Source organism: Dipteris shenzhenensis, chromosome 2 (genome assembly GCF_047967505.1).
Source record: "Dipteris shenzhenensis isolate YYH24624 ecotype China chromosome 2, Dip_SZ_1.0, whole genome shotgun sequence".
Classification (NCBI taxonomy): domain Eukaryota; kingdom Viridiplantae; phylum Streptophyta; class Polypodiopsida; order Gleicheniales; family Dipteridaceae; genus Dipteris; species Dipteris shenzhenensis.
Genome location: NC_141597.1, coordinates 26,739,847 through 26,811,935, shown reverse-complemented (window position 1 = coordinate 26,811,935; position 72,089 = coordinate 26,739,847). Strand labels below are relative to the sequence as shown.

At 43.0% G+C, this 72,089-nt stretch overlaps 2 protein-coding genes across 3 annotated transcripts; one reads left to right on the top strand and one right to left on the bottom strand.

The window, feature by feature from the left end:
* The first annotated feature begins 17,495 nt into the window (after positions 1-17,495).
* LOC147904557 (pentatricopeptide repeat-containing protein At2g33680-like) lies at positions 17,496-22,599 on the top strand. 2 transcript variants are annotated; one of them, XM_087387291.1, is made up of 3 exons: positions 17,496-17,761; positions 17,842-21,788; positions 22,241-22,599. In XM_087387291.1, the coding sequence occupies exons 1-2, from the start codon at positions 17,672-17,674 to the stop codon at positions 20,653-20,655; spliced, it is 2,904 nt and encodes a 967-aa protein (XP_087243417.1). In that variant the 5' UTR covers positions 17,496-17,671; the 3' UTR covers positions 20,656-21,788; positions 22,241-22,599. The 2 variants fall into 2 exon arrangements, with proteins under 2 accessions (XP_087243417.1, XP_087243410.1); XM_087387284.1 differs by having other exon boundaries at positions 17,496-21,788.
* A 44,334-nt stretch (positions 22,600-66,933) lies between these two features.
* On the bottom strand, positions 66,934-68,257 carry LOC147904556 (uncharacterized). The gene has a single exon (XM_087391695.1). The coding sequence runs from the start codon at positions 68,255-68,257 to the stop codon at positions 66,956-66,958; it is 1,302 nt and encodes a 433-aa protein (XP_087247821.1). The 3' UTR covers positions 66,934-66,955.
* Between the last annotated feature and the right edge of the window lie 3,832 nt (positions 68,258-72,089).

Sequence of the window (72,089 nt, the reverse complement as noted above, 5' to 3'; positions counted from 1 at the left end):
GGAGGAGCTTTTTGACATCTTGTAACTGGAATTGAAAATGTTGCATGCAACCCGAATGGGTAGTATTTTTCATATTCCACTAAGCCTGATGGTTTCTTTTGCCCTTTTTTTCCTATGACCTTTCCACTTGGCTCCAATTCACTACCACTGCTTCTTTCCACAACTGCTAGCATACCCTCTAGAGGTGTTCCTTCTTATGGTACATCAACTATAGTTAGCTTTCCTTTCTTTGCCCCTTCTCCGCTACCACCTGGTCCTTGAACCATAGTCGATTTTCCTTTCTTTGTTCCTTCCCCACTATCTTCCCCACTCTTACGCTTCTTTAATGTTGCTGAAACTTTGCGATATGATTCAATGATTGTTGTCACTGTGTCAATTTCATTTCCATCAATTGATTCAACACTTATCCAACCTCTTGAGTGCATGTTGTCATCTACATCAAACTTCATACGAGATGCTTCATAATCGCTGGGATCCAAGAGAAACTTCTTATTTTGATTTATAATGATCAACAATCCAATATCTCCCTCTTTTCCAACCACATCTTCAGTGATTTGATGTACCGATCCAACACAAGTGTATGCACTTTTATTAGGTAACAAAACAAATAAGTGAACTCGTGTCAACTGTGCTCCCTCAATACTATATATGTCAAAGTACCAAGGTATGCTTTTTTCTGCAAATCCACTTACAACTTTCTCAACCTTCTTTACATTTGTGTCTTTCCTGTAAAAAAACCCAAGCAATATACAAACTATCATCTTTATAATTTTTAATGTTAGACAAAACACATTATCGATAAACATATCTGAAATAGAATCTAGAATTGACACTAGACATAGTAGTAGATTTGGAAAGCACTAGATTCTAGGGAGATTTGGCTGCACTAGGGAGATTTGGCCGTGCGGCCAAATCTTATGGGCTTCTTTTAAAGCACTGGAAGGGGAGGTTTGGATGTGTGGCCAAATCATATGGGCTTCTTTCAAAGCACCAAAGTTTGGGGAGATTTGGCCTTGTGTCCAGATCTTGTGGGCTTCTTTCAAAGCACTAGGGTCTGGAGAGATTTGGCTGTGCAACCAAATCTTGCTAGCTTCTTTCAAATCAGTCAAATCTTTCTAGCTTCTTTTAAATCACTTGGGTTTAGGGAGATTTGGCCGTGCGGCCAAATCTTGCTAGCTTCTTTCTAATCACGAGGGTCTATGGAGATTTGGTCGTGCGGCCAAATCTTTTCAAAGCACCAGGGTTTGGGGAGATTTGTGTGCGGTCAAATCTTGCTAGCTTCTTTCCAATCACAAGGGTCTATGGAGATTTGGCCGTGCAGCCAATTCTTTTCAAAGCACCAGGTTTAGGGAGATTTGGCCGTCGGCCAATTCTTTTCAAAGCACCAGGTTTAGGGAGATTTGGCCGTGCAGCCAAATCTTTTCAAAGCACCAGGTTTAGGGAGATTTGGCCGTGCGGCCAAATCTTGCTAGCTTCTTTCTAATCACGAGGGTCTATGGAGATTTGGCCGTGCAGCCAAATCTTTTCAAAGCACCAGGGTTTGGTGAGATTTGTGTGTGGTCAAATCTTGCTAGCTTCTTTCTAATCATAAGGGTCTATGGAGATTTGGCCATGTGGCCAATTCTTTTCAAAGCATAGGTTTAGGAAGATTTGGCCATGTAGCCAAATCTTTTCAAAGCACCAGGTTTGGGGAGATTTGGCCGTGCAGCCAAATCTTTTCAAAGCACCAAGTTTTCAAAGCACTAAGGTTTGGGGAGATTTGGCTACGATGCAAAATCTTTCTAGCTTTTTATAAGTCACGAGGGTTTAGGGAGATTTGACTGTGCGACTAGCTTCTTTCTCATCACAAGGGTCTTGGGAGATTTGGCCGTGCGGCCAAATCTTTTCAAAGTAGCAGGATTTGGGGAGATTTGGTTGTGATGCCAAATCTTTCTAGCTTCTTTTAAATCACCTAGGTCTAAAGAGATTTGGCCATGCGGCCAAATCTTGCTAGCTTCTTTCTAATCACGAGGGTCTAGGGAGATTTGGCCATGCGGCCAAATCTTGCTATCTTCTTTCTAATCACGAGTGTCGAGGAAGATTTGGTTGTATGGCCAAATCTTTTCAAAGCAGCAAGGTTTAGGAAGATTTAGTTGTGATGCCAAATCTTTATAGCTTCTTTGAAATCACCAAGGTCTGGGGAGATTTGGCCGTACGGCCAAATCTTGTATGTTTTGAAAGAAGCCAAGAGATTTGGCTGCATGGCCAAATCTCCCCATTTAAAATTTAAAATTCAAATCTTAAGATATAAATTTCAAATTTGAAGAATTCAAAATCTTAGATTCAAAATTTAAAATTTAAAATTCAAAATTCAAAATTCAAAATCTTAGATACAGAATTCAAATTTCAAATTTGAAGATCTGAAAGTCAAATCATATACTAAAGACCCTACTTTCAAATCACACTTCGAGATTCCTACTTTTGCAAGAGTCTTTCTTTCAAATTGTGGTGTTCTGAAATGGAGAAAATGGAGAACATGCATGAATTAGGTACACTTTCCATTTCTTTCGTTTTCTTACTTGGATGATTGAGTAGCCATTGTTGTTTGTGAGCTTGTGCTGTTTGGATTTCGTCAAGATGAGATCTCGTTTGGAAAGAGTGGCCTACTGAGGGCTATGAAGAAGAAATAGATTTGTCCTTTGTGCCTACCCAAGGAATGTCGTCGAGCAAAGGAAACCTGTCACTGAAGGCAAGAGCAGGCCGAAACTGTGCGGAGGAAGAAGAAACAGTCCGAAGCAGTGCTCTGCAAGAAGAAATAGGCCAAAAACAGGGTCGTGGGGGGAAGGAGCAAGAAGAAGCAGGCCGAAAACAATGTTGTGGGAGGAAGGAACAGCAATGCGGAGGGAAGGGGCAACGTGGAGCAGTGTCACGGAGGGGAAGAGCAGTGTGGAAGTCGTGGAGGAGAAAGGAAGTCGTGGAGGAGAAAGGAAGTTGTGGAGGAGAAACAGCATCGCGGAGGGAAGGGGCAACATGGAGTAGTATCGCAGAGGGGAGGAGCAGCGCCGAGGGTCGAGGAAGAAAGTTGTGGAGGAGAAAGGAAGGAATTCATTGAGGAAGTCGTCGAGCAGTGTCACGGAGGAGAGGAGCAGTCGTCGAGGGTCGAGGAAGGAAGTTGCGGAGGGTCGAGGAGCAGCGTTGAGGGCCGGGGAGAAAGGAAGTAGGGAACTCGTCGAGGAAGTCACCGAGCGGTGTCGCGGAGGGGAGGAGCAGTCGTCGAGGGGAGGAAGATGCAGAGGGTCGAAGAGCAGCGTCGAGGGTTGAGGGGAAAGGAAGTCGTGGAGGAGAAAGGAAGGGAGAAGATAGCCCCAAAAAAGTATGCCCAAAAAAAGGAAGAGGAGAAAAGTTTGGGGGGAAGGAGCAATCCCCCCAAAAAAGCATGTTTTGGGGGGAAGGAGCAATCCACCCAAAAGCATGAAGAGCAAAAAAACAAAAAAAAAGAAAAAAAGACCTCTTTCTAATCCAACTATTGTGTGTGGAATCTATGGAGAGTTGAATCGGTAATGGAAGTTTAAAACCTACATAGTTAAGTACACATTGTTAGGAACAAACTGGGATGGGGAGCCTCCCGGGACCTCTCATTTTGACATAGTTTTGAACTTTTTTGCTTGCAATTAGCTAAGCAAGGGTGGAGGAGTGTTTTCCAAGAACTACCCCATCTAAGACGTTGTCCTAAAGCTCTCAAACCACCCTACGTACACATTGGAGATCTAGGAAGGGAGAGAACAAGGTGAGCCTAGCACTTGATCCCCCATGAAGACAAATTCAATTCCTTCTCATAGGTTTACTTTTTATGCTTGGTTTAAAAGGTTTGTTTAGCTTTGCCTTTTAAAGTTTTGGTTTTTTAATATTTTTAGATTTTCTAGTTTGCTTTTAAAGTAATAGTATGATTTTAAAGTGTAATAGCGTGAATCATGAAAAGCATGTACGATTTTTTTGAAAGTAGGATCTCTAGATTTGAATTTCAAAATTTGAAACTTGAAACTTGAAATTTGAATTTTTTATTTTAAATTTTGAATTTTGATTTTTGAACTTTAAATTTTAAATTTTAAAATCTGGATTTTCAATTTTTAAATTTAACGTTTGAAGATTTATCCATGTGGCCAAATCTTCCTAGTGATTTGAAAAAAGATTTGGCCATGTGGCCAAATCTTCCTAGTGATTTCAAAGAAGCTAGCAACATTTGGCAGCACGGCAAAATCTTCCCAAACCCTAATGCTTTGAAATATTTGGCCACATGGCCAAATCTCCCAGAACCTGGTGATTTGAAAGAAGCATGCAAGAGGAGGTTGCACGGCCAAAACTCTCCATACCCTAGTGCTTTGAAAGAAGCCTACAAGATTTGGCCACACGACCAAATCTCCGCAAGTTTCAAAGAACGCCACAAACAAATCTTCTCAGTGCTTTGAAACCAAGGTCTCGAAGGATTTGGCCGTGCGTCCAAATCTTGCTAGCTTCTTTGAAAGCACCAAGGTCTGAGCAGATTTGGCCGTGTGGCCAAATCCTATTGCTTCTTTCAAAGCACTACTGTCTTAGGAGATTTGGCCATGTGGCCAAATCTTGTTGGCTCCTTTCAAAGCACCAGGGTCTGGGGAGATTTGACCATGTGGCCAAATCTTGTCGGCTTCTTTCAAAGCACCAAGGTCTAAGTAGATTTGGATGTGTGGATAAATCTTGATGGCTTCTTGAAAGCACCAGCATCTCCGGAGATTTGTTTGTGTGGACAAATCTTGCTATCTCCCTTTCAAAGCACCATGGTTTGTGAAGATTTGGCCATGTAGCCAAATTTTGCTGCCTAAAATTCAAAGCACCAAGGATTAGGAAGATTTGGTCTTGCAATGAAATCTTGTAAAGCATTTTCATCCTAAGTCACACCATCAGATATCAATATTGAACTTGCTTGTCAGTGGAAAGATTGTTGCCATTGGGACAATATTCTCTACATCACATGATGACATGTGCCAAGGTGTGCCCTTGGGAGAAAACAATGTATCGGTGGCGATCGATATTTGTATGGATGAAAGTGCACTTCTTCCATTTCCTACAATGGATGCATTCTTAGTCTATGAGGCTTTGGGTAGTGTTGTTCGTTGGAAAGCACGATCAATGAGTTGTGTGGACAATGTCAATGGAACTATTGTACCAATGAATGATATAACATCAGATACCATTGACGTTGAACCTCTATGTGAATATGATGAGTTTTCCATTCGAGAATCATGGAAGGACAAGAAAGTCTTAATATGGGATGAGCAGAAAACCAAGAGCATTGCAGAGGGTGTTGTTTTGTATGTCTACCCATTTGAACCTATAAATTTTGAGATGCTTGGTGAAGGTAATCTAGGTGTGGGAATTGAAAAGTATCATAGTGATGTATCAGGCATCGATACCATCCACTTAATAAAATGGCCCATTGCACAAATAACCTTTTTAGATGGAACTTCATTAAGAATCGACGACACCATGAATTCTTCAAGTGGTTTTGGGAAAAAGCACATGGAAGATGAGGACCCAATGGAAAAATCCACAAAAAAGAGGCGTTACTGCATGATAAAGAGAAAAGCTAAAAAACATGGCATGCCATTAGCATCATCTAGACTCACAAGGGATGCAGTCACGCATAGAGTATTGGGGCCAAAGTTTGGAGGCTCGCACCAATTATGTATATGACACTCTTGGGGTTGCTTGTCAAAAAGATGACAATGGGCAGTTCAAATATGTCTTTTCATTGAATGGTATTCAAGTTTGTTGTAGAGCATGGTATGAAATGCATGGTATTCCAAAAACAACATTTTATCGATACAGGGAGCAATTTGAAATTGGTATACGAAGGTGCATACATGGTAATAAAGGAATCGTGCGGAGAGGTCGGGACCACATAGAACTGGGTAGAGCCATAATCCAAGATTTTGTGGATAACAATTCTGAGCATATGCCACACAAAAGTAGAACACTTCAGGATGGATCAAGGGAAACACAATTGGTGATACCGGATGTATACAAGCAGGTTGATATTCTCTATGAAGTTAACATGCAATTAAAGCATAGTTTGGGTTGTAAGGAGATGTCAACTTCCACATTCAACCGCATATGGAACTCTGAATTCAAGCATGTAACTTTGTCAAAAACAAGTGAATTCTCTAAGTGTGGTTTATGTAGTGCAATCAAGGCTCAGCTTGTAGTGACAAAATGCCAAAATGAACGTAATAAGTTGATGGAAGATAGAAGAAAACACATGTTACAACAAAAAAGTTGTAGAAATGTGTACTACACTTGGCGCAGATTTTCTGAAATGTATCCTCAGACATACTTGTGCATTATCCATGATAAGATGGACCAAAAGAAGACAGCCATCCCTAGATTACGCAATCGTTCAAAGGACACAGACAAGTCCTTTCAGCTCCTAGTGGCTTTGACTGGCATGATAACACATGGACATGGTCAAGGACATTATGGTCACTTTTCTTTATCCTTGTGGCCATCGGATCCTAACTTCACAATTGGTTCATTGGCTTTGTGTTTGAGAAATCTTGAAAGATTTGATAACCATGCACTTGGAGATTTGGTACATGATGGGATGCCAAGGTCTGACAATGCTCTGCTAAACGCACTAATCTCAAGAGAAGCATTGGATTCTCACTATGTTTCTAATGGTAAGCAACAACTTCATCTTGGAGCAGTGGGTGGAACATTCAAAGACCTTGGACTTGGAAGTTCCCATCAAGAAAATCCTTATAAGAAACTGCCCGAACACCTATTGTTGTAGTTGGATAATTGTGGTTTTGAAAACAAGAATAGGTACTTGTTTGCATACCTATCATTACTTGTTGCTCGAGGGATTTTCAAGTCAATTCAATTGGGATTCTTGATGGTTGGGCATACACATGAGGATATTGATGCAATGTTTAGCAGGTTTTCAGAGAAGTTAAGAACTAGCCAAACATTGACATTTGCACATCTCATGGATACTTTTAGACAATGTGAGGAGTCTTCTCCAACACCATTTTTGGTAACGGAAGTCCCTGATTTCAAGAGCTATGTTGATGGATGCCTATGCGATGGGAAAGATTCTTTAGTGGGACACTCAAAGCCTCTCCAATTTCGGTTCTTTATGCGAAATGAAGTTCCTATCATGCAATATAAAGTGCATCCATGATCATTAGATTGGCAACCAAGTGAAGGTGGCATTGAGTTATGGAAGAGACATCCGAATGGTCATCCAATGCTACCAAGTGGAGAGCCGCCTTATGTAACCATGTTCAAGTATGTGAAGGATCACTTAGATGTGATAGTTGGTATCAAGGAGTATGCACGCTTTTGGGAAAAATGGGCACACCTGCAAGGTCCAGATGCATCTTTCACAAAGTTTTACAAGCCAGTAGTGAAGTATTGGAAGAACATGATTGATGAGCTTGATAAACCAAACAATAGTGTAGAGGGCATGTACGAGAGATTTTGGCCAAAGACGCAACATATTGATTGTGTGCAAGTATTTGATAATGAAAACGATGAGTTTCAAGGAATTGAAGAGTTGAATGATCATTACTGTGGACCTCAAAGGAAAAAGCCAAAACAATCATTTGATCCAATGGTTGATGTACAAAAAGGACACTTTCTTTTGGTCCGACCAGCAGAAAAAATTTACCCAATTTGGCTAGGCATTGCTCAAACTGATGTACAAAAGGATAATAAATCTAAAAATTTCAAGAAGGTTTTCATACAATATTGGACACCTATATGCAAAAGACACAATGCAGAAATTGAGGAGGTGTATGCAGATTGTTGGAACAAGATTTGGATGTGCAATAAAGGTGATCCTCCACGTTGGGAATCTGTTGATGCTATTGTATGGTCATGGGTTCCAAAATGTAACCTCTCAAAGAAGGTTTCCTCGAAGAGCAGAACCTCCCCATCAAGGTGAAGATACCAACCATTGCACGCAAGTGAGCTTTATCCAATTTGGCTCATAGAACAGATTCCGACTCTGATGCTGACTCCACAATGGAGTGAAGGTACTTGAAAAGCATGACTTTTTTTTCCTTGCACAACAATAATTTATTTGAATACTGACAAATATTTGGAAGGTATGACATTGATCTTTTTTCTTTATCTTTTTTTTTGCAGACCATTGCTTTGTGGTTGCAAGTTTTGCACACTCGACAAAATATCAAGGACTAGTGTTGCATTCTTACTTTTTCTTCAACTAAACTAAAATGGTGTTTTTGAACACCACCTTTTTTTGAGAAGAGGCAAACAATGCTTTGTTAAACTCAAACATATGATGTTTTTTTCTCGGCTAATGCAGAACAGGCACACCCCAAATTGTGAATTTCATATACACGGCCAAATCCAGGGAGAAAGTCAATGGAGTGCACTCAATGCATTGTAATTGTAACCCCTCAAAAAATACCATGCATTGGTCAAAACCTCAACATTTGACATTTTATTTATGTTGATGCAAACCATGCACATTTGCAAGATTTGGATGGACTCCCAAATCTATGGGAAAAATCAATGAAAAACATTGAATGTTACATAATTACAACCCCTCAAAAGTTCCCAAATTATTAGGATTTTCCCAAATTCTCTAATATGGTGTTTCCATGCTTCCATGGAATAGACTCCCAAATGACCTTATGGTTCACTAGGTTAGAGCAAGGGCGACAACTAGGGGGAAAGGAACACGAGATGAGCCAAGAGGAAGAGTGACACTGAGGGAGGAACAAAGCAAGGGAAAATGCAAGCACAACACAAGCAGACTAAAGAGAAAGCCCATGGGCACTAGAACCCAAAACACACATCTAGGCCACAAAGAAATCCAACTAGATGAACAACTAAATGCAACAACATAAGTATCTATTAATTGCATGGGTCAACGGAGTCACAATGGTTATTAAAGGTGCCATTTGCAAAGTTCTCACCCAACACATGTTGCATTGCAACGCAGTGCATGTTAGGTTAATAACCTAGTGCACATTGAGTTAATAACCTAGCGCACATTGGGTTAGCCAATTGACTGGCAGAGGGATCTATTAACCTAACCAAGGTTGTCCAACTAAGGGACCACTCACCTTGACCCACCTACATGCATTTGAGGTCTGGGAGATTCCTAGGAGATGAACTAAAGGACAGTGCTTCCAACAACATTATATCTAATCAAGTATCCACTTTGTCCTGAGCCAACTCTAAGATCATACTTTGTGCATGGTCCCTCACAAGCTGACATCTCAGCTCAAAGGACTCAATGAGAATTGATGGAGAAATAGGTGAAGACCTAAATCCCAATGCCTTGATGGCTCCTAACTCTAATTCAATCAGACCCCATTCCCCCACACCACTCAGGGAATCAATCTCCAATATTATGGGGAGGTTTGGTCAGTCTGACCTTGATATGGTAAACCCATTTGCAAGGCAAGATAGAGTTCTTAAGGAGCCACAGGGCCCTCCAACATCATATGTACCAAGAAGCATGCACAGTATTCCTATTCCCACCGCATCGGTGAATCCTACATGATCGCATGTCTACTATGAGGAGAGCCATCCTCCAGTGGAACCTTTACGCCAAAGATACCTAGCTTTCAGACATCAAGTCCTACGGCACAAAGGAATGAGCAAACAAACTTTGGGTGAACAAACTACCACAAACAATGGCTCCTCCCCCCCCTCTGTACCCAACTTGGGTAGGTGGCCCAAAAGACACTTCCTACCCTACGGTTGTACCCTATAGACCGATGCCCAACTTGAGTGTGCCTATCCCTAGGCCATGAATAGTAAGGCTAGTAAGGCTAAGCCCACCACCACAAATGCCAATCCTAGAGTCAAGTGGACTAGGAACCATCAATCCCATGTTTGTACAGCCAATGATTTTTTATAATCCACCTCTAGTGCTTCCTAACTATGGCACCGTGACCCCCTCCAATAAAGCCTCTTGCATCGCAAATGGTGCTCATTGATGAAACCATGAGGATTCTAGTGCAAGCACTAGGAAGGGGGGCAGTGCCACCAACCTTCACTTGAAGGGATACCAACTCCTCAAGGAGTAAACCAATCACAGTCTCTAAACTTATTACTAAATTCCTAGGTGAAGGAGATCTAGTGTTCCATGTGGAGAAGCTCAAGCAAATTTGTGAGACCTTTGGGGACATAGGTGACTTGGATAAGGTCAATGCATTTAGACTAAGCCTTGATGGTAAGGCATGCCAATGGTATAGGGCACTAAACCTTGAAGAGAAAATCAATTGGGATATGCTTAGAAAGACATTCATAGTGGGGTTTTTGCCCCAAGCAGTCCCAAATGGATCCCTATCAAGAAACTATATGAAGCTAAACACAAGGAGATGAGTCCCTTCACGACTATATTGCCCTTATCAAAGCAGCTAAATTCACGGTGTGAGCCCCATGAAAGGATGAGTGACATGCAACTACTGTCACACTTCCTTATAGGGTTGTGGGACTCCAAACTGCACGACCATCTCTTTACAATGAACCCCACATTCTTTGAGCTATGTAGCAAGATGGCGATATGCTTGAGAAATAACATGAAAGAGAAGGCCCAAGCAAGAAAGACACAAGTGGCTTCATCCAATGTGTACCACACTAGTGAAATTGTTAGTGTGGATAAAGCCAAGGAGACAACTTTGCCCACTAAGGGTGTAAATAAGGAGGAGTTGGCCATTGACTTTTTGAATCGATTGAGCCAGAAATTGTTACTTATTTCCTAGATTATACAATATGTGGTGTGGCATCTTGATGGGAAACCATTTGACTAATGAGAGACCTGCCTTAGGGCTAGGCCATAACTCTACTATGCCCATTGTGCTCGATCAGGAAACCATGAGACATCTTAGTGTCACTACCTGAAGGTTATCTTCTAGCCAACAGACCATCAAAGGATACGAACTGTATAAGTCCATTTAAAGTAGGAAGAGAATCATACAAAGTTAAAGTAGGAAGAGGATCATACAAAGTTATTATTCAAAGCGGATCAGGACAAAGCTTTCGTATCCACTTCATCATCTTTAGGGCACACCCCATCAATTCAAAATCCAACCAACCCACTGCTCTTTCGTATCCACTTCATCATCTTTAGGGCACACCCCATCAATTCAAAATCCAACCAACCCACTGCTTAAGGGTAGGGACAATATGAGGAAGGTGCCAAGCTACAAGAAAAACCCAACCCCTAAGGGTCAAGGTGAATACCCCAACCCCACTATTAAAAAACAATGCCTCGCTGAGGCATGATAACTATCTCTCTTTTCCAAGAGTATTGTTAATGTTCTTCTTGCTCTTGCCTTTGTGGATTCCTCTTAACCCCCCCCCCCTTACCTCTCTTACTTCATGCTTCCCACTCCCTTCCCTCTTTTTCTCCCACTCCCTCTCCCTGCTCCCCCTCTTCTCTCGCCTTCTTCTCTTGAGGATTCACATTGCTACAACTTTGGAAGCCATTGGCATGGCACTCTTAGACCATGTGTGCTTGCATTGCTCCCACAAGGAGTAGAAGACTCATTTGGAATTCCTTCAACATCCCCACGACACTTGAGTCACTGCCAGACTACACAATGGGAGAATGCAAGCAAGGAACAACCATAAGACCACCCAAGGAGAGATACACAAGAACACATAGAGTAGAACAAGGTTAGACAAACAAGGAATGTCCAAGTCTAGTAGAGGCAGGGAAAAGCCAAGCAAGCATAAGGATGAATGTCAAACTAGAGAAGACCTAAAAAGCAACGAGGTCAACCAAGGAGGTATCATTGAAGGAATATGCAAGAATAGGGTGGGAAGCATAGAATTGTGCGGAGACAAGCAAAAGCTAGGACAATGAAATAAGGTCAGAGGGGCAGCCCAAAACACGAGGGAAGGGAAAAACACGAGGGGAGATAGGGAGTCAAGGCACAAAGGGGGGAAACGGCAATGGCTTCCTACTACTCTGATGAAGGAGGAGTAGGAATTAGATCTAAGGAGGAGTAGGAATTAGATCTAAGAGCCGATTCTCAGGAGAAAATCAAGAAATTGATGATTGACTGATAGGTTGGGAGCTGGTTTTGTTCATTTTTGACTGGGATCTAGCGATCAAGGCCAATTCTCAACCATCAATGGTGGCAATAGCAAGCTGGTTGGCTAGGCAGTGATAGACACGATGCTTGATGTGTGTAGTCAATCGCATAAGTTGCTTTGGCATGTGCTATTAGTGTGGTGTGTGGCAGTGGGGCTTTTAGGGAGTGCAACTAAAGAGGGAATAAAGTTGCTAGTTAACACTCATGAATAATGTAATTTAGGTGGTAAACCAAGGCAGTATAAATTGGGGGGGGGAAAGGATGCAAAAAAAAGAACAAACCTAGAGAGTACTCATCGCACACTCCTTGGGAGGGTTCACCAATGGATCTAGCAATAGAGGCCTCAAGAGGGGAGACAGAGGAAAGGAAATAAGGCTTCCCTTGTCTTTTGAAAAGGAGCGAGCTAGCTAGAATGCTCCAAAAAGTTTAGCAGCCCATAAGCTATATTCCAAAGAAATAGAAACATATACATGTTTATCCCTTAGGGTTACGGTTAGGGTTAGGTTGTTTGTCCTATGTCCTATCTCCACGGTGGCATTTGAAGAAATGGGTGGGATAGAAGAGGTTCATGATGACACAAAGGAAGAGCACAAGTGAAGCCAAAAGCATGTCTATTGAAATGAAGGGAGAACCTCCCTTATATAGAGTGGAGAGGAAGGTGTCCTAGCTCATAGGCACCTCCCATACATCAGTGGCAATCAGCCCCTACATCATAGGAACTCCCACATCAAAGGCACCTCCCCATGTGGGGGCCTTTGCATTACATCATCACTTATGTCATGGTCTAGACACCTCATAGCCCTAGGTGTGCTTTTACTACACACACAGACACACACGTGACTCCCCTATATGCACACTCCCAAATCAAAGGCACTTCCCCATGTGGGGGCCTTTGCATTACATCATCACTTATGTCATGGTCTAGACACCTCATAGCACTAGGTGTGCTTCTACTACACACACACACACATGTGACTCCCCTAGATGCACACATGCACCTTAGAGCAAGCCCTTGATCACATTTATCCCAATAGCATTTATACCAGATCTGTACCATTCTCAACACCCTCTCTCAAATTGCACTAGATAAATAGAGGATGCTTGTACGATATTTTTTTGGATATTTTTGTGCAAATGATAGCAACCAAGATTGTTAAAGTGCCTTTCAAAATAAAACTCAAAAAGGGAAGAGGGGAATATGCATTAAAAAAATAAATCCTCTTAGTTCAATGACTATTTGATTAGTTAATGATTACATGCTGCAGATGGTTGAGCTGAACAATTCACAATTTACTCTGGATTGTGAGGCTAATGTGCAGAAAATGTTGGATGTGAAGCTCATTCGGGCAGTTGAGAGAAATACTCCAACACGTTGTGATAAACAAGATTGTCACCAAAACAAGATAAGTGGTAGCACTACATAAGATATGCAAAAGTAGCATAAGATATATGGAAGCAGTATAAGATCTATAAAATATGATATGTCATAGCACAATATAAGATATGTGAAAATAGTATAAGATCTCTCAAATAATGGGGCACAATAGAAAACTACATAACAGTGTCGACAGAGGGATCCTAAGGCTACATAAGATAAGGGATTGGAGAAGCAAATATGGCACTCACAGATAAGAAAATCTACTCTGATTGAAAGAAGAATCATAGTAGAATGTTGTTGCATATTCTATGAGGAAGGACTAATAGGTTGAATGACTTGAACATGCAGAATTCTCAAATAATGTGAGTTGAAGATAATTTGCAATTGGAGTATTTGAACATTTATTGGCATTAGATGTAACTGAGCTTGCCATAATCAAGGAGTTGACTATAAAAAGATCTACAGCTCTATTTACAAAAGAGAATGCATGAGATGTCCTAGAATCATGTGAGCTTCCAAATGTGATATGATGTAAAAGCATCACAAAATTGCATCAAGTATGGACTATGCAAAACATTCATGAATGCATGATCCTTCCACAATTTTCATTATGACAACATCATTTGCACTAGATTGAACTGGCGCGTGGCACTGTGTGTGCCTATGCTATAAAAAAAAGTGTGCTTGTGTAGCATAGTGTGCTTAGATATAGCATAGGATGAGGTGGCACTATGTGTACCAGGTAGATGCCAAGGTGGTACTTAAGGTGACTATTACTGCTGCTGATGTGGCATTGTGATGATATGGCAACTATTGCCAAACTATGACATGGCCTATCAGATGAGTGACATGCCACTATTGCCAGACTACCTGACATGGCCTATCAAATGAGACGTGGCATTTGTATAGAATTGATGACATGGTAGATGATTGGATTACCTTGCCATGCGGCATAATCAGCCACATGGCCTCTATATGAAGTGTGATCTATCACATGGCTTATGAACCACATGGTCAGTGTGGAGGAAACTTGCTATGAAGAGATTTGTGGCTATGGAGGAGAGCCGAGGTTGAAGAAATTGCAGAAGAGCTCGAGGAGGATGAAGAGTAGAAACCTCGATGGTGTTGACTGTGTTTGCTTTTGTTGCTGCGTTGATGTTGCATTGTTAAAGTCGCAGCTATTGTAGGGTATTGTGCTATAGTCCTGCTTGAGTTTGCTTGTTTGTGCTTGCTTGCCGCACTTGTCAGTTGCATCAGTCATGCCTAATGCTTTGGCTTGTTTCTAGCTTGTGTGCTGCTATTTCTTTGTTGTGCTTGTTGTATGTGGTGTCATTGTAGGTTGTTGCTATCATGTACTCCTATGCTGCTTTGTTTCTATTTGTGTTGTGCTTATTGCATGCATTCTTGTGTTGCTAATGTAGGCCATAGCTACTTCTGTGCTTGCCTAAGGACATGAATAGTATCCTTGGGAGGAGTGAAGGGTGGTGTTCTTGCAAAAATTGGTAGGTGTGATGAAGAATGAGAAGAGGACAAGTAAAGGTCACAGATACCAATGCTTTGCAAGTAGAAATAGGTATGATTGGAGGCAAAGATGCGCATAGCATTGTGGGGAGGAAAGACATTGCTAATGCCCTCTTTCACCTCTTCATGTTAGCACTGGAGAGTAGAGATCTTTTTGGCAAACAAGATTGGAGCATTGATGAATGCAACAAGGCCAAGGGCATGGTATTGGAGGCCCCCCTATGGAAAACTAGTTGTACCACGTAATCGGCTTGACAGAGATCCTCGTCGTGTAAAACTTTGAGCATAAAATGATCAATTAAGGATCCCCAACTCCCCCCCCCCTTGCCATGCAAGCATCTTCCCATGCCATAGCCGTGTACATATTAGTAGATACCATGTACTTACCATCTTTGTTATGCACCTATTCACAATGTTTCCATTCATCACAAAACACCACAATGATTCCATCCATCACAAAACACAAACAAGCAACCATAAGAATGTAGCAAGAAGAGAATGATGTTTGAGGGGGTGTTTTCCTATCTTTAGAGGTCCTTCCTTGAGCCCATGATTAATAAGCAAAGGTGCTCCTTCATCTTACTCCCCAAGGCTCCTCTTTGAGGTCGGGTGTATATTAGAGTTGTCCTGCACAAGGAAGGTGTGAAGGTGCACAGTGAAAGCTAGAGATTTTCTATAGGGTAGCTTAGTGAGGGGTGCGAGAAAGGGAGCCAGAGTGGCAATCTTCTAGAGCATGTAGTGTGTGTGTGTGGGGGGGGGGGGAACTCCGCATTGTTACATAGGAATCCAAAGAGTGGCCTTAAACCACCCTTTACCCTCCAAGCGAAAAGCCTCGAGAGGGCTGCCCTGCCAATTCTCTCACCCCTTTAGAGCATGTTCAAAAGCGAGCAGGCTAGTTGCAAACCTCTGCTTTTCTTTGGGCAACCTGGTTGCCATAAATGAGTACATGTAGCTGGCAAATTACTGACCAGTGGAACGAAGTTCTCATGGTCGCAGAGGACACTATGCAGACTAGGGATTGCTGTGTCTGTAGGTAGTCACCCGTAATAATGACGACAATTGATTGCCGCTTGAGAGGAGGGGGTCCGGCCTAGAAACCACCGTGTCATTGTTACATGAAAAAAACCAAGGTGGAAAAACCACGCACGCCTTGCGTTAATGAAAGGAGGAAGTGTAGTTGAGAGAAAGGCAACCCTTAATGCCCATTAACAACTAGCACAAAATTAAACACTAATCTACACTATAAGATGGTCAACTCGACTAGAACAAAGGATTAAGGACCATCGGCCCTGATCAGCAAAATTTCAGCCTACCCATAGACCCTTAGTAGGCGTATGACTGGTCACACCAAAGTGAAAGTTTCCAAACCCCAGCCCTCGCATGACTAGGCTCTTAGATGTTACCCAATAGATGCTCTTTACCAAGCTTTGTTTTTCACCAAAGTGAAAGAGTTTCCAAACCCTAGCCCTCGCGTGACCAGGCTCTTATTACTAAGGGCCTTATCACATGGATGGGGCTAGCATGGGTTTAAGATGGGAATATTTTTGTCATCATTACTCCCATACTAGACCAAGTGGTCTAGGATGGATTTAGAATGGGATTAGCCACTTTTTCTCCCATCCTGGACAATGGCCTCTAGACCCTGGCAACCAGAATGGGTTCCCCTTTTTTAGGGACTCAAAAACATGGAAGGATGGCATGTGTCCTTGTCCCCACGTGGTCCCCACTTCCTAAACGCATGAAATGATGCCATGTGTCTTCTTTCACCTAAACCCACCATCCCTAGTTCTTTTTTTGTTAGCACATAGTGGGATGGGAATAGGATAGGAATATGAGTGGGACCACCTTTTCCCATTCCCATCCTATTTCTTCCCATGTGCTAAGGCCCTAAGATGTTCCCCAATAGGTGCTCTTCCAGGTGCTACTACCAAGCTTTGTTTTAATTGACACTCGAGACAAGGAAAACAAGAAGAATTTCATTCATGTGGCCTGCCAAGAGAGAGAAGAAGAAGAAGAAGAAGAAAAGAGAGAGAGAGAGAGAGACACACAGAGAGAGAGAGAGAGAGAGAGAGAGAGAGAGAGAGAGAGAGAGATGGAAGAGGAGAGAGAGGGAATGAATTCACTTCCAAAAAAGCACACCCAAATTTGAAAGACATGCTCTAAAGGCGACACACCAACCAATCACGGAATTTGCAAAACAAGATGAATGCTCATAAAGCATTCATAAGGCCTGCCTCGGATGCGCAGCTTGGAAAAGAGAGAGTGAGAGAGAGAAGACTTGGAAGAGAGAGAAAGAGGGAAAGATGAGATTCCCTCAATCAATCATTAAAAACAAAAACAAGGCAAGTGGACCAATCAACAATTCACTAATAAAAACTTTAAAAAATACATAATTTTGCCCATCTCCAAGGGGAACCTTCACTAAGGACTACCTAGAGGCAGGCCAAAAAACACGTTGGAAAATGGTAGAAATTATTTTTGGCATTGAAAGTTGAAAATTCACTAAGGCTGTCTAAAGGCATACAAGCAAACAAAGCCAAGAGACTCACTTGAAGATGATGTACATGACTTGGATGGCATTGCAGAGGAAGCAGTGAACCTTGCGGATGATTGACATGGACGTTCTGGTACAAGATATATCCTGAAGAGAGAAAGGACAGCGAGGATAAGCAAAAGGATGACCTCCATGGCTCAACTATGTACGGTTTGCTTCTTGCAGCATTGTTTCAAACATCCTACCCAATCTTGGAACAACACCAGCAACAAAGTAAGTATACAGGCTGCAGTGATTCCCAAAATTGTTCGATCGCATCACTGCATCACAACCTGCATGAATTGAAATTTCAGGATCATTTCGATTCGCTGCATAAGGCTTCCAAGCTTCTTTGGCTTGCTGACGGGAAGACTCCAGATGACGCAGTATACTATACGACCCAATTTGGCCTTCATGTTTATAATTCTGCCAGAGCTGGAAATGCAGTCCACGAGAGGTTGCCTTTGCCCAATGAAATACAGAAAGTTGGTGCCCACGAGATTCCATTGGTTCAGACAAACAATCTGTTGCATACGTATGTGAAGCGTGGGAGCATGGTGGATGCTCGCCATGTGTTTGACAACATGCCCGTGCGCGATGAGGCATCGTGGAACATTATGATCCTCGCCTATGCAGAGCGGGAAGAGGGTGCACTGGCTCTTGAGTTGTATGCACGGATGCACCAGGAAGGTGTCCAACCTAGTACCCGAACCTTAGTTGGCTTATTGAAGGCTTGCAGTAGCGTGGCAGCTCGGGAGAAGGGGAAGCAGGTTGATGAGAAATATTTAAAAATAGAATGCGTCCAAAAAGGCAGAACCATGCACTCTCAAGTTATAAAGCGCGGATTTGAGTTAGATGTATATGTGGCAACAACCTTGATTGCTATGTATGCGAAACATGGAAGCATGGAGGATGCAGTATGCATCTTTGATAACTTGCGTAATCGTAATGTGGTTTCTTGGAATGCCATGATTCTAGGTTATGCCAAGCAAGCAGAAGGAGCTCTAGCTTTAGACTTCTATGCACAGATGCACGAGGAAGGTTTCCAAGCGAGCTCTCGAACCTTTGTTAGCGCATTGAAGGCATGCAGTAGCCTGGCAGCACTGGAAGAGGGGAAAGAAGTGGATCGGAAATCTGCAAAATTCTTAGAGAAAGGTAGAGCCATCCACTCCCAAGTTGTAAAGGGTGGCTTTGATTCACATGTATTTGTCGGGAACACTTTATTGGATATGTATGCAAAATATGGGAGCGTGGAGGATGCATGGAGTGTCTTTAATGAGTTGCCTCATCGTGATGTGGTTTCTTGGAATGCCATGATCTTGATGTACAGCAAGCAGGAAGGGGCTGTAGCGGTTTTTAATTTGTATGCACAAATGCAACAGGAGGGTGTCACACCTGATCATCATGCTTTTTGTGCCACATTGATGGCTTGTAGTAGCCTCACAGCGCTGGAAGAGGGAAAGCACGTTGATGGGGTCCCTGCAAAAAGAGGATGCTTGGAGAAAGGTCGAGCCCTCCACTCCCACATAGTATATGGCGGGCTTGAGTCAGATGTATCTGTAGGCGCCACCCTGGTGGATATGTACTTGAAATGTGGGAGTATGGTAGATGCACAATGTGTTTTTGATGATTTGCCTGATCGTAAAGTCGTTTCTTGGAATGCCATGATTATGTGTTGCAGCAAGCAAGAAGAGGGCACATTGGCTTTGGATTTGTATGCGCGTATGGAACAGGAAGATGTCAGACCAGATCACCGAACGTTTGTTGGCATATTAAAGGCTTGCAGTTGCCTGGCAGCACTAGAAGAGGGGAAGCAGCTTGATGGGAATTCTGTGAAAATAGGATGCCTGGTGAAAGGCAGATCCATCCACTCCCAAGCAATAAAGCATGGGTTTGAGTCAGATGTTTTTGTAGGGAACACCTTGGTTGATTTGTACACAAAATGTGGCAGCATGAACGATGCTCTGTGTGTTTTTGATGAATTGCCTTATCGGGATGTGGTTTCGTGGAATGCAATGATCTTCGGTTACAGCAAGCAGGAAGACTATTCACTGGCTTTAGATTTGTATGCACGAACACAACAGGAAAATATCACACCAGATCATCTAACCTTCATTGGTGCATTGAAATCTTGTGGTACCCTGGAAGTAATGGCAGAAGGGAGGCGAGTTGATGGGAACTTTGCAAAAGCTGGATTCATTGAGAAAGGTAGAGCCATCCATTCCCAGTTAATACAGAGTGGATTTGAATCGGATGTGTTTGTTGGCACCACACTGGTGGATATGTACGCCAAATGTTGGAGCATGGCTGATGCACGATGTGTCTTTGATGAGCTGAGGGATCGAAATGTGGCTTCCTGGAATGCCATGATCCTGGGGTATGCCAGGCAGGAAGAAGGTGTGCTAGCTTTGGAGTTGTATGCACAGATGCAAAAGGAAGGTGTCCAACCAAATTTTCTAACCTTTGTCAGTGCATTGAAGGCATGTGGCAACACAGCAGCCTTGGAAACTGGAAAGGAACTCCATTTTGAAATACGAAGGGTCAGGCTTGAGACTGTCACAATTGTGGCAAATTGTCTTATTGACTTGTATGCTAAATGTGGGAGTATGGGTGATGCCCAACAGTTGTTTGATGGCTTGCCCGAAAGAGATGTCATCACATGGAGTTCACTGATTGCAGGATATGCTCAACAGGGAGAGAGTGAGGGTGTATTTCAATTGCTTGAGACAATGAGGCAGGAGGGCATACAACCAGACGGTGTCACATTTCTTAGTGTTCTCACTGTATGCAGTCATGTTGGTCTCTTGGATAAGGGCCAGATGTATTTTCAAGATATGAGCAAACAGTATGGCATGATACTGTCTGTTGAGCACTATACTTGCATGGTTGATCTTTTTGGCCGTGCAGGCAAATTGGATGAGGCAATGGCGATGGTGGAGAAGATGCCTTTCCAACCTAATGTCTCCATATTGTCGACCTTGCTTGGTGCTTGTCAAAAGTGGAACAATGTAGAGGTTGGAAGGTATGCCTTTGAAAAGCTGCTAAGATTAGATGAGAAACTTCCTGCATCGTATGTCTTGATGGCAAACATATATGCGGATGCTCACTTGCAGGAGATCCCCGATTAAGATACAACAGGAGAGAGAGAGTGTGCTCAAGCATGGCTGGATCCATGACAATGCTCAACTTTGATGGAATGGTTCAGACATTGTTGTCTGGGTAGGGGACAGGTCTATGCATGCAAGCTGAAAGATCTTCTTAATGAATGAGAATATGTGCCCGGTTTGGACTGTGTCACACAATGGAGGTGATGAAAAATAAGATGCAGTGTGTGGACATTGAGAACCTGGCTATGGCTTGTCCTCTAATCAAAACACTGTAGAAGACACCCATTTGTGTCTATCAAAATCAACCAAATGATGATTTTTACAAGATCATTGTTCTTCAATTGATAAAGAGCGAGGAACAAGTGGTAACACTCAGGCTGTTGTATTATGTTCCAGTCTGATCATGATTTTGCTTGTCTTCCTTGTGAGTTCTTAAGGTAGCATGGTTTCAGGTAAGTCTGAATTTGAGGTTCCTGTGGAATACCAGCTCCTGGATGGTCGTGGTCTACTGTGGACAGAACTGGGGACAGTGCTGCTTCTTATGTGGATTCGTTTAGGGTGTCCCTTCCTAAAGGCTTGCAAGATAAGTTGAGAGGATTGTGGTGGAGGGAGCCAGAAGAAACAAAGTGGCAGAAGCTAGAAAGAATGTGGGTTGAGCCAGAGGTCTGTCGTACATCTTTAAAACAAAGCACGTCGGGGGATCTGCATGGAGTAGCCATTGGGATCTCTCTGTGCAAGGGTTAATGTTGAGGTATATGGAGACTGCCAGGAGATGGTCACTACCACTACAGACATGTTACCCAACATAGCTTACATGGAGCTTGGAGATGCGGAGCAGGTTCCAAAGGATAGAGTGTTTCATAATTCATTGAGGCACATGAAGGTCATGTACAATGTCATTGAAGAGCATAACCACGACAAGCTGGGGATGCGGATATGGCTGCACAGATCGGACTTGAAGGATGCTCTCGACATGTTCTTGAGTACTCTTTTGAGGGAGCAGATCGATCATACTCTTTATGTGGGCCACATAGCTCATCTAGAGGGGCTGTTGGAATAGTAGGGTCAACTCTCCACATGATAAGTTCCTGAATGATGAGTACGACTGAGGGTGACACACGTCTCTCTGAATCGAGCTTCCCATGACTCACGAGGTGCGGGTCTAACTGCTCTGCATCTCTTGGAAGATTCTATTTTTTGTGTTGCTTGGCTTGGATCAAAACATGCATGTGTCATGTAGTGCATTGCATCATCTTGCTCATAACTGCTCTCCTAAGTGTGGATAATGTTGATGTTCCTGCCGCCCGGGCTTCCCTTAGACAACGACTCCTATTCACATGTCCTTTCGGCAAAATGTTGACAGTTTTGATTAAGTGGTGATTCATGAGATTGATAATGCAATCCAACATGTCACCCATTACTTGGTTCATCTTCAACACCCTAAATCACAACATTCAACTATTGAAATTAATTTCAAATCTCACACAAGGTTGATGATTCTTAAGTACGAATAGATACTCATACCTCTTCAATATCTTGCATATGTGCTTGCATTTTGAATCGCCCATAGTCATTAATATGCTAATTGTTGTTCTATGCCATCTAGGGTGCTTGACGGCACTGCAATAAATTTTCCCACTGAACCGCAGTGGGCTCAAGCTGAAAGGTGTCCAGGTAGAGCTGCAAAATCTGAGGTGACTCTGCCAGATCACTCTCCTCCATCCACTTCGCATCCAGTGCAGGATAGTTCCTAAACTTCACCAGCTAGCAACGGGAAACTCTACCTTTGACTTTTCTTTCCATATGTGCTAAAATCTGCTCCGGAACCAAGATTTCATCCAACTCTTCAACCTTGGGCTGATCTTCATGAAGCAGGTCAGCAGGCACATTGCCATGGAAAGGCTTCAACAAACTCACATGAAAGGCATTGTGTATGGTCCAATTTGCAGGCCTCTGGTGTCTGGTACCCGTACCTGTGATTGGTTAACACCTGGACTTGTCTATTGCAGAGAGTTCATGGTTGGTTGAACTCACTTGTTCTGGAGAATCATTTGTGAAAACACTCAGTTTCAGAGTTATTAATATATTTGTATGATTTCTATCAAGGAATTCATGGATCTATATTGTATATTCCTTTTGAAGCATACTATGAGCACGGAGGGTCCCTAGACGGTATAAGGTCTTCCCCTTTTCTTTTTATATTTCGTTATTTTTAATAAATGAAATACACCAAGGATCAGCCTAGTAGGGGACGTGGCCTTGATTCTTATTCTGTTTGGTGTGCAGAGCCATTCTCAAAATCCTACACCTATTTATTTTCATGGTTCTTTGTTTTTTTCAATGCAAAAAATTTCTGAAACTGTATATGATTTGAATCCTTTCAAAAACTTGGAAAGGACCATAGTACCTCATCTTCAGCTTTGTGTACACTTTGTCCTTGCCTTTCATCTTCTTGAGTCGTGCTTTCTGGAAACGCAGCAGCACCCAATCGCCCTCTTTTAAGAATAACTCGTGGAGATGCTTATCTACTACCGGTTTGTGCTTCTCCTGGCTTTTCTGAAGGGCTGTTTTGACCTTCTGGTAAGCAACATCCAGGCTTTCCATAAATCTATCCGCTTCAAAAATCTTCTCTTTCGTATGCAGAATGGGTTGGTACTTTCTGTTCTCCTGCCACAATCTCAAAGGTCTCAAAGGGTGCTTTTCCTGTGGATGAATATACAGTGTTATTATACGCAAATTCAACAAGTGGCAGAAAGTGCTCCCATTTCGATTACTGATCCAAAACAACATAGCACTTGAGAAGATCAAGGGTAGTGGAGTTGGCTTCTTCAGATTACCCATCAAGATGGAAAGAGGATGAGAAATTCAGCGTGGTACCCATATTCTCAAAGATACCCCTATAGAAAAGACTTGTCATCCACCGGTCTCAATCACTGACAATTGATTGAGGCATCCCGTGATGTTTGAACACATGAGACATAAAAAGCCTCGCCATCTGGTCTACTGTATCCTCTTCCGTACAGGAATAAAGTGGGTCTACTTGCTGAATCTGCAAATAATGGTCCATATCCCATCATGTTCCGATGGTGTACGAGAAAGATCGAAGATAAAATCCATGGCAATGCTTTGCCAGGGTCGATCGGGAATAGGTAAAGGCTGCAGCAGTCTAGCCGGCTTCTGTCTGTCATATTTCACCCTCTGGCAAGTAATGCATGTCTTGACATATGCCTCAACATCCTTCCTCAATGCTGGCCAAAAGAAATACTACTCCACATCTTTGATACTGGCATCAATGCCTCTGTGTCGTGCATAGGGTGGGGCATGACTTTTTGTCAAAACTTTTGGCCTCAATTGTTTTGTGACATACAGTCGGCCATGCATCATCAGAAAACCCTCCTTGAGAGTATAGTGCTCATGCCTCTGGCCATCAACCAATGGATCATAAATCGGTTCAAAATCAGCATGATCCTTCATGGCATCAAGCTCATCATGATATGCAATGGTCACGGCTGAAACTTGCAGCTTAACAAACATTGGACTTTCGTGAAAGTGCATCTGCAACAACATTCTTCTTCCCAGGCAAATGCACAATCTGAAAATGAAACATAGAAAGAAAATTTGCCCACCTCATATGCTTCTCAAACAACTTTCTCTAACTGAGAAAGTATCACAAGGACCAGTGATCGGTTTGAACATGAAAATCAGTGCTTCCAAGTCGAAAGAGTATGTATGACAGCCAACATCTCTTTCTCATAGATGCCAAAATTCATTTCAGCGTCCTAGAGAACTCTACTCTCGTATGCCACCACTCTACCATCTTGCATAAGTACCCCGTCTATGTTGTTCCCACATGCATCTGCTTGGACAAAGAAAGGCTGGCGAAGATCAGGCAGTATGATAACAGGATCGGAGCAGAGTTTCTCTTTCAGATTCTTAAAAGCTGCAATTTCTTTGGGACTTTATCTGAGAGTGACCCCTTTCTTTTGTAAGGCATAGAGCGGTGATGCAATCTTTGCAAAATATCGGATAAATCTCCTATAGTATGATCACAAGCCCAAAAAGCTACGTACTTCATGGATGTTCTGCATGTGTGGCCAATTCCTAATGGCCTCTACCTTGGCGGGGTCCATCCTACATCCTTGGAAACAATGTGCCATCTCATGCATGGAAAATTCGCTTTCTTGGCATTGACAAGCAACTTATGCTTCTAAAGCTCCTAAAAAACAATTGCCAAGTGCTTCTTATATTCAGCCTCGTCCTGAGAGAACACGATGCTGTCATCAAAGAAGGTGCCAACAGCTCGGTGTTCTCTGAAAATCATGTTCTCTGAAAATCATGTTGAAGGTGGCAGGTGCATTCATTAATCCAAATGGCATGACAAGAAACTCATGCGGACCAAATGTGGTACAAAATGCTGTTTTGTGCACATCCTCTGGCTGGATTCTGATCTGGTGATAACCACTCTTCATATCAATGCGGCTGAACATTCCAGACCCATGTAACCTATCCAAAATATCATCTATCTTGGGTATAGGGAATTTGTTCTTAATTGTAATTTTATTGAGGGCTCCGTAGTCAATGCACATCCGCCATGATCCATCCTTCTTTTGGACCAAAAGCACGGGTGAGTAGTAGGGTGAAGAGCTGGGCTGAATCAGCCCTTTCTCCAACAGGTCCTTGACCTACTTCATAATTTCCTCTTGCTGGGCTGCACAAACTTTGTAACGAGGTCTGTTAGGTAGGGATTATGTCTATCGTATGGTCTTTTGGACTTTCAGGGGGCAACTCCTGTGGAAGAGAGTCAAAAAATCTGTCCACTGCTTTTCCAGCTTAGAAAACTCAGAATTTTCTTGTATTGACTTCTTTTCAGATGCAAACACTAAGTACGCTGAAAGGCATTTTTTCATTACATTGCCAATGGCAAAAGCAGATGCATTAGGGATGGATTCTCCCTTCAGCTTAGCATCAAGAACATGGGTTTTGCCACGGTGAGTGATTGTGATTGTTTTATTCCTTGTATCCAAAATAGCCCCAACACAAAAGCTCCAGGGTTTTCCCAGTAACACATCACAACCATTCATTGGCATAGTATAGAACTCTTCCATGTCCACGTAGCTCTGAATATGCAATGTGCATCCTCTGCTTGTCTATCACTGGAGTGACTGATTGGTTGAGCCCCGGGCAATGAGCCTTGGGCAAGCCATGTCTACATCACACAAAGGACCCATCTCTTCTACTCGTATTCCCAACTTTCCAGCCAGCTTTGGAGAAATAAAGTTGGCCGATCAAAAAACATGAGAGCTGTTTGGTCTCTTATCTTGCCCCATGCCCGACATAACTCTATAGCATCTGTGTTCTGAACATCCCCGATCATGTCTGGCAAAAGACCAGCAGTGGGTTTAGGCTTCTTATTCTTTTGATCATTCCTGTTCTCTTCCTTATGCTTACCTTGCTCAGTAGGATGTTGTGTGGCATCATAAAGAATTTGTTTTTCTTCATCTGACATACGGTACTCATCTCTGTCTTGCAACAAACTTTGCTTTCATAGGCTATGAGAACTTTCTGAACTTCTTAGGAGATTCCGCCTTGCTGCCCTTTGATGTCTCCTATTGGCTACCTCTGAATCCCGAAACTTTCCCTTGCATGAGTGCATAAGCGGTAGTGGCATTCTGAATCAACGAGGACATATTGGAGACCTTGGTCTTTGTGCAGTATTCCCGAATCTCCTTGGGCAACCCGTAGCAATACCTTTCAATTTGCTTAGACAACAATACATGCCTGTAACAATTCACTGGCAACAAAGCTTTCCAAAACTTCTGATTGTAGTCTTCCAAATTTCGGCAGTTCGCCACATCTAGCTTATACCAAGCGGTCATGATATCTACCTCGAAAGTGGTAGTTAACCATGCGGCTAAGAACACTTGCTTGAATTCAACCCATGTGGTAGGTGTTTTATCCTTTAAAAGTAAGTTGGTCCACCATTGGAGTGCATTGCCCTTCAAAAAGGTGGCTGCATTTCGAACTTGGGAAGACTTTGTAAAGTGTCCACTTGAGTGGGCGGAATCAAACTGTTGCATGAATGTCAAAGCCTTCAATTTGTCCTGCATCCCATTGAAGGTTTCAAACTTCACAAATGCCCCTCCATCCTTGTAATCTTTCAGCTTGCCTTTAGGGGTGAGATTATCATAAACGGGGGGCTGTAAAAAGGCTGGAGTCATCATTGCTCCCGCATTTTGAACCATTTTCACCCATTCCCATGGTGGGGTAAAACATTCGGGTCCCACTCCCTGCATCTATGGCATATTCCAAGTATTGGCCATCATCCCAAGCATACCTGTTTGCATCTCAGGCTGCATCCCAATGTTTGAGTACATCATATTGGCATTTGCAGGGGGCATTCCGCCCATCATATGTTGCTGGAAATTCTGCATTCCGGGCTGAATGCTGCCCATATAGCTGCCTAGCATTTTGGACCCTTCTGTGGGCTGGCCCACCATTGCCTGAAAAACTGATCCCCCTCCAAAGTATTCTGGATGCATCATGGGCTGAGGGAGGACTTGCTGTCCTTGATTGATTGAGTGGAAATTATTGGCATTACCCGCTACAGGGGTGACTGTGGGCATCTCTGGTGGCTGTCCACTAAAGATACATGCCTATGAGTCTTCTTTTGCTTCTTCTGCTTTTTCTGAGCTATCTTTTTGCTTCCAGGAGGAGCAATAATAGTAGGAGGGGCTTGCATAATCTCCATGAAAATCTGTTGCAACTGTGACAGAGCTCCCACAACACTTTGCATTCGCAACTGGAAAAGGGCATCCCACTGTCTTGCTCCTCATCACCCCCACTGATGCTATGCTCCTCCTCAAAACTCTCTAATGCTCTGTCTTCCTCTTGCCCTTCCAACCCAGAGATGGTCAACGATCACAGTGTGACATGCTTGCTGAGATTGATGGCTATAGCAAAAATTGCAATGAAGGTACTCAATCATAAACCTCATAAATAGCCACAATGCAAGCTTCAGTCACTTCAATGACTTAACAGTACTTAGAAATAAACTTCAACAACAACAATGGGGAGGCTAGAATGCCCTTGCTCAATGTAAACAGTACACAAGACACCCACTGGCCCCAAATGCCTTGGTGCCCTTTCGGTATTTATTTAATGCTTCTCTCTCTCTCTCTCTCTATGTCTCCCTCATCACTTTCAATTCATCATCTCTGCCCTCTTTCCCTATTTGATTCTCGAGCAGGTCTTATGAAGTTTTGCAAGGCAAAGAAAAGGAGGCAGCATGGATGTCGTCCCTCCCCTGTCTGATCACTATTTGCAGAATTGATGTTTTGTGGATCTTCTCTTCTACTTTGATCGAGATCATGTGGCGTTAGAAAGATCGAGACTCGGGCGACTCTGAAGGCAAAATTGGATGTTCATGACAAGATCCACGCAATGTCAATCTACATCGATATGAAGAGGCTGTGGCTGGTCTTGGAATCAGAAGGTATGGTGTCCCCACATTGCGCTATGACACTTGTTTCTTGTATATATTGTGGATGAACCGCAGGCTGCATCAAGTAGGTGGTCTACTCAATTAGAGGTGTTTGTGAAGGATCTTGACGAAATGTGACTAGGCTGAAGTGCTTCTGCCTTTACCTGAGTCGGAGACCTGAATTTGCACCTGCTATATGCAATTCTGAAGGTGTTACAGGCTGCTCCTGTGCTACTCTGAAATCAGCATATAATCGCGTTGTAGATGATAAATAATGGTTTGATTTTGCATTCTTAAAAGCTGAGATTTGGTCAAGATAGGTATTGACTAAGGTGCTCATTCCGTGCACCTAAAAGACACAAGTCATGGGCTTGCAAGCCTGCAATTTGGGCAAGGGAAATAAGAGGATTGAGAAGATCATACTTGTTAATTGAGTCAAGGCTCCTTTTCCATGGGAGAGTGTCATCTGCATCAAGGGGACAAGGTTCTTGTCAAAGGAAGAAGAACATATTCATGTCAAAGTGGGCTATCAGATCTTGCTGTGAAGGTCATGTTGCTGGCCATTGAGGACCCTAAATGTCTGATTCCCCAGGCTCTTTCTTCATATGTGTGTGATGTTGATGTGTGATTGAATGATGTGGATAAGTATCTACCCCTCCATACTCCTATATGCAACTATCTTTGTATCTTGACTACTCAAAGGAAGCGTGACATACCAAAAGCTATCGGCAGGAACAACCGTGCTGAAAGAAAACTGAGTCTTTTCATGTGGAGAGAACCTTGTGCTGAACATGATCCTTTTATTGGTGCTTGCTGCTGATGTAACCCATATAATATGTGTTGGATTTCTTTCATAGTGGTGTTATCATGGCATATAGAGCATGATTGGTTTGTTCTAGAGCGCTTGATGAAGTGATGCGGAGTTGATAATCATTTACCCGAGGAAGTCTCTCACTTGGAAGAATGCAAAGAAGATGACACAATCTGAAAACTCATCCCTGTTGTTTTCATTCTGGTTGTGTTAAGCGGTAGGGCTCTAAGGATTTGTTGGGCTTTTAAGAGAAGAGGCTGCTATAGAGGTCACCCATGGTCCCCCGATTCCCTCTATCGCTGTTTTGGAGCCTCATATATCCTTGGCAGTGTGGTAACAAGAAAAGAGCTTTAGGCGAGGGTGAAATCGCAAGTCAGCGATGGCTCAAGATTTTCACCAAATCGATGGGACTACCCCATGAAGATGCTGCTAGGTTTGTAGAAGATTTGGAGTTTGTGGCTTTGATGAAGGATAAGAATACACGGTAAGGGTTGCTGCAGATCTTAACATATTGTTTGAAAGGAGAGGCAAGGACATGTGTGCAAATGTATGTGCCAATAATTCGAGAGGCTCATGACCCCCATGAGAGCCTACATATAGGGGAGTGAGCTGCATTTTTGGGCCAATATGCTCGTGAAAGAGACCCTAGTGGGATCGAGAAGGAGCTCTGCAATTTTGAACAAGCACCTAACCAAGATGTCGACCAATACTTTGTGTTGAATTATGGAACCACAAAGATCCCACTTGAAATGATTAAAAAGGAGAGATTTATTGTAGGCCTTAAGCTGGTGAAAATAAAACTAAAGAACCCTTGTCGGTTTCATGAGGTAATATGGCTTGCACGAGAAAAGGAATGGAAGATGAAGAGACTGGGGCAACCGGGGTTCTAGAAGAGTTAAAAGAAGGGATGAGTCTTTGAAATAGAACCTCCATGAAACGGCTGAAGTAAGGAAGAACATGAGCTTGAATATGTTGGGTGGTGCAGGTCGAGGAAGGGGAAGAGGATTTTATGGAAGTAGAGGTGCCAGCATTGAAATTCTTGATTAAAATAAATGGGGAACCTCAGCATTACTTCAGGATTTGACTTTTGGAATTGCAGGCAGTAGAGTTGGATCAGATGTTGGATTAGATGCAAGCATTGGAGCATTATCAGAAAACCCAAGAGCAAAATCAGCGGAGAGCTAATGAGAAGATCAAAGACAAAAAGAATGGTAAGGGTGACTTGTGCTTTGATATTATAGTAAGTTGGATAACACTTTCAAGACTAAGTTCCAGACAAAGTGGAAGGCCCTTTTCGAGTGCAACACTTTTCTAATGGATCTCACTAGTTTTGGAGAATTTCGATGCAACCTTTTAAAAAAACAAAATTAATTGATACTGGTTTATGAAGTACATGGTCGGGATGATGATGATCACTACAGGTTGAGTGAATGGAAAGAAGGGTAAGGCATGGTCTACAAACAATATGCATAATGGAGGTAGAGAGGACTACACCAACTCACTACATCAGCTTTATGAAGACCGTGGGACATGAATGTCAACCAAGATTAGCACATGGTAACTTTGTTCTACAAGTATTGTTGTTTGTTGTACTAGTAGTAGCAGCTAGGCCTTGTTAGGAGGGTCGTTTTTGGTTGAAGTGTTGCTATTATCATTGTTAAAATATTTCATTATAGCATGCAATTAAGACTGGGGAGCATGAAATATAAGGGGAATTGTGAATGCTTAGGTGAAGGAGCATATTCTCTAGTAACCAAAGGATAGGGGGGTAAATAACAATGCGTGATTAAATCCTATGCATGGTAGACTAATTGATAGGATGTAGCAATGACAAGCACTAATGGCACATGGTTACGAGAATGGAAAGCAGGAGGCATGGCTGCTATGATGGGGCTTTCCAATAGATGGAGGGTGTCAGGCAGGGATTTGGGAGCAATCAGAGAGGGCCGATGCGATTCAGAGGAGCAGTGAGGAGTTGCAGGCTCACACCCTTAGGCGGTGGAGGACCCTTCAGGAGCGTGAGCAGGCTTTGAGGAGAGACCTCACCTCCATCGAGCGGCTCAGGGAGCAGGACCCAGGTTCTCAGTGGCTTAGCGACAGATTCGAGAGCGCTCGCCTTGAGCTTCAGGACATGGAGACTCAGTGGGCTGAGTTCTCCTACCACTCCTCCTGGGCTCGGTGGGTGTAGCAGGGGGACAGGATGACAAAGCAGTTCTTTCAGACCACTGGGCCTCGATTGGCAGACACACAGTTGCAGCGTCTTCGGGATTCGCAGGGCATCATGCACACTAACCCGCAGGAGATTCTAGACCTGACCACGAGTTTTTACAGCCATCTCTTTTAGACGGAGAGGCTGACCCCAATTGGCCTTGTGGCTTGGGATGTAGTCTAGGATCACGTTCCGATAGTAGTCTCGTGGGATTTATGCAGCAGACTTGAGGAGCCTTTCACAAATGAGGAGCTCAGGAAGTCCTCAAGGCTCTCCCGACCCAGAAGTGTCCGGGTGAGGATGGCTTGACCCCGGCCTTCTTTCGAAACTTTTGGGAGATTATCTCCACCCCTTTCCGTTTAGATTCCTAGGAGATATTTGACACAGGCTCTCTCCCTTAGTCCTTTAGCAGAGAGTGGATTTGTTTGATCCCAAAAGGGGGAGATAGGTCAGACATCCGACAGTGGAGACTGATCACTCTGCTTGATACTGCATATAAGATCCTCGCCAAGGTCTTGAGTTTGCGGTTACGGCCCCATCTTACCGACATCATTCACGACACAGACTGGGTTTGTTCAGGAGCGCAACATCGTGGACAACATCTTCACGTTTTGGGAGGCAGTGGATTGGTCCAGGGAGGAGTCACAGCCGTTGGTCGTCCTTCTCTTGGATTCCTTCTCTTGGATTTTGAGAAGGCCTACGACAGGGTGGAGTGATCCTTCCTGGAGGGCACTATGCGGAGATTGGGTTTCTCACACAGATGGGTCAGACAAGTTTCGGTGCTCTATGTAGGGAGCTCTAGTTAGATGCTTATCGGAGGACACCCCGGCAAGGCCTTTCCTCTCTCTCACTCGAGGGCTGCCCATTCGCTCCCTTCCTCTTCTTATTTGTGGCAGAGGCTTTGGGCTACTACCTGAGATCACAGGTGGTGGGCCTCACAGGGTTGAGGCTCCCAATAAGACAAGAGGAGGAGCTGCTTGACTCGGAGTTTGCAGATGACATGGCCTTGTATGTTGAGGGCACCACGAGTCTGGAGAGAGTGAGGGGCACCTTGGCTATCTACTGTGAGGCCTCGGGTGCATAGATCAACTAGACAAAATATATAAGTTTTATTCCTAGGCTTTGAAGAGACACAAGAGATCCATGAGTGGGGGAGTGACTTCGACTTCAGATGGATATCGCAGGGCCAGACGACGAGATATCTTGGATGCCAGGTTGGTATTGACATTACGGCAGAGCAGCAGATCGCCTCGGTCCTTGAGAGTGTTTGGCGCAAGCTTCTCTATTGGAGCTCGGCCAAACTCTCTCTAGCAGGTCGCACCTTAGTGGCAAACCAGGTCCTTGCCACGGCTTGGTATATCGTCTCCTGTTGGTGCTTTCACAGAGGATGCATTGGGCATCTCTGACGGTTGGTACGGAACTTCCTTTGAGCAAGTTCGGACGGCATGAGGAACACTAGGGTCCGAGTAGCTTGGCAGGCGGTGATCATGCCGCAGGCACTGGGAGGCTTGGGTATCATTGATCTAGAGATGCAGAGCAGAGCCCTCCTGGGCAAGTTGGTGGTTTGTGGCCTCACCCCAGGTGCAGAGCCTTGGAGGCTCCTCTTACAACGAGGGCTTCTAAGGAACACCCCACGCACTGGGGGACTGTGGCAGCCTTCACATAGATGGATCTTCTCTCAAGCCCCCCTTACGAGGAAGGGTTCCCCCTTGATGAGGAGCCTTCACATGGTTTGGCAGAGACTGGCAGGGGGTCTCATTTGTGCTCCGACCAGATGCAAAGAGGAGTTTGAGCATCAGCTACTTATGTGGCACCGAGGGATCAGATATCAGGAGGGATGTATGCTCAGACAACGAACTCACATTGGTTGGGCACAGTAGGACAGTGGTCCGAAAAGGTCCTTTGGCCGTTGGAGCAGATTACCCATGGAGGCAGAGGCGAGGCTTGATGCCCTAGCGCATCTGCGAGGGGCAGGGCAGCGGATGTGCGAGATTGACTTAGCCATTCCTGAGTCCTGGTGGGAAGGACTTTGTGTATAGAGAGACAGCAGATGGTTGGGGTAGTTTTCCCATACTAGTGTTCCCTTGAGGATGTTGATGGAGTGAGGCAGCACACACCCCGGCTTCTTCCGTGTAGGACCTGGAGGCCTACTTCCGCCACTCACTGAGAGAGACCTCGAGATGGATGGGAGTCTTGATGGGATTCACTAACAGATGATCAAAGTGGTGGGACGTTTGGGGAAGGAGTGGCACATTAACCCTCCGAGTATCTGAGAGCAAGATGCCCCTAGATGGCACCTTTGGCTGTGGGAGGGTAGACCCCTGAGGGAGGTCCAGTGGGATCCGAGAGAGTGGTTCTGGCCCTGCAGGGGCGGCCTAGCCGAGCAGGTAGATGAGGTGCCCTTCTTTTCCTACACCACACGGATTGGCAAGAGGTTTCAGATGGATTCGTCGAGGTGGACCCCCTCGAGGGAGAGGCATTGGGTGACCCAGAGAGTGCCTCGAGATGTTCACAACAAGTTTTGGACGCGGTTGTGGTCCAGCTTGCGGTCGAGGAAGACCTCATACTTCTTCTGGTTGGCCGCCCACATAGGCTTGCCCATCGGACCGTGGTCGGAGCAGATGCGAGTGGAGGGGCAGTGCCATTGTTGCTTCGATGGTGTCCTGGAGACTATCCCGCACTACCTCTGGAGCTGTCGCTCGCAGCACATCGAGGATTTGGATGGGAGCCCTCAAGATCATGACACGTATGCAGAGTCTTTAGAGAGACTACACCTGGAGGATGGTGGTCTGGTTGACAGAGGGAGGACATGTTTTAGATTGATGAGATCTCTCCAGCCTACCGGATATAGGTTCAGAGCATCCAGAGGATAGCACTCCACGAGGCAATCCCTCGTGATAGCCTAGCTCCTCCTCCTAGGGAGGACAACGTTTGGGAGGTGGTAGCCAGCATTACGGCATGGAACATTTGGGTGGCTCGTTGCAGTCTTGTGATGGGTAAGCACCTGGTTCTACCCTCGGCTACCTTGGTCACCATCTGGCAGGACATTATATACACTCTACGGTCCACTTGGGAGCGTGGGGCTCCAGGCTCCATGGCGACTATCGAGAGGCGTGCTTGTTTCTGCAATGCTTGGCCTGCAGGAGTTTTCTACATCTTCACCCCGCGAGGGATTCCCTGGTTGTTTAGTCCCCCCACTTGGCTGTTAGCCCCAGTACTAGAGATCCCCTAGGCAGTGAGCTGGGTTTCTCTAGAATAGGCTGGTTCTTTCTTTCAGCCTTTCTGGGGCTTTTTCATACTCAGCACCTTCGGGGTTGTTGTCTTGTATGAAAGCTTTCAAGCATTAATAGAAGGTTCCTTTCTTTGGGGGGAAAAAAAAGAGAGAGATGGAGGGTGTGGGCAAAGCAAGAAAAGCTGCGCGATTTTTTGGGATTTGGGATTTTTTGAGTGCATTTTTTTCTTTTCGTGTCTTTGTGGCCACCTTGAGTTTCTGTTAGAGCTTTTGTGAGGGATGATGCTTCTATACTTGCATCACTTCTAAGAGATTCAGGGTGTGTGTGTGTTGAAAATGGTCCTGTTCTCCACGATGTTTTGAGTTTGGTTGTGAGATTCTGTGCTTCTGGGCACAAGAGAACTCATGAATCTAAAGTGAAGAGTCTCAACAGAGAGGAAGAAGTTGGAAGGAGGTGCCCCAATTGGCTACTATTCAAGGATTTGTTTCTGCTGTCCTACACAAGAGGTTGAACTTGTGAAGTTTTGCAAGGCAAAGAAAAAGGAGGCGGCATGGAATGCGCTTCTCCCTTGGCTAGTCCATTTGCATCCTTGTTGTGTGGATCTTCTCTTCTACTTTCTTTGATCGAAATCATATGGCCTTAGAGAGTTGGAGACTGGGCGATTCTGAAGGCAAAAATGGATGTTCATGCCAAGATCCATGAAATGTCAATCTATGTCGATGTGAAGAGGCTGCTAGTCTTGGAATAAGAACGTATGGTGTCCCCACATTGCGCCACGATGCTATTGTTTCTTGTATGTATTGTGGATGAACTGCAGGTTGCATCGAACAGGTGGTCCACTCAATAGAGGTGTTTGTGAGGGATATTGACGTAGTGTGGCTACGCTGAAGTGTTGCTACCTTTACCTGAGTTAGAGACTTGAATTTCCACTAGGTATATGAAATTCTGAAGGTGTCTCCTATGCTGCTTCAAAATCAGAGTTTGATTGCGTTGTGGATGATGAAGAATGCTTGGATTTTGTATTCTTAAAAGCTGAGATTTGGTGAAGATAGGTATTAACTAAGATGTTCCTAGTCTTTCACGCATTAAGAGAAGGTTCCTTTCTTTGCAAAATAAAAATAAAAAATCTAAGATGCTCTTATTGTGCACCTAAAAGACACAAGTCATGGGCTTGCAAGGTTGCAATTTGGGCATGGGAAATTAGAGAATTGAAGAAAATCATACTTGTTAATTGAGTCAAGGCTCCCTTTACATGGAGGGTGTCATCTGTATCGAGGGCCAAAGGAAGAACATACTCATGTCCAAGTGGGCCATCAGATCTTGTTGTGAAGGTCAGGTTGCTGGCCATGCCCTAGATGTCTGATCCCCAAGCTCTTTCTTCATATGTGTGTGACATTGATGTGTGATCGAATGATGTGGATAAGTATCTGTCCCTCCATAGTCGTATATGCAACTATCTTTGTATGGTGGCTACTCAAAGGAAGCCTGGCATGCTAAAGCTATCGGTAGTAACAAGCCATGCTGAAGAAAACTGAGTATTTTCATGGGGAGAGAACCTTGTGCTGAACATGATCCTTTTATTGGTCCTTGCTTCTGATGTAACCCATATAAGATGTGTTGGATTTCTTTTACGGTGGTGTTATCATTGCATATAGAGCATGATTGGTTTTTTTTTAAAGAGTGCCTGATAAAGTAGTGCAGATTGTCCAAGTTGATGATCATTTACGTGAGGAAGTCTATCACTTAGAACTAAAAAGATGACACAGTCTGAAAACGCATCACTATTGTTTTCGGTTTGGTTGTGTTACATGGCAGGGCTCTAGGGTTTTGTCGATGGGCTTTTAGAAATAGACTGCTATAGAGGTCACCCACTGCTATGGAGGTCACCCACTATCCCCCGATTTCCTCTATCATTGTTTTGGAGCCATATCCTTGGCTGTGTGGTAACAGGAAAAGATCTTTAGGCGAGGGTGAAATCGCAAGTCAGGGATGGCTCATGATTTTCCCAAATTCATGGGACTACCCCATGAAGATGTTGCTAGGTTTGTAGAAGATTTGGACTTCACAGCTTTGATGTAGGATAGAAATGCACTCAAAGCATATCACACAAACGTATGTGTCAATTTTCGATAGTCTCATGACCCCCCATAGGAGCTTGCATATGGGAGCTGCATGTCTAAGCCAATAGTTGATTTATTTTGCTGAATTTTTCTTATGCATTTTTGAAAGTGCTTCATCTCCACCTGGAGTGCCATGTGGAATGATCTTGATCTTTCCTTAAGAGACTAGAAGTGATTCCTCCTCAAGAAGAAGGGAACATAGATCATCAAAGTGTATGTGACTTGTGGTGACTTGGGCACCTCAACGCTTAGGAAATCATGTCGTAAAATGGAGGAAGCTTGGTGAAATGAGCGATGCCAGCTGACTAGTCATGAGGTTCACATACATGGCCTACAATTGATCATGGAGATGCCTTCATGAGGAATGGTTGCATGGAAATCCCTTTGGGGAACTTGAGGTACAAATATCCTTGCAAGGTGGTAGCTTGCATCATCAAATCCCTAGCATAGAGGTCCTATAGCTTAGATTATATCTCCGATGCGCTCTCTAGGATTTGCACTGTGGGGGTTAAAGGTCACTGTGCCTTCACCCCAGTTATGTACAATACTCAAACACATATATAAATGAATGAAAAAGAAGATTAGGGTGGTTCTGCACCCACCAAAACTTGTGGCTCTCTCTCTCTCTCTCTCCTTCTTCCGTTCTTGCTTCCGTTGAGAGCACTCTCAACTGGTATCAGAGCCCGGGTGATCTAGCTAAGCGTGCGTGAATGCTTGAAGCTCAGTAGCTCTGTGGGAGGAAGGAGAAGCTTTGTGGGAAGCTTTGTGGGTGACTTTACTTGCATCCGAGTGTGCAGAGACCTTGGAGGAACCTTTGGAAAAGTCACTTTGGCTTTGTGAAGTGGTTTTGAGAGCCTGTTAAGAGCTTTCAAAGAAAAAGTCGTTTTTTGAGCTTTTCCCTGTTCCGTTCGATGACAGAGACTCCATATTGACTTGTAGAGGCAACTATTGCTTGCTTTTGGTGTCCACATTACTTCAGGAGCTTGGAAACACCTTCATTCTTAAATCTGGGATCATTTCATTGGATTTTTGACTCACTGTGTCAGTTCCTGCGTTTTTTGCCCGGGTGTTGGAACTCAAGTTTGGAGCAACCATTCGCAGATCTGTCAGTTCCGGTGGACTCAGAGGTCCTAAAACTTCTATGTTGCTCATCATTCGCACTCCGGTGGAGTTTACAGATAGCTCTGTTTCCAAAAACGTTTTTCAGTCCGTGTGTTGGACCCAGTGATTGAGACCACGGTTTCCAAAACCGTCTGTCCCATTGCATTCCGGACGCCCAAAAACCCCTACCTGTCAGTTCTTGCGCAATTCGGTGGAGGATTTTCAGAGTTATAGATCTCTGTGTATTCGATTTCGTCTCTCTGTTATGCATTTTTCATTCTAAGGTTTTGAAACCTTAGATTTATGCCACATGGCAGTGGATAAGTGTTGACTTCCATTTCTCACTCATCGGTTGGGATTTTGGAGTTCTGGCAGAAGAGAGATATTTGTAGATTTTCTTGCTGATTCCGATTATGCAATGGCATCCATGTTTTGAGGCATCTCAGGTTCTATTTTCAATAGCGCTCATTACCGTGGGACTATGATTTCTTGAGCATACCTTATGCAGATCACTTTGGTTGCAGTTTGAGCAGTGTGTGCTCATTCGTGGTATGCATTGGGTTGCAATGGATGATTTATAGGCCATTTGGATGCATTGCGGTCCTTGTTGGATGCGCTGATAGGCCCAAATTGCCTTGTGGGATGCTATTTTTTATGGACGCTTTGCACATGGATGCTATTTTATGCTGAGGGACAGCTTTGACACATTGCTGGTGATGCACTGATAGTGCTATGCTCTCTTGGATGAGATATTATTGATGCATATGCCAGTGGACGGTGTTTATGCTTGAGTCATTTGGCACTTATTGGCATTTTCTTTTGGGCCAGATTTGCTCATATGGATGCATAGTATATGCACATGAGTCAGATGCATCTTTTGATGCTTTGAGCTTTGAGTTTTGGTGATATTTCACTCTATTGTGGCATACACATTTGGGTGCACCTGGTATTTGGTGTGATTCTCTCTTGCAGGGACTAGCATTTGGGATTTTGTTTCATTTGCATCATGGCATCCTCTTCCACGTCTGAAAAGGAGTTTTTCAGCATTAAAAAGTTTGATGGGACAAACTTTTCTTTGTGGAAAGAACAGATAAGGGATGTGCTTATTCAAAAGAAGCAGATTAAACCCTTGGCAGGTATTGAAGCTAAGCCTGCGGATATGTCTGAGGATGATTGGAATGAGTTGGATGCATTAGCAAAGTCTACTATTAGACTTCATCTTGCAGAGTCAGTTTATTTCACAGTAGTAAATGAGCAGACTACGGAAGATTTGTGGAAGAAACTGTGTGCCACTTATGAGAAGGAAACTGCCTCTAATAAAGTTTACCTCATGAAGAGGTTGTTTGAGCTGTAGATGAAGGAAGGGATCTCCATTGCTTTCCATTTGAATGAATTCAATATTATTTTCAGCCAGCTTCAGGCTCAGAAAATGAATTTTGATGCAGAGACTAAGGCAATATTTCTCTTATGTTCATTGCCATCCTCATGGGATACCTTCCGTACAGCTGTCAGTAACTCTGCACCTGGTGGAGTACTGAAATTTGATGATGTTGTGGGTAGCTTGTTGGCCGAGGAGATTAGACGGAAGTCTATGGATGGCAACAAGCAGGATGCAGCCTTAAATGTGCAAAGGGGTAGATCACAGTTCAGGGGGAAGTCCCAAGAAAGAGGGAAGTCACGTAGCAAATCTAGGGCACGGAACATTGAGTGTTACCACTGTGGCAAGAAGGGCCATATGAAAAAGGATTGCTACAAGCTAAAAAGAGAGCAAAGGGATAAGAAAAAGAATGCAAATTGGGGTGCAAATCAAAAGGAAGAGAGTCCAAGGGAGGATAAAGGAAAAGTGAAGATCGAGGAGATCAATGCAGTCACACATGATAGTGACAATGATGTTCTCTTTATGTCTAGTTTATCTGCAGAGTTGCTTACCACTTCAGATGATGCATATTCCTAGGATTGGATTTTGGATTCTGGTGCTTCATTCCATGTTACTCCCCATAGGGAATGGTTCTCCACGTATGACAGTGGAAAGACAGGTTGTGTGCATCTTGGAAATGACTATGCATGTGACATAGTGGGAGCAGGTGACATAAAGTTTTCTTTTGCAAATGGGTCTGCGTTTGTTTTGAAACATGTGAGACATGTGCCTAAGCTAACCAAGAGTCTTATTTCAGTGGGTCAGCTAGATGATGCTGGTTTTCACACCACTTTTGGCTTTTAGAGTTGGAAAATTCAGAAGGGCTCTATGCTTTTGGCCAGGGGTGCCAAGTGTGGGACTTTGTATCCCTTACATGTATCAGGGGTATTTGATCATGTTGTTGCAATAACCGAGTAGCCAAGCACTTCTTTGTGGCATTGCAGGTTGGGGCACATGAGCCAGAATGGAATGAAACTCTTATGCCGTTTGGATTATGTACTGCATTTGAGTTTCTCTGATTTTGAATTTTGTGAGCATTGTCTCTATGGGAAGTAGACTAAATCAGCCCATAAAAGAAAGGGAAAGAAAGAGTTTGAAATGCTTGATTTGGTGCATTCAGACGTATGTGGTCCCATGCCTACACGGTCATTAGGCGGGGCTGAATACTATGTGACATTCATTGATGATGCAACTAGGAAAGTGTGGGCTTATGCTATAGCTCGAAAGAGTGATGTGTTTCAGGTATTTCAGAAATGGCTGGCCTTGGTTGAGAATCAGTCAGGTAGAATGCTTAAATGCCTACGGACTGACAATGGTGGAGAGTATCTCTCTCATGACTTTCAGCATTTCTGTGATACTCGTGGGATTAAGAGGGAGCTTACATCCCCTCGTACTCCAGAGCAAAATCCAGTTGCAGAAAAGATGAATCGTACCATTCAAGAAAGGTTGCAATGCATGCTTTCCAATGCAAGTCTTTCTGGTGGTTTTTGGGCTGAGGCAATGAAGACTGCAGTGCATGTGATCAATAGATCACCTAGTAAGAGTTTGGATGGTGGTATTCCTGAAGAGGCATGGAGTGGCAAGAAGCCCTCTTACTCTCATGTGCGTATATTTGGGTGTGAGGCATATGCACATGTGCCAAAAGAGCTTCGAAAGAAGCTAGATCCTAAGTCTAGGAAATGCATCTTTTTGGGTTATGGTGAAAGTGGAGAGATGGGCTATCGTCTCTGGGATCCAGAAGCAAAGAAGATCATACGCAGCCATGATGTGGTCTTCAATGAGAAGAAGATGCATAAGGCACCCATGAGGGATGTGGAAATGAGGAGAATCACTTTCGAGGATGTGAATCCACCTGCATATGTTAATAGACAGCAAGCTGTCCATGCACCAAATGTGCAAGAAATGGTGCCACCAAGTACTCCCACAGGTATACAATCAAGGGTAGATGATGGATCATCTATTGGTGGAAATGATGAGCCAAATGTGGCTGATATGCAAGTGGGACAGCAAGCTGAAATGCCCTTGAGAAGATCATCTAGAGTGTCTAGACCGCCTGATAGGTTTGTTCCAGGGGTAGACTATGTGATGCTTACTGATTGCGGGGAGCCTTCTTGCTACAGAGAGGCTATGATGCGTGAGGATAAACGCAAGTGGGAGTATGCTATGCAATCAGAGATGAGTTCACTTATGAAGAATAAGACTTGGGACTTGGTTTCTTTGCCACATGGAAAGAAAGCATTGCCATGTAAATGGGTCTACAAGATGAAGGTCACAGGTGATGATGTGCCTAGGTACAAGGCCCGTTTGGTTGCTAAAGGGTTCAAGCAAGAGAAGGGTGTGGACTTTGATGAGATATTCTCTCCGGCTGTGAAGATGACCACACTTAGATGCATGCTTGGACTAGTGGCATCAGAGGATATGGAGCTTATGCAGATGGATGTCAAGACAGCTTTCTTGCATGGGGATTTGCATGAGGAAATTTACATGGTGCAGCCGGAAGGCTTTGAAGAAAAGGGCAAAGAGCATTTAGTTTGCAAGCTAAAGAAGAGTCTCTATGGTCTTAAGCAAGCACCTAGAGAATGGTATCAAAAGTTTGATGCTTTCATTCGGTCCCAGGGTTTTAGAAGGAGTGAAATTGATCACTGCCTCTACACTAAAAGGGCTAAGGATAATAGCCTGATAATCTTGACACTATATGTGGATGATATGCTATTGGCTAGCAAGAATACTTACTAGCTAGATGCATTAAAGGCCAAGTTGCATGAGGCCTTTGATATGAAGGATTTGGGATTTGCAGGTCATATTCTTGGTATGCGCATCACGTGTGATCGGAGTAGGAAACTCCTTTGGCTTTCACAAAAAGAGTATGTTACAAAAGTATTGCAACGTTTCAATATGGAGGGGGGGAAGGCAGTGAGTACTCCATTGCCTCCATATGTGAAACTGAGTCATACAGATAGTCCCAAATTAGATGAGGAGAGGGCCATGATGGCCAAGGTTCCTTATGCATCAGCAGTTGGGAGTCTTATGTATGCTATGATAGCTACTAGACCAGACATTGCATTTGCAGTGGGAGTTGTTAGCCGGTATATGGCTAATCCAGGAAAAAGGCATTGGGAGGCAGTTAAGTGCATCATGAGGTACATGAAGGGTACCAAGGAGATGTGCATTTGCTTTGGTAAAGGAGACATGTGTGTACTTGGGTACACAGATTCAGACTATGCAGGGCATGTGGATAGTAGGAGATCCACTTCTGGTTATGTGTTCACCTTTGCAGGTGGTGCCGTGTCGTGGATGTCTCGCGCACAGAAGTGCGTTGCTTTGTCTACCAAGAGGCTGAGTATGTTGCAGCCACAGAGGGTTGCAAGGAGGCTATATGGCTTGATCGTCTAGTGGGAGATTTGGGGATTCATACAGGTGTACCGACATTGCATAGTGATTCCATGAGTGCTATTCAGCTAGCATGGAATCCGGTCTTTCATGCAAAGACCAAACACATTGAGGTCAGGTACCATTTCATCAGGGAGGTACTTGAGGACAAGCGCATAGAGCTTGTCAAGGTTCATACAGATGATAACCCTGCAGATATGCTGACGAAGAGTCTACCTAGTCAGCGGTTTGAGTATTGTCGTGTATTGATGGGCATTGGATAGTATGCTCACTGGTTGTTCTCCCTTAAAGACACATTGTGTCCTTTAAGTGGGAGGTTGTGGGGGTTAAAGGTCACTGTGCCTTCACCCCAGTTATGTACAATACTCAAACACATATATAAATGAATGAAAAAGAAGATTAGGGTGGTTCTGCACCCACCAAAACTTGTGGCTCTCTCTCTCTCTCTCTCCTTCTTCCGTTCTTGCTTCCGTTGAGAGCACTCTCATGCACAACTAGAGCAACCTCCTTTGTGATTCTCTTGATGAAGGCTGAGTGAGCTTTTGAGTCCCAATCCTCTCAATCCTTGAGATTCTCTTGAAACTCATCCTCCTGGTTAGCATCCTAGTTGATAGGGCCCTTGGGGTGCTTAGTCTTCCATTCATAGCCTTGAACAAGCTCCCACAAACCTTATGGATGAACCATATCTTCATGTTGAGCTTTAAATTGGCATAGTTCATGCAATAGAGCTTATCCTCTTTAAATATTCCTAACTTCATACCCTACAACTGATCCTAGCAACAAAAATAAGCTCACTTAGATCTATACAATCTTGGATAAGACATAGACGATGGTTTCATCCATGTGTGATGTAGTAAGGGTGGGTAGGATATGAGCAGTAAGGGGGGATAAGGGCAGTAATGGTGGGCGAGAATGGGCAGTTATGGTGGGTGGGATATGGGTAGTAAGGGTGGGTGGGATATGGGCCGAAACAATACTCCACACCATCTTGCTACCAACCCCTTGTCCTATCTAGGCCATACTCCACATTGCCTGAAGGACTTATGGTTGACCCTGTGTGTGCAGAATGCATCAAATAGTCACGTACCAGTGTCATCCTAGGCAGAATGCATCAAATAGCCACGTACCAGTGTCATCCTAGATAGCCCTTTGTTTGCAACTCCAAAGCTCACAGAAATACTTCATGATTAGCTCCCTTGAGGTGTCTTCTACATGGCAATTTCCTCAACAATGCATCAGTTCAGCCCTCTCCAAGTCCCTCATCAATAATGGTGAATGATACCATGTGAGAGTGGTGCATGTGTAAAAGTGTGAGAAAGGAGAGATAGACATAGTAGATAGGCAATAACAACTATATATCTAGATCAGGGATGCAATCCACAGCCAAGGGGTTGAATAAAGTGGAGCAAAACAATACCCCAAAGAGTGCCCAAGTGTGAGACATTGAGTGGACAGTGGAGGAGGGATTTTATAGGCCCCTAGCCAACCTAGTAGGCTGGCAATAACCAACCATCTAGGTTAGTTGACTTGATCAGGCCTGACGGTGGACTTGACCTTGGTTGGTGCCAAGGTCGGGTATGGGTTGACCTGACCTTACAGGTTGGTTGACCGAACTAGGTTGGGGCCCAATTTGGGCACCCAAAACAACCCTAAACCCTACATGTCCTAGCCTATCTAGGTTCACCTAACCTAGCCTCTCTTGAGTGAGCACACAGACATAGAAGCCCTCTCTCACTATGAGATGCCATATCTAATACAATCATCCCATGGACTCTTTTAGGAGATTGAGGGGAATGTGTAGCTAAGAGGTGCGGGAGTGGGACCCTCATACTCAACACTTCCTGGCTACCATGCGCCAACATCCTGTGGTTTTTCCTACATGGTATTAGATCCAAGGTGGCCCTGCAAATTCTAAACAAGCTCTAGTTGCTGTGCATGATGATTTGTGATAGACTACTATGTGAACTTTGAAGAAATATACACATTGTGGGATGTGATGACCTTCATGTGCTCTGGAGGCATTTACGATTAGTGGTAAACTATGCATTTTGATTCTTATGCATTGTGATGTGATTTCTCTAGTGGCTATGGCCCTGTGTGTGGATCGGCATTGATTGCATTTACCACATGGCTCTTGAACCCTATGGATAGGTTACCTATTGGTGGATTTGATTTGGGCATGATGGTGTTTGGCCCATGGGGATACATTGTAAAAATGGGGTCTAAATGTCCCAAACTCCATCATCACACCTATGCAATTGAAAAAAATAAGCGGCCAAATAGTATTATTTGGAACGCAGAGAACATGTGGCATTGATGGGACTTAGTCCCGTATATAAATATGACTTTTACTGGATCTTTATAAATTAAAAGTGAAAAGCCTCCTTGGTCAGTCCCTTGGCTCTTTTGGGAGATTGAGGAGGCTACATGGCTAGGAGGCGAGGGAGTGGAAGCCTCCATAGTCAGTGCTCCCTAGCTACCATGTGGTAGCATCTTGTAAGTTTTCCTATAAATACACTAGGGTGCTTGATAGATTCCAACCCTATAATACCCTCCTAAAATCCCTGGAAATTTATTTTATTAGTCTTTCACTTCTCATTTCCACTTGCAAGTCACATTGGCACCATTACCAAAGTGATGTGGCAATTGTATGTCAACATTATGTAGGTATTTTGTAGATTTTCCCCCCACATTGCCACTGGAAAATAGCACTTGGGTCAATGTTTGCTTGGATGTAGCCATTTTTAGTGAGTTTCAGGGCATTTTTTGTATATAGGTGGTTGATCCATAACTTTATGCATTGCTCAACGGAATTTGAAAAACTTTGCAAGTTGTCATTTCAACCTTGAACATGAAACCAAAAAAATATGGAATAAAGATTTGAAATGAGATCGTTAACGCATTACAAGTGCTATGTCACATGTGAAGCATGTATCCTGAAGAGTATAGGATATAACAATTAATTCTAAAACATCAAAATTTTATTCTAAACATACGTGCAACCAAGTAATCATTCAAAAGTACACTACTGAGCTTTTCCTCAACCCAAGGACACATCTACATTAGGTATGGTTTAAGGAGCCTCTAATGTTGTGCTAAAATATGCACACCCATTCAAGGGCACGCTCTATAACTTTTTATTGATTTGTTGAAAATCAAAACAGATTGAACATTTTGAATCTAAACTATTGGGACTACTACATGGTACTACATGGTAGTCTTAAAACATTGATAATTGGTGATATTGGTATCTAGATTCACCCTAGAATGAAAGTATTTGAAAATGTACAATTTGTGCATGTGTAAAGATCTTTTAGTAAATCCAACGCTATTTACAATTTTGTATTGGTTCTTTTTCCATGCAATTGCTTGCTATATGGCTCATAAGCATGTCAAAGGTCATTGCATTTTATAATATACAGCATCAAACCTGATAGTGTGCCCTTTGTTTTATTTGTATTTTGAAGCAATTTAGGTTATGTTGCACTTGCTCGATGGCAATCGGGATATCCAATTTTATTGACATGTATCACCAAAGAGGGGAAATCATGGTGGATGAAAAATTTTCCATCCCCGTGCACTTTCAAAAACATCATCGTCCTATTGCCCTGCAAAGTACATTCTCCTCCTACTAGCCTACAACCTATCCCATGCAAAGTCAACTCAATGTGACCTCATTCTTTTGGTTTGGCATTATCTTCTTTACTTGAGTAAATCATCTTCTATTCTTTCCTCGCCTCACAAGTTAGTTGGACTTTGTTCTGGTGGCGGTTCATTTTTCGTCTCCATGGCATCAATGGCAAGATGCATCTCGTCATGGCTTGCAAGAGAGCTAGATAAAAGTTGAAAATCTTGGTCAAGGCACAAGGAATAGATTGTCGAGTGAGAAAAGAAATGGCACTATCGAAATGGAAATGGAAATCCACTTTTGCAATGTTTGGGGAGGGAGAAACAACAAAAAGAAAGAAGACTCCTTATAATGAAGCAGCTAGAAGCAGTTGTAGATGCACACATTCAATCATTACCACCGGAGCAAAGAACACGAGCTATGGTCTCACATTTGGTGAGAGCATTCGAGTCAGTAACATCAAGCAATTTATATGAATACTAGTCTCAAGTCTTCATCACAAGCTTTAGCCTACACCCTAAAATTTGTATAGTGACAACCCTATTAACACCTTGAGAGATGCACATCCACCCAAGAGATGATGCTCTCTAACTTAAGAAATGGCCTACAGAAAGTGAAAGGAGTATGTAGCTTAGATCAGTTGGTTGCAAAATAAGGGTGACATTAGCGATGTTAGTATTCTCTAAAACAAAGGAGAAATGGCTTGGGCACACAATGGTGAAGATGTTGGCTATCAGATTAACCGACTCCAGCGGGGTTGAATGCAGAGCAAAAGCAATGTAGGATCATTCCGATCTGAGAAGTCTTTGGGCTTCAACAGAATGCAAGAAAAGGAGAGACAGCAATCCTAAGGAAAAGGAATTCATCCCTAAGGATTGACTACTCTTGCAACAACAATCCTGCGCTCTTGGTTTTTATGGATATGACTAGCGAGCATTGGGTCTCCCCTTCATCTAAATTTTTGTGGAGTCATGTAGCTAAAGAAGTTTGCTTAATGTGATTGAGCCTCTTATTACTCCGTGTGGAAACATGAAAGCATGATATGCCAGTGTGTTAAATCCAGAGGAATGCAAATACAGAGTGCAAGATGGTGTGATCAATTGGTGGAGACTGAAAGTAGAGGGTGATGCTTTTGCTTCAAATGTTATTGATTCTATAAAAGTATGAACCTTTTCCATCCTCATGTCCTAGATCAAGTTCTCTCTGGTCATGGGTGTTCATTTTCTTGTCCAAACACTCTTCCACCAGTTTATTGACAGCAGGTAGCAAAAAGAAACAACCATAATGTTCTTACCTAAAATTGGAATATAGTGATCCAGCCAGTCAAAACAATCGACGCATATGGCTTGAACAAGTCATTGCGGGCCATTTTCTTCAATCATGATCACGGCACTGATTTGCGATGCATCTTTGATAACTTTTACATATCAACTCAAAACCTAGCGATCAAGTAGTTGAAACGATAAGAAAGAATGTTTTGTGAATGATTGCATTGTCAGATTGACGAAAATCATGTTGCTTTCTTCGCACAATCACGTGAGGGCGTAGCCAGGCTCTGATACCATGTTGAGAGGAAGAGAAAGAGGAGAGAGACAGACACAAGAGTTGCTCCCAAGGAAGTGATTCTATTCCTTATATAGTTGAGGACCAGGCTATGAGTTACGGCTCAGTTAGGGCAAGCCATATATAGCTCTAACATGATCTCCATCTTCTTTCCCAATGTCATGAACTCCACCTTCCTCCATTACAATGTCATCGTATGCGCTTCGTTCTTGGCCCTATTGTGGTTGTCATCTTCTTCTCTAGATCCATCAAGGTCAACTGGATCCATTGGTAACACCTCTATATCCACATTCCTATCTTCAAAAGTATATTTACTTTGAGGAGCAACTTGGACCACATACCACCATCTTGGATCAGAACGATCCAAACAGAAGACTACCTATGTTCAAGATGCAAATTAAATGCCATCAATTATATAAATTCACTATTACACATGGGTCCTATTCCGATGCTTAAGCACCGACGTTTAGCACGTGCGGGGTGCTAATCGTCAGTAAGCAAAGCGGGTTTAGTCAAGTGTCGCTATATAGTGATTCTAGGCAAGTGTTGCTATATAGCGATGTTTATATAGAGTCACTATATAGCAACACTTACTAGACTTGTAGATGGTCGTTATATCGTGACACTGAGACAATTTCCTACATCGAAGTTTTATAAATCTCGAGTGTTTTTTCCCACACCGACCTTTAAAGATAGTTTTTCCCAATAACAAAAATTTTAAACTTTTCATACATGTTTGATCCTTTAAAAGAATAAAAGGACAAGAGCATGTACATCAAGATTGAAGCTCATATATTCATGTCCAAGTTTGAGATGAAAAAAATCAATGAAGAGCATTTACATCAACCGCTTCATCATCCTAAGCCAAGTTTAGCATGTCAAACAAGTCTATCTCCAACTCTATATCGAGTTGATCTCCTATATCATCATCGTACTCTGGCATCATATGTTCACCTAAGACTTGATCATATTCTTCAATAAAGTGTGGTGATTCTTGATGATCATCATCTTCTTCCTTAATATCATGATCTCCATCTTCCTCCCATATGATGTCATTATGTGCATCTTCCTCTTGGCTCATATTGTCATCTTCACCTTCTTTGCTGGATCCATCTGGATCAATTGGATCCAACATTGGTAGTGGCATCTCCATGTCCACATCTCTATCTTCAAAAATTTGCTTACTTCGTGGTGCAACTTGGATCACGTACTGCCATCTTGGATCAGGATGATCCGAATGAAAAACCACCTATTTTGAAGATGGGTGACAAATGAAATCAATTATATATATGAAATTATGCTTAAGTACATATATCAATGGATCTTTAAAAATGAATGCTTTGATTAATTAAATCATTAGTATGCACCTACTCACAATGCTCAGGAAGAACAAAAGTATCACTTTCATTGGTCCAAAGTTTGGTGGAGTCTATTGCAAAGAAACCACTACTGTCTTTCCTCATTGTCGCATGGGGACCGTTGTAAATAGTTCTAAATCATTTTACATCAAAAATGAAATTACAAAATCGTTTGAAATCAATTTCATAGATTTTGCGTATGGTCCCATAATAATCCAACTATGAGGAGAGAAGATTTGTGGTATCCAAAGCACTTACTCAACTATCTTGAGTGAAGTTAGTCATGACTCCACAGTCATACGTGAATCTCTTTGAATCGATGCGTTCCACACAAAAATGTCATCCATATGACCATAATGCACTGTACTTTTTGTACTAAAAATGAGCATCATTAAAACAATGAGGATGCATCTATTTTATAGCGTATATTGCCACAAATAATTACTTAATTATGTCAAAAGGTAAGAAAGTTACATGCATGATACATCCATATGATAACTCTCGCTCGCAGTCATTTATTGTCTCTCCATTGCATTTGGCTTTACGTAGAGCCAATTGTAGCCAATCAAGTGACATGTGAGTGGGAAGAAGGGTGAGATCCTGTGGATGTGGTTGCGATCACCTGTACATTACTCTGAATCTCTTCCTTGCAACTATTCTTTCTACTTTGGCTGCTTCATATCTCTCAATCCACTTCTGCATCTCCTTGCTATTGAGGATACAAAACTTATTGAATTTCTCAATTTTCTCTTCACTCATCTATGTTTTCTCTCTTTTTCTGTTATGCATATGCTTTTCCTTCTCTTAAGCTTATGCTCTTTTCCCCTCTTCCTTCTCTTCTTTTTCCCTCTCTTTTTTCCTCTCTTTTTCTCATCTTTTCATAAGCATATGTATTTGCCTATGCTTATGCTTATGCATATGCTCATATGCTCATGCATAAGCATAAGCCTATGCTTTCTCTCTTTTTCTCTTATGCAAATGCTTTTCTTTCTCTTGTGCTTATGCACTTTTCCCCTCTTCTTTTTTCCCTCTTTCAATCTCTTTTCCCCTCTTCCTTCTCTTCTTTTCCCCTCTCTTTTTTCCTCTCTTTTATTATTTTCATATCTCTTTTTTCCTTCTCTGTTCCCCTCTCTTTTTCATATCTTTTCATAAGCACATGCATTTGCCTATGCTTCTACTTATGCATGAGCATATGCTTTCTCTCTTTTTCGTTTATGCATATGTTTTTCCTTCTCTTATGCTTATGCTCTTTTCCCCTCTTCTTTTTCCCCTCTTTCAATCTCTTTTCCCCTCTTCCTTCTCTTCTTTTCCCCTCTTCCCCCTCTTCTTTTCCCCTCTCTTTTTTCCTCTCTTTTTCACTTCTTTTTATAAGCATATGCCTCTACCTATGCATATGCTTATGCATGAGCACATGCTCATGTGCTCATGCATAAGCATATGCATAGGTAGAGGCATATGCTTATAAAAAGAAGTGAAAAAGAGAGGAAAAAAGAGAGGGGAAAAGAAGAGGGGGAAGAGGGGAACTCTCATTTTCTCTTATGCATATGCTTTTTCTTCTCTTATGCTTATGCTCTTTTCCCCTCTTCCTTTTCCCCTCTTTCAATCTCTTTTCCCCTCTTCCTTCTCTTGTATTCGCCTCTTCCTTCTCTTCTTTTCCCTTGTCTTTTTTCCTCTCTTTTTCTCTTCTTTTCATAAGCATATGCATTTACCTATGCTTATGATTATGCATGAGCATATGCTTATGCTTATGCATGAGCATATGCTCATATGCTCATGCATAAGCATAAGAATATGCTTTCCCTCTTTTTCTCTTATGGATATGCTTTTCCTTCTCTTATGCTTACACAACAACACAAAGCAACTATAGACACGCAAAATAGTGGGCATGTCTATAGGTGTTGCTTGAATAGAGAAATTATAGGTGTGTCTAACAGCACGTCTATTTGCGTGTGTATTGATGCGTCTATTAGCGTATCTACACTGAGAAAATATGGACCCCCGTCTAACACTGCGTCTGTCAGCACGTCTATTTGCGCATGTATTAGCACGTCTATTAGTGAGTCTACATTGAGAATTAGACACATATTTAGATGCAAAACAGAGAATACAGAAAGTGAGATTTTGGTGTACATCACTGCTTTCCAAACATTGCCCATGATTACCAAAGCACATAATTTTAACAAAAATATCAATGCTTTGTTGCAAACCCACATATACAAAAATTAAGTGAGGTGAGGAGAATGAGACAATATGTAAAATAGTTTTGCTAATATCAATGATGGGCTACGGTTCAATCTCATCCTCAATGAGATCAACCCTTGCCAAACTATCTACTTCAAAATCCAAACAAGTGTTTAGATCTACAAATACATTCAACCCACTACTACTTGTGCTACTCATGTGCTCATCGAAATTAGCATCACCAATGGTAGGCTCATCCTCATGGATAATGGCCTCAATATCTATATCTCTTATCTCATGATCATCCTCCTCTCTCATATCACGGTCATCATCACCTCCATGGCCATGATCATCCTCCATACGCTCCATATTAGTAAATGTACTATACATCACTTTGGAACGTGGCATAATAGGTATGACATACCACCATCTATTATTATCCACCATTGGTTGATAGACAACCTAATTCAAACACAAATACAATCATGTTATTTTCCTTGCATCGAAGGTATCAAATATTTAAAAGTGAGTATTTTTATATGTGTGTACAGTACGTGTTCACATTGTTGCGGTAGTACTAGTGTGTCCTTCTTACTTTGCCAAAACTTTGTGGAGTCAATAGTTACAAAGCCACTTGCATGGCATTTGATTGTTACATTAGAGCCTCTTTCCACCACGTCCTTAAACCACTTTACATCCAAAACATACACAAAGAAGCGTCGAAAGTCAAGCTTAATAATATCTTGGATTATGCCACAATAATCATCCATGGCTCCATTGGCTCCCTCAAAGCTAGCAATGATGCCGCAATCTTGTGCGTTTCTCTTATCATCAATCCGTTGTGTTCGAAAATGCTTGCCCTCACACCATATAGCACATAGTGCACTACACTAAGACAAAATCAATTAAATAAGCAATCTAAATTATTCAAAGCTCCTAATTTATGCATAACATTCTATATACCGACCTTGCTCATGCATCCCCTAGCATACTCCCATTCTTCCATTGTGATATGCATCCCCTCGTCTTTCTCTGCTTTCTCCATTTCGTCAAGTAGCCAATCCACATGAATATCCTTTGGAAGTGCTCTTAGATACTGATGGTATGGCACATGAGATCCGTGGTGTGTACGAAAGAGGGCCCTTTCTTCTTGTCTTCTTGCCTTTGCATCCTCGTATCTTGGCACCCATATTTTCATCACATCACTATTAAGCACGCAATAGAGATTGATATTATAAAACAACTCCGTGTCTATTACTCTGTTGCGTCCTTTCCCTTGAGGCACAATAGAGGTCATCCTTAGGTCTTCATCATCTCTCCATAGTCGTGGGAGAGAGCTATCCACATCAACAAGAAACTCAAAAATATATATGTCAAGTGACTCGTGTACCAACCAATCCTCGGCCATGCTACCTTCGGGTCTTGCATTTTGTCTCATGAAACCCTTCAAGGTCTTCATGAAGCGCTCGAGGAAGAACAACCATCGTGCATGTATAGTACTGCATATAGCAATCTCATCCACCAAATGCACTATGAGATGTAGTTGGCTTGTGAGAATAGAATGTGGAAATGTCTCCTCCACTAAACAAACCACCTCCACTGACATAACTTGAGCATTCTCAAGCGTGGTGGGATCTATTTCCTTTGAGCTCACATACCTAGAAATAAAAAAGTACACCGTATTAGCACACAATAGTTACAAACCCTTACCGGCTCATGCCAAGTGGTGGAGGAATCATGGAACCATCCCAAATTCTCATCCAATCTCCTGCAGTGAGTGATTGTGGGAGGACTTCATTCCAAGGGGCAACATATCTAGGATGATCAGGTGGGAGAAATTGATGGTGATTCTCATAGATGATCTTATTCAATGCGTCTGCCCATGAGGTAACAAGTGAAGGACCACACACAAGACATGCATGGTAACCCGATGTAGTGAGACCTAAACAATAGACACAATTAAGAGTTGAAGCTGGGTTTAGGGTGCCACATCCTTTGCCTACTCATAATTAGAAGTGCAATGCTTACCTGAACACTCGCCATAGCCTAGGAAGTCATGCATCGTCCACATCAAGACTGCTTTGCAGTTGAAGTCTCGTGACAAGGGAGGCCTGCTCACATCATGCACCTCGATACCTCTCCAAAGTATCTCTAGCTTGTCAATCAAAGGCTCCAAATAAACATCAGGATTTTTGACTTTATGTTGTGTTATGCTCTTTTCCCCTCTTCTTTTTCCCCTCTTTCAATCTCTTTTCCCCTCTTCCTTCTCTTCTTTTTCTTATTTTCATATCTCTTTTTTCCTTCTCTTTTCCCCTCTCTTTTTCCCTCTTTTTCATATCTTTTCATAAGCACATGCATTTACCTATGCTTATGCTTATGCATGAGCATATGCTCATATGCTCATGCATAAGCATAAGCATATGCTTTCTCTTGACTTTCCCTCAAATGCTTTCTCTCATATGCATTTGCCTATGCTTATGCTTATGCATGAGCATATGCTCATGCGTAAGCATAAGCATATGCTTTCTCTCAACTTTCATTTAAATGCTTTGCCTCATATGCTTTCGCTCATTTGCATTTGCCTATGCTCATGCTTATTTCCTTCTCCTTAGTCATATTTAGTTCTTTTTTCACATGCTTCTTAGTTGTATTTGGTTCTTTTTTTTTTCAAACAGATTCTAAATGGAACAACCATGCCCTCACCCATGGGTGTTCTCCCTAAACCCCAACTCGGTTTCCCATGTTGGAGAGTTTATAGACATAGCTTCTCTGCTAGCTCATGTAAAAGAGAAGATTGTGCAAGAGATCAACTGGGTGAAGTATAACGTGGGGGTGCGTGTGCTTGGGTGGAGTCCAAGCCGAACGTTAGTGAAGTAGGGGTGAAGCAGGAGCGACTGAGGAATGCATGACACAACCTATGGGATCTCCGTAGGTTGTGCAGAGACCATCACGACTAGTGGAGCATCAAATATAATTGTGTAAAGAACATAATGGATTGTGTGTAGGCCTTCGTGGATTGCGAGTACATAATCGTTGAAGAGCATGACTGCATATTAGAAGAAGTGGAGGATGAGGTCCCTAGTGACCTAGCTAGTGGCATGGAGAAGGAAAGTACCTTGGACAAGAATGTAGAGTAGTAGACCTCCTCCACCATTTTGGCATTTTTGAAGAATGTCTCTTTTGGAGACAAATTTTGCTTAAGCATACTTTTGGGGACATATATTTTTCATATACATACTTGTGGCGATATTTTTTATATATGTAAATCTTCTTTGATTCCACTTGTCTTTCATAAATATTTGTCATTTCAAAACTGGCTTTTCATAATTGTCTTTTGAGTAAATCATTGTCCTTTAATATTTATCCTTTATGCATTGATGTCATTTCATAATTTTCACAAGTGATTAATTGCCTTTTCATAATTTCTTGAGTTTGAATTTCATAATTGTCTTAAGTAATTAATTGTCTATCCACTTCTTACTTGCTCTTGTTTTTTGTTTTTTATTTTTTGTCTTGATGTTTGTGTCTACGTTTGTCCAATCCCTCCAAATTAGACATGGGATCATGTCGCACATTCGACGAGTATGGAAACCCTTGTAGGAGGAGACATCATGATCTCTACTCTCTAGATGACTTTGATTCCAATCAGGTGACACCTCAGGGGCCTATCGATGTGACTACTCCTGGCCCCTACTCCTGGCCCGACTCCTCTCAGACCTAGCACTACGACTACCCCTCGAGGAACTCCTTTGCTAACAACCCATGGCTTTATCAGAACTCCCGACGAGTTTGTCGCACAGATGACCCATGCAGAGGGAGTGAGATTCTTCTCTCTACTATCCCCGAGGACCTCAGCAAATCCCTCTCCTACATCGACAGCTGGACCTACTGTCCAACCGTCCCCTCTAGCCCCTTTGACTGAGGGGTCATCACTTGGGCGTGCCCATGGTAAGGGAAGCAAGAGTAGGAAGGGTCACTCATGTTGAGCTTACTCGTCGGGAGATGTAGAGAGTTAGCACACTCACATCCTTACAGGTCTCCACTTGGTCATGAGACCGAGTACCAGTTAGGTCCCTTGCCCTCTCCTACTCCCACTGCTACTCCTCGCTCCATAAGCGCTTGCAAAGTAACACCACTCACTCTGGCTCTGCCACTACCATGAGTCCTCCTTACTCGATTGAGGACTTGTCCTATGAAATAAAGGGTGCTGGAGGGATAATAGAAAATAAAAAGGGCTCAGTAGTGATGGCCACCATGAGGCGGTTGTTGAGCCACCACTTCATGAGTGGCATAGCTACTGTCTGGAGGTACCAGGATGACCAAAAGAAGTAGGTAGACAACGAGGAATTGAAAAGACAATACCCTAACCCCCCAAATTGGGAGTTCAATGAGAATTCATGCGAGAGCCCATGGGTGGGGTCTTGAAGCATCGTAGGTCAACCTTGTGTACTTCCATCACAAAGGGGAAGGCTAGCTGGGTAGACAAAGCTGACTGGAAGATTTTCAAGAAGCGGTATAGGGACCATCCCGAAATGTTTGAGGGTCAGAGGAGGGCTGTGAGGAGACTACTGGACTCCGTAGGTACTTCGCACTTTGGTACAGGTGGATGGTTGGCATTCGAGGCAACCGTGGTAAGTCTACTTCTTCTCATTTAATTTATTATTCTATTTGTTTTATATGTTGCATGCACTTTATCTAACTCTCATAATTGGGCCCATAATAAGTTGCAAAGGGCCACCTTCCCATAGACACAGAGACGAGATGCAGGTTTCGCGTAGGTACAAAGCCGTGGCTTATTGAGATGGAGGCCATGGGAGCAACGGTTGATTGGGTTGAGGTGGCTACTCACACAATATAAGTCTACTCCTACTTGTAATCTCACTTTTTAAATTGTTTTATTGTTTAAGTTTCAATCTAATTTCCAATTAATATGGTTTCACTCTTAGAGTGCAAGCTCAAATATCCCATCAATGGAGGTGAACAGTGATGATGAGGGATTAGGCTTACAAAGCTTCGATGAGGGCTAGGGATCAGGTGCAACTCACAAGGGCTAGGGATTAGGTGCAGCTCACAAGGGCCAGGGATCAGGCACAGCTCAGGAGGGCCAAGGATTAGGCCAATGCAACGAGGACGACGATTCGGATGAGCAGTAGTAGTAGTAGTATTAGTAGTAGTTTGTCTATACTTCGGCATATATATGCTTTTGTACATCGGGTCGTTTAAGAGATTTTGTATCACCCTTTTCGAAAGGGTAATTTTGTAACAAACAATGTTTTATATCTTTGGAATGCATATGCTTCTATTGCTCGGCTCATTTGAGTGATCTTATATCACCCCTTTCACAAGGAAAATTTTGTAACAAACAACATTCTTTTGTAATTACTAAAAAAAAACATTAGTGGGGCAAAACAGGGCTTGTTGTGGCCCTGTTTAGTCCCACTAATGTTTTCTTAAGCTTATGTTAATCGTCACTATATAGAGATGTTTACCGGTGTCGCTATATAGCAATGTTTACTAGTGTCACTATATAGCGAAATTTACATAGCGACTGTTCTTTTTCGATGCTAATAGCGACGTAAATACCGACCTTTGCACTTGTTTAAAAAAAATATTAGTGTAAAAAAGGTCGGTATCTTCGTCGAAAAATGGCCTATGCCTTGTAGTGATTTATGCTTAATAATATATGAACATGTACCAATTCTTTAAAAACAAAAGCATCAACTTAATTAGTTGATTAGTAATACCTACTCACAATTCTTGGAAAGAAAAAAAGTATCACTTTCATCATTCTAGAGTTTGATGGAGTCTATGCCAAAGAAACCACTATTGTCTTCTGGCTGTAGCATTGGGTCCACCATTGTAGATAGTTCTAAACCATTTTACATCAAGAATGTAAATACTAAATCATCTAAAATCAACTTCAAATATTGTGTATGGTCCCACAATAATCCAATCATGAGGAGAGAAGATTGGTATCAGAAGCACTTGCCCGGCTTTCTTGTATGAAGTTGGCCATGACTCCACAATTATATGTGACTCTCTTTAAATCAATGCGTTCCAAATAAAAATGCCATTCATATGCTCGTAATGCCTTGTACTTTTTGTACTACAAAATAACATGATTAAAACAATATTGAGGATGCATTTTATAGCAATTACGACCATGAATAAAATAATTGGTACATCTACCATACATCCTCATGCAAACTCTCACTCTCACTTGCATACTATCTCTCCATCATCTTTGGCTTTATGAAGAGCCTGTTGTAGCCAATCACATGACATGTCTTTGGGAAGAATAGAAAGATCTGGTGGATATGATTATGCTCGCCTTCATAAGACTCTAAATCTTATCCTTGAATTTATGGTTTCTACTTTGGCTTCTTCAAATCCACTTTTGCATCCCTTTTCCTTAGGGAATCTTGGCAATGACACAATCATCGTCCTCGTTATGCCAAGCATGTGGCATATAGGGATTCATGGATGCAAGAGACTCTGTGATATATACTCTGGACTCTTGCAAAAGCCATCCCTTTGCCATTCTTTCTTTGGGTCTTGCTCTTTGCCTTATAAATCCCTTCAAAGTTTAGACAAACCATTCAAGGAAAAACATTCAATAACTATGAAAGGTTCCTACAATGGTAACCTTATCAACTATGTGTAGAAGTAAGTGCACTTGAGTCATCATAATGCTTGAGGGAAAGTGGTTCTCAAGCAAGCACATAGCTTTGATGGGGGCCACCTTGTCCTTCTTGATGCTCGATACAGAGATCTCCTTTTGAGAGATCGACCTATTTCACATGCCCATGTAAGATTTATAATTTTCTATTGATCATTCAAAATTGAATGAAATATAGCTAAGGTGGTGTGATAGCATATCTCACAATGCCACTGATCTTGTAGAGATAGCTATTCTAACATCTTCTAATAAGCATTCTTTCACTTTAATTGGGAGCATAAACTATCCAAGCAACAAAGGAATTACAATGATGCATCATAGTCATAGCTATATTAAGAGGCCATCAAGCTTATTGTCCTTTGAAAATGCTCCTTTCAAGCAATGCATGTTTTCCATTGGTTTTTGAAAGAAGGAAATGCACTACAAGGCATAGGTCCTTTTCTGACGAAAATACCGACCTTTTTTACACTAAAAAGTTTTCTTTTAACGGGCGCAAAGGTCGGTATTTATGCCGCTATAAGTATCAAAAAAGAATAGTCGCTATATAAGCGTCACTATATAACAACACTGATAAACGTTGCTATATAGCGACGATTAAAAAAAGCTTTTAAAAAACATTAGTGGGGCTAAACAGGGCCACAACAAGCCCTGTTTTGCCCCACTAATGTTTTTTATTTAGTAATTACAAAAGAATGTCTTTTGTTACAAAATTTCCCTTGTGGAAAGGGTGATACAAAATCGCTCAAATGAACCGAGCGAGAGAAGCATATACATGTCAAAGATATACAACATTGTTTGTTACAAAATTACCCTTTCAAAAAGGGTGATACGAAATTGCCCAAATGAGCCAATATACAAAAGCATATACATAGCAAAGTATATGCAAACTACTACTACTACTGCTCATCCGAATTATCGTCCTTGTCCTCGTCCTCATCCTCATCGCACTGGCCTGATCCCTAGCCCTCGTAAGTTGCGCTTGATCCCTGACCCTCGTCGAAGCTGTGTAAGCCTAATCCCTCATCATCACCACTCACCTCCACTGATGGGACGTTGAAGCTTTGATTCTAAGAGTGAAACCATATTAATTGGAAATTAGATTGGAACTTAAAGAATAAAATAGTTTAAAAAGTGAGATTATAAGTAGGAGTAGACTTATACCATCCGAGCAGCCACCTCAGCCCAATCAACTGTCGCTCCCAATGCCTCCTGCTCAATAAACCATGGCTTTGTTCCTACACGAAACGCACATCTCGTCTCTGTGTCTATAGGAAGGCGACCCATCGCAAGTTATTATGGGCTCAATTTATAAGAGTTAGATAAAGTGCATGCAATATGTAGTAAAACAAATAGAGCAATACATTAAATCAGAAGAAGTAGACTTACCACAGTTGCCTCCAACACCAACCGTATGCCTATACCAAAGTGCGAAGTATCTACGGAGTTTAGTAGTCTCCTCACAGCCCTCCTCTGACCCTCAAACAGTTCCAGATGGTGGTCCCTCTACTACTTGAAAAACTTCCAATCATCTTTGTCTGCCCAGATGGGTTTAGCCTTCCCTTTGCGATGGAAGTACGCAAGGTTGACCTACGATGCTTCAAGAGGACCCCCATGCACTCTATCATGTAATCCGAATTGAACTCCCAATTTGGAGGTTTAGGATATTGTCTTTTTAATTCATCGATGACTGCCTGCTTCTTTCCCCCATCTTGGTACTGCCAGTCAATAGCTATGCCGCTCCTGAAGTGGTGGCTCATCAACCGCCTCATGGTGGCCATCACTGCTGCGCCCTTTTTATTTTCTATTATCTCTCCAGCAACCATGATTTCATAGGACAAGTCCTCGACCAGATAAGGAGGACTCATGGTAGTGGCAGAGTCAGAGCGAGTGGTGTTTGTGTGAGTGCTTATGGAGCGAGAAGTAGCAGTGGGAGTAGGAGAGGGCAAGGGATGTAACTGGTATTGGGTCTCGGGACCAAGTGGAGACTGGTATGGATGTGAGTGTGATGACTCGTCTACATCTCCCGAGTCAGCACAGCATAAGCGACCCCTCCTACTCTTCCTTCCCTTACGATGGGCATGCCCAGGTGATGATCCCTTTGTCTAAGGGGCTAGAGGGGATGGTAGGACAGGGGGTCCAGCCGTCGGTATAGGAGAGGGATTTGCTGAGGTCCAATGGGATAGTAGAGAGAAGAATCTCGTTGCCTCCGCATTGGTCATCTGTGCGACAAACTCGTCAAGACTCCCGACAAAGCCATGGACTACTAGCAAAGGACTTCCCCGAGGGGTAGTCATTGTGCTATGTCCGAGAGGAGTTGGGCCAGGGGTAGTAGTCGCAGGGGTAGGCCTCTGAGGTGTCGCTTGAGTGGAATCAACTTCCTCAGGAGAAAAAAGATCATGATGTCTCCTCCTATGAGGGTTTCTATACTCCTCGGACGTGCGACGCGATCCCATGTTTAATTTGGGAAGATTGGACAAACCTAGACACAAACACGAAAACAAAAAACAAAAAACAAGAGTGGGTAAGAAGCAAAAAGACAATTAATTACTTGAGACAATTATGAAATTCAAGCTCAAGAAATTACGGACAGGCAATTAATCACTTGAACATATGCATAAGAGAAAAAGAGAGAAAGCATATGTTTGAAAGAGGGGAAAAAGAGATTGAAAGAGGGGAAAAAGAAGAGGGAAAAAGAGCATAAGCATAAGAGAAGGAAGAGGGGGAAAGAGATTGAAAGAGGGGAAAAAGAAGAGGGAAAAAAAAGAGAAGGAAGAGGGGAAAAGAGATCGAAAGAGGGGAAAAAGAAGAGAGGAAAAAAGCATAAGCATAAGAGAAGGAAGAGGGAAAAAGAGCATAAGCATAAGAGAAAAAGAAAGAAAGAATATGCTTATGCTTATGCATGAGCATATGAGCATAAGAGAAAAAGAGAGAAAGCATAAGCTTGTGCTTATGCATGAGCATATGAGCATATGGCTCATATGCTCATGCATAAGCATAAGCATAAACATAAGTATAGGCATAAGCATAAGCATATGCATATGCATAAGAGAAAAAGAGAGAAAGCATATGCTTATGCTTATGCATGAGCATATGAGGGAAAGAGGAGGGAAAAGAGGGAGGAAAAGAGGGGAAGAAGAGGGAATAAGAGAAGAGAGGGAAAGAGAGGGTTCCTATGCCCATCACTGCAACTAGCACTTGAGGCATTAGCTGCAAATAATGGAAATAACAAAAGGAAAACAGAGAAAGCACTTTCTTACCTAGAAAAGTCCCAAACCGTGTTTCGTGGAATGCCTCTGTAAAAAAGAGAAAACATACCATTTTTTCAGATAACTAGTTAGAGGAAGAAGGAGTTTGGAGAAGCAACTTTTCAAAGGGATTGGATGAGTTTGGAGAAGCCTACAAGCAAGGAGAAAGCATAAGCCTACAAATAAGGAGAAAGAGGAGGAAGAGAAATACCAAAAAGACAAGAGGTGAGTCTTCTTTCTTTCACCAAATCTCGTTTTTTGTCCTTAATCTCTGAAAATCAAGCATGAAAATTAGCACATAGCCTTAGCAATACAAGGAGAAATATGCTTCAATACTCACAAAACGAAATCTCACAAAAAATGAATCTACATTGCTTAAAGAGACCCACCTTCTTGAAAAACTTCCTTTCACACAAGCAGAGAGGGAGAAGGGTGGAGAGGGAGCACAAGTGTTGGGAGAAGGGGTGGGTAGGGCTGAAGAGTGGGGAATAGAGAGGAGGAAAGTGAGGTCGTCGAATCTAAGGTGGGAGGAGAGATTTTTGCTTTTTCGCAATAGAGATATGAAAGACAGCATCGTGCAAGGTTTCGGGTTTAAGTCCCAGTGTCGCTATATAGCGACGCTGGTCAGTCAATATATAGTGATTTTTATATCCAAAAAGCATTGCTATATAGCGACAGAATAGGATAAAGCCTCCTTTCACACAAGCAAAGAGGAAGAAGGGTGGAGAGGGAGCACAAGTGTTGGGAGAGGGGGTGGGTAGGGGTGAGGAGTGGGGAATAGAGAGGAGGAAAGCGAGGTCGTCAAATATAAGGTGGGAGGAGAGATTTTTGTTTTTCCGCAATAGAGATATGAAAGACGGCATCGCACAGGGTTTCGGATTTAAGTCCCAGTGTCGCTATATAGTGATGCTGGTCAGTTGATATATAGTGATGTTTATATCCAAAAAGCGTCGCTATATAGCGACAGAATAGGATAAAGCTTCCTTTCACACAAGCAAAGAGGAAGAAGGGTGGAGAGGGAGCACAAGTGTTGGGAGAGGGGGTGGGTAGGGGTGAGGAGTGGGGAATAGAGAGGAGGAAAGCGAGGTCGTCAAATATAAGGTGGGAGGAGAGATTTTTGTTTTTCCGCAATAGAGATATGAAAGATGGCATCGCACAGGGTTTCGGATTTAAGTCCCAACGTCGCTATATAGCGATGCTGGTGAGTCGATATATAGTGATGTTTATATCCAAAAAGCATCGCTATATAGCGACAGAATAGGATAAAGCTTCCTTTCACACAAGCAAAGAGGAAGAAGGGTGGAGAGGGAGCAAAAGTGTTGGGAGAGGGGGTGGGTAGGGGTGAGGAGTGGGGAATAGAGAGGAGGAAAGCGAGGTCGTCAAATATAAGGTGGGAGGAGAGATTTTTGTTTTTCTGCAATAGAGATATGAAAGACCGCATCACGCAGGGTTTCGGACTTAAGTCCCAGCGTCGCTATATAGCGATGCTGGTCAGTCGATATATAGTGATGTTTATATCCAAAAAGCGTCGCTATATAGCGACAGAATAGGACAAAGCGTCGCTATATAGCAACGGAATAGGATAAAGCGTTGCTATATAGCGATGGTTGAGGCCACTTATTGTCAGAAGAGAGAAAGGAGCTCATGGGTGGCTATTTTTTGGATCTTAATAAATTTCCTTGTAGCTCATGTTGTGATTTTGAAAGTGTGTAGATCGAAGGGACAAGTGGAAGCTCGTCAGATGATGGACCAATGCTCGGGAGCGCAGAGTGGCTTACGGAGAGGTTGTATTGTCATTGCACTCATTGCAAGCGAGAAGTACGACATCAACATCGTATTGTCATGCGCCACTTGCGGATGTATGGGAGGAGCCCGAACCAATACCCACCATTGGTGTTGCACGTGGTGATAGATCATCATTAAGTCAATGCTATTTGAGTTCGTGATTAATATTGGATACCATTATGACATGAAATCTTGAGACAAGATCTTATATTTACACAAAATCTTGACACAGCAGGATGAGGAGCGTGGCGAGGCTACACATATATCTTCACACTTTGAGCAAGACTATAGTCTCCTGGATGTATTTACACAAAATCTTGAGACAGCTGAATGAGGAGGGTGGCGAGGCTGCACATATACCTTCACACTTTGAGCAAGACTATAGTCTTTCGGATGTACCAGATGATGGCTATTTTTTAAAGTCGGTATGGGAAAAAACACTCTCTGTAAAATGTCACTATAGGAAACTGTCTCAGTGTTGCTATATAGCGACCATTCACAAGTCTAATAAGTGTCGCTATATAGCGACCATTTACAATTCTAATAAGTGTCGCTATATAGCGATGCTCTTTAAACATCGCTATATAGCGACACTTGCCTAAAGTCGCTATATAGTGACACTTAATGAATCCCTCTTTGGTTACGGACAATTAGTGCCCCGCGCATGCCAAACGTTGGTGCTTAAGCATCGGAATAGGACCCGTGTGTAGTAGTGATGTCTACCTTAACTGTTGCCTTTTCTCTCTTGGAAAGGATCAATGGTGCTTTCAAGAGAACCACTTTGGACCACACATTTGGGGCCACAAGTGAGGCATCCTATCCATGCCTCACAAGTCTTCTGACATTCCTCTTATGTCTTTGTCACCAACCAAGTGTGCCAAAATTGAGGCCCGCACATTCTTGAAGATATCCATGGGATCCAATAGATGATTGATTTGCAACTAACCCCAATATCATGGAACCTCATGAAGTATCGATCTTCATACCACAAGGAGGCTCCTCTCAATTCTCCCTCCAAGACATCATCCAATCAGTTGCCTTCAAAAAGGGTGGTGGTGGATCAAGTTGACCTTCATGCGTAGGATGGTTAAGTAGAAGGTATCGACATGACCTTCATCTCATATGTTTGGAGTGTCATGCTAGTGCATTCCAACCGCTACCACAAATAGGACAAGCATGGTACCCCCTTATAGAAAGTCCTATATGCATGCATAAAAAGGTCATTATAAGGCATGCATAGATCTACAAGCATGTACTTGATCACTCCCCATATCTTGGAATTCATACATGGTCCAAATTAAAATTCCCCTGATGCAAATGTCATGGGTATGCCTCGGAGCTCTAGAAATATCAAAACACATATGCCTCTCCAGAGGATCTAGAGCTCCTTTATCAAAGGTGCCATGTACACGTCCATATTTGTAGCCTTGTACTTACTTGGCACAATTAGGAGAAACATGAGGTGTCCCTTCTTTATTGTTAGCCATGGTGGGATACTATAGTTCACTAAGACTATGGGCCATGTTGACCAAGATGCCAAGCATAACCCAAAACGGTTCACGACATCCATTGGGGGCCAAGATGTAAGTGTTAGAATGTTGACAAAATGTGTAAACATCGATTCAATATATATATATATATAATATAATGTCAGTGGTAAACAAATTAGTCGCATGATTCAAGTTAGAGATGTAGAATGCAGTTGGCTTGCGGAAATGTGCCTCTCAAGGCACTTGTAATGTCAATTGGGTTTCCCCGAGCGGCTATTTGTAAGCATCCGTGAACATGAATAAACACACCTCTGAACTTCCACTTAAGCATATCATCTATTGCACTCTCTTCTCCTTTGTATTACGTGATGTAATGCCTATTTCAAACATGGTATCAAAGCCTAACATTCTGTGCTGAGCCTAACGTACGTGACAATCAAGTTAGCTAGGTTCATGAATTTGTCCCCTACAGTTGCTCATATAGCATCCACGATAGAATTGAAACTTTTTTGTACCATGTAAAAGAGAGACTTTAAATTGATTGCAATGTGGTATCACATGCTTGGTCTATTCATAAGGTGTTCTTTGACATTAAACAATTTGACGAGGCAATCAATAGGTTCAAAGACTTTACGAAGCTATGGACAAATAACGATTATTGACATGTGTCAAAGGGGATATACATGGATGATGTCATGCATTGTGTTGATGTCTTCATGGATTGAGGGCACCTTATCCATTAACAATCTGTGGAGTCCATTGCCTTTTGCTTGGGAGTCCTCTTCAAACCTTCCATACTTGTCAATTTGCTATAATGAGCAAAAAAATATAGGATCATGTGTTGCAAGGATAAATATCCCTATGTTCTCTAAGAGCATTCCCCCCCCCCCACCCACCCACCAATGCCCCTCATGCTCTGCTCTCCCCTCTTTCCCTTTAATTATTATTGCACGTGCAACATGAATGAAAAGGGGGGAGAGGATGGAAGTGGGCAATCCCTCTTGCCTCTCCCACCCAACTACTCCACATGTTGCGTACGGAACTGGAGGGGACACTTGGGGAAGGGGGGAAATTCCCTCCCTCCTCTTGCACCCTCCCCTACCCGCCCTCCCCACCTATTGCGCACACAAGTAGGAGAGGAGTCAAGGGCGCTCGTCTATTAGTAGTTACTATAAGTAGAGCATTGTTACATCATTCTCCATATTTCCACACAAAAGTATATCCAATAGCATTACTTGTTAGTACTGGTGTTGACTCTGTACAAAATAGATGGATCAATGAGATTGTTTGTTAGATTTAAATGACGTTTCAGTACTACAACTACTTATGGCTTTCTTTGGTCTAATATAAGTTTAGTATACTACTACATATTTTTTGCGAGCAAAAGAGATTAATTTATATTTGAATGAAAATGAAAATGAAAAAATTACACAGCAGTGCAGAGCAACTGCAAAGGCAATCGAAGCTCAAAGCGCCTAACACTTAGGTGCTCCAAAACTTTTGAGTATTTCCACTCGAATATTTGTCAATAGAGAGCCTGGAATGCAAACATACTACTACATATTTCAACTTAGATCCATAGAAAATCCACTATTTGTGGGACCCAGCTCAAAGGAAAAATATGCTAGTAGGATATGACCTAGGTGGTTTTGCAATGGAGACATTAACACCATATATCGTACATGTAGTTACCTTCTAGGAAAATCTGAGATGTTGTCTTTGTTAGCATGGATTGACGGGCGGGATTGGGAATGAGCCCCAAAGTTTCCTGGCGGTATATTGCTCTAGTTCGAGACTTCGATGTGGAAGATAGAATGGCAATCTTTGCAAGAGGGAGCTAATTTTTAAGAGGTGATAGGACTATAAGTTAGAGAGAGCTTAGAGCCTTCACGGGGACATATGTATGTAGTGAGGGTTAACCATAAGCATACTGCAAGCTAAGTGTGTGGATGAGGCATGACCCCGAAAGTTTCATCCCCTAGAGATTCTAGTTGTTCATCAAGGTTAGCTTTCCACTTCCTAAATTTTGATCCCAATATGTTAACGTGGAAGGCTACTACTCAAACCGCTTTCTATTGACTTCTCATCTTGAATTTAGGTGTAAGTCCTCATTTGGCAAGCTCCCCTTTCTTTTATACATAATTTTCACAAACTACACCTTACTTCACGAACTTTTTAGTGACATGTAGGAATCTTTGAGCCAGCCATGGCGTGATGGTGGAGAGACCAAATCTTCGACTCTAATTTCAGATCAAACTCGGAGTTAGAGAACGGCAAGTAAAAATGTCACGCTCATTTTGCTGCAGCTAAACGGTGTCTCGTTAGTCGTTACGGCGAGGGAGTTGGAAGTACATACATACGATCGTTAGGAAACTTACTCAAGAAAAGCAAATCTGCATGGACAAGTCGCAACTCAAGTCGCTTTGTAGATACGGGCGTAGTTACGCTGCCGGACGCAAGTTGGTGTGTAAAAGAACGCCTTGGAGCAATGATTTATAAAAGGCTAAACAAAAAAAGGAACATCGGCATGTTCCTTCCGTCGGACATTACATAAGCTGCTTTATTGTTCGTAGACAAACTAATTCCGTCGGACATTACATAAGCTGCGGTAGAAGTATAATTCGCTCCTCTTTAGGCGAATATACCTGGGCATGTCTGCGCGATAACGCTGAGTTCGCCCAGTAAGCCTAGAGGCGTTAAGTAGAGTGCCAAGCAGATTTTCACGTTCAGCCCAATACCAATTAAAGCCTCAAGATAGTTGCAACAAGACTGGGACGGAGGATTGCAGACTGAACACCCTGAAACTTTGGAAGGGGGGCATGTACCACCGGCAGGAGGCGGGGGCGGTGCAGTCAAAGGGGGAGGTGGTGAGGGGTTGCTCGGAGGTGGTGGTGGTGGAGGGAATGATACGGGAGGCGGAGGTGGTGGGCTGTTGCTGGGAGGTGGTGGTACTCCTGGAGGGGGGCTGCTGGGAGGAGGAGGTGGGGGGCTTGTACTTGGAGGTGGAGGAGGTGGGGAGCTGTTTGCAGGAGGTGGAGGTGGTGGAGAGCTGCTTGGAGGGGGTGTCGTAGGAGGTGAAGGGGGTGGAGGGCTACTAGGAGGTGGAGGAGGTGGGGAGCTGCTTGGAGGAGGTGTCGCAGGAGGTGGCGGAGGCGGAGGGCTACTTGGAGGTGGAGGAGGTGGGGAGCTGCTTGGAGGGGGTGTAGTAGGAGGTGGAGGGGGAGGAGAACTGCTAGGAGGAGGAGGAGGTGGAAAGTTGCTTGGAGGGGGTGTTGTGGGAGGTGGAGGTGGTGGGGAGCTGCTTGGAGGGGGTGTCGTAGGAGGTGGAGGGGGAGGAGGGCTGCTAGGAGGTGGAGGAGGTGGAGAGCTGCTGGGAGGGGGTGTTGTGGGAGGTGGAGGTGGTGGGGAGCTGCTTGGAGGGGGTGTGGTAGGAGGTGGAGGGGGAGGAGGGCTGCTAGGAGGTGGAGGAGGTGGGGAGCTGCTTGGAGGGGGTGTTGTGGGAGGTGGAGGTGGTGGGGAACTACTAGGAGCGGGTGTCGTAGGAGGTGGAGGGGGTGGAGGGCTGCGAGTGGGTGCAGGAGATGGGGAGCTGCTTGGAGGGGGTGTAGCGGAGGGTGGAGGAGGTGGGAAACTATTGGGAGGGGGGGGAGGGCTACTAGTTGGTGGAGGAGGTGGGGAGCTGCTTGAAGGAGGGGTGGCGGGAGGTGGAGGAGGTGGGGAGCTACTGGGAGGGGGAGGAGGAGGGGAGCTGAGCTTTGGACTGCATCCCTTTTTGCACAGACTATTAGTTTCAGGACTGCAATTCACTAAAACCATAGCAAACACCATCACCACCATGGCAGCTGCCAAGGAAGCCAAGGTCCCCATCTCAAAGGCAGCAGAGTCTACACGATCAAGTTCCGAGCCAACGTCGCATGCAAAAATTGGCTTCATCTCTGCGCTTTATATAGTGCCCTCCGTCGTAACCTTTTCTACCCGCAATCATGCCAAGTCGTTGCTTCGTAACTGCTTATCAATGTGTACAGTGTCACTGTACTTTCAGCTCTGGAAATCGCGCTCGAATCTATTGCTTCTGTACTAATAATACTATATAGTCTTCTCATCTTTTTAGGCTCGTCGCGAGAGACTCGGGGCCCGTCCTCCAATGGATATTTGTCGGGTTGCTTCTAGTAGGATAGAGCCGTAAGTACCCTGTACACTTGTTTTTAGACTCCGTCAAAGTAGTTTCTAATGATACGTTGCTGCTGCAGGGTGTAACCGTGTGCGTGTAGGCTGCATTGCTGCTACGAGAGATTGGATAAAATGGCCATTGGCCTATACATGCTGATTGACTCGTGATTCGTAATTAATTATATGCTACTTTTCTCTGGATCTTCATCATTTACTGTGCCTCCTGGACTTCCTGTTATTATCTTTCTAAATTCTAATGGTCCATTGCCCGTACTGATGAAGCCACGAAGTTCGTTGCTGCAGCCCTGCAAATAATTTCAAGTTCGGAGAATTTATAGCCGAACCTTTTGCCCGGTGGCTAATCCATGACCTCCAGGCTCCGACTTCTATATATAGAAAGGTTTTTCGAAAATCAACGGAAATAGAGGTTCCTGAAATTTTTCCGTTTCTTTCAAGAAAGAAACAGAAAGTGGATTCATCGTTCGATTTCGTCTCTTCTAGCATCAACTAATATGCTATGCCCTTTTATTTACCCGTTTGCTCTTATTTCGCCTTACTGTTGCAGCCGTTATTAGATTTTTGGTACTATCCTGGGCCTCTTTAGCATTGACATGACTATAAGTTCAACAGCACTTGCGCTTACATTAGCTCTCTAGCAGCATGCTGTATCTAGTGGTTTCACATTTACGGCGTCGCGGCAATACCTCTTCCATTTATTGTAGCTGCAATACCTCTTCCATTTATTGAACCCTTGTCTGAAGGCACTCTCCGTGATTGTAACGTAGTTTTTTACGGATTCTCTTGCTGCCGCCTAGCATCCCAATTTATAATTACTCGCCAGTGGCTTCACAGCAAATCACAGGCAATATTGACACTTTTCTTTAAACCCCTTAGCTGCCCCAGTGCCCTGCTATAAACTGGCAACCAATCCCAATGGATGCTGGGAGCCTGGGATGATCTCCTGTTGAGTTTGCATTGTGCAAGCTCACTGCTTAGTCGACCATGATGATGAATGATGATGACGTAGCCGTGCAACTGGATGTCTCGATCTACGGGTCTTCCAGGAATTGATAAGGCTTGCAGGGCGTTTAGAACGGACGCTCAGGCGCTCTTGAAATCTGGCAAGGCAACTGGGTCTCCAGCTGGAAATCTACCGAAGATCTATTGGCATGGCGAGCAAGCTTGCCCTGAGACCGTGGGTGAATCACCACAGCTGTGTTTACTGTGTAGTGCTTCGAGTTCTAGCGATAAGGAATTCGTCAGACGTGTCGGTTTGAAGGCAAAGTGGAAAGCTCTTTGAGGCGGGAAGGTAACTTAAAGAGCAGGACAGAGCGTTCGTCCAACGCCTTCCGCCCTTGATCGACTAGCATCAATGGCTCTAGTATAAACGAGCAAGTTATTTGCTTGCATGGGATTCAATGTCACTACCACCAGCAAAGTTCACGTGGCTCTACCGTCCAGTAGCCCTCCTTACTGTATGGAAGTCACCGCCCTCAAATTTGTTCATTTGGAAGGGTAATTTAGAAGTCGTCCTTCTACTTAAGATGTTTTCAGTCATTTTTGAAGGGCACTTCAAGAAAGGTAATCCTTAGTTAAGATGCTTTCAGTCATTTTTGAGGGGCGTTATAAGAAAATTTTCCCAATATAGCACGTCACACTTTGGTGGTAATTTGTAAATTTAAAAGTGTGACGTCTCACATAGCAACAAGGGAATTGCAAAAAAATTATTTTAGTTTAATGAGGTTAATGCTATGATAGATTTCTTTTTTTTTTAAACGATATTTTAATTAGGTAAGTGTGAAGTTGATGGGTTATTATGAAATAATTATCTTTTGAAATAATTGTTTTTTAAAAGAACAATTTTTAAAATTAGGAGGTAGAGGTCATAAAACCCCCAAATTTGTGTCTTGATGGTTGTTTGCATAAGAAATCTCACTTGGTTGGACAATGGAGGTTGAAAGCCTTTCATGTAGACAAAGGGGGGTTTTTTATAGCAGAGGCTTCGGGGCCTACTACTAGATTGTGTTAGAGTTCAGTGATGAACACTTTGATGAGTTTGAGTTTTTGACGAGTTGACACAACAACACAATGCATCTGTAGATGCACAACAAGACAAAGCACCCACAGACGCGCACACAGATGCGTTTACTGAACTTAAAAAAAAACTTACGGATGCATCTATTTGTGCGTCTAGAGACCCACGTCTATATAGCAGACAGACTTGCGTATAGACGCGCATCTAGACGCGTAAATAGATGCTCTGCTAAAAAATTTAAAAGACAGACAGACACATCATTAACCACGTGTATAGACACATTTATAAACGGTCTTATAGACGCGCAAATAGACGCTTCTCGAACAGACAAACACGTATATACATGCGTTTATAGATGCACTGATAGACGTACTACATAATATTTTTTTTTTAATTTACAGAATGCTGTGTATGTTGTGTATGCTATATAGTTACAAGAATCCTATTTCCACATTGTGTAATTCAATTCTTACAACCAACCGCATTTTAATTACAATTCCAAATAAAACATTACAACTTCCAAACGCAATAAAATTGAAAGCTCAAAAAGTGCTTGTATGTACATATAGCACGAAGCTAAGCCACGTCATGTGGCTTCAAGTACAAAAAATAAGAGGAGTGTATATACAAGAGGCACGAAGCCAAGCCAGTGGCTTTAAGTACCAAAAAGAGTAGCTAGCACTACTTCTATGACTAATCTATGTTCTCCACGTCCTCGCTCCCTTCCACGCTTCCTTCTGCACTCCCTTCTCTGCCTCCTTCCTCGTCTTCTTGTGCAGGGACCTGTAAACAAGGGACAACATATATTAATGTATGAAAAATCAAAACTTTACTTATAATATTGACATTATTTAATTACTTTTAAATACCTCGGGGGCCGCTCCAGTAGCCCGGATATACTGCTCCTCAATAATCAACCCGTCATGATAGAAGTGCTTCCATGTATCTCCTCTGCGATGGTGGCAGTGGTCATCCTAGATATGTTGCCCCTTAGAATGAAGTCCTCCCACAATCACTCACCGCGGGAGATTGGATGAGAATTTGGGACAGTTCCACGACTCCTCCACCACTTGGCATGAGCCGGTAAGGGTTTGTAACTATTGTGTGCTATATTGGCTGGAAATAAAGATTGCCCGCTAACAGTTTATTTTGTTTAGATACTCCATCTTTTATCGTTTACCATATTGGTCCCACCTCAAGATCAATCACCTGCTTGATCCCATGGATATCTTCAAGAATGTGGCATCTACCATTTGGGAGCATTTGAATGGGACACGAGATTCCGTAGGCATAAGGGAGGATCTACGTACCACAGGGAGGATTTTAGCCACAAGAGAGACCAAATGGGCGTGTTTTTTTACCTCGTACACCGTGGAGGTTATCAAAGCTAGAGATGGCGGCGATGAAGCGCGCTATTACTACAATTTGTACTCCCACTGGATGCATGAGGTGTTTGAACGGAGCCTTTACAAAGAGCAACAAAAGAGATGTAGAGCAATTATATGGCTTGAAATCTCATGATTGGCACAAGATGCTCCAAGTAAGTATTTTATGTGCATA

Bases quoted from the DNA above. Each gene is read 5' to 3' on its own strand.
- LOC147904557 (XM_087387284.1), top strand. From the start codon at position 17,692: ATGTACGGTTTGCTTCTTGCAGCATTGTTTCAAACATCCTACCCAATC.
- LOC147904556 (XM_087391695.1), bottom strand. From the start codon at position 68,257: ATGAAGCCAATTTTTGCATGCGACGTTGGCTCGGAACTTGATCGTGTA.